Genomic DNA, 72,089 nt, shown 5'->3' on the forward strand with positions numbered 1-72,089 from the left:
GAAGGCTTTGAGAAAAAAACACTTTAATTGAACACCCTATTTTAACCACTCAGAATTCTAACCAGTAAACTTGATCTTAGCCAAAAGGCTGAGAAGCCTTATATCAAAAAAATACAATGGTAAAGTACTTTGCTGTTTCAGGGTTTTTTTGTTTGTTTTTTGTTTAGTGTTTTGAATGTGGTTTGAAAAACCTTTTAACAAAACTTCACCAAACAGGTGGTGAAAAAATGTAATTTTATTTCAGACCTCTGTGGTCTAGGAGACAGGGATTCTGCATGTAAAAAGTTGCTGGCCATTCAAGAGTTCACAAAAAACAGTACCTATATATATTGGAAAAGATGAGCTTAATCTCTAGTTAGGCTGCACTCCACACAGCATTGTTGTTCAGAATCTAAAATGAATTATGGCAGCAAGAATATAAAAGAGAAAAAAGCCCTGTAAGAAATTTCTTTAGAATAAAGGACAAAATAATAATAAAATGCTTTAGGGCTGCACAGTTAAGTTGGATAGATCAATGCAAGTTTTGAAACCATAAAACATTGGATTATGTTATAGGAGGTCTATGTGCGTTATAAAATATCAGGTTTCATTATTAGCACTCAATGGCCAGTGTAGAAATGGTTTTTACCTGACCACTCACACTAAATGTAATTTATTAAATCAGGATAAAGCAAAAACATTTGCCCTACACCAAAATGATTAAAAGGACTGAGCTATTAAATGTGAATTTCACTCTACAAGAAAACATTTCAGCTGGATATGTCAAATGCAAAGATACACAACTTTCTATTCACAAAGTTAAGAAAAAAGCAGTTACCCAAAAATGTCATTGATAAAAGTTTAATGTAGACTTGTTTATAAAAAATGGGGGTTGGGAGGAAATGAAATTACACCATACAACTGAGTATCCTGGCTCTACTGACTATTAACTACAGGGATGGCGATGTCAAAACCAAAATCTAACTTCAGAGATGTCTGCTTAAAAAGAACAAAAACAAAACAAAAAAAGAACAACAAAACAAAACTTTTGTAGGAAGCTAGTTCTTAAAGCTAATTATAAAATCCTCTTTCATACTGGTCCAGATGTCAACAATTTCTTCTTCTAGCAGAACTGTCAAAAGAAAAGAAATATTTCTGAGATATGTGCATATAGAAGTCTACCTAACTGCTGAGTAAAGCAAATGAAGATGTCTAACTTCCTGTCCATATCCTTATCAGCTCTTATTTAAAAAACATAATAGAATTCTCACCTCCCCCAACTTACATCACTTATCAATAGAAAGGATATGAAACCCCTAATTTTGTAGAGTTGTAGATAATCAATTTTACAGTCAGTTTCAGATATGGAACCATGTACAAAAAACACAAATTCCAATACTGTGGCCATGAAAAATGGCCTTTTTGTTATTTGTTGCATTATAATTTGTCTATGTGTTGTACTTGAATAAAAATATTTGTGGTACAAGTCTATGGATTGAGATCAAGGCATCTATTAAACTTATTTTAATGTCCATACTTAAACATAAATGTTCAAAATAAGTATTTTATTACTGCCTAAATTTTCATGTTTCCTTTTCAGATGTGGTAGTTCATGTAGACCCCTCCAGATTTTTAAAAAATAAGCAGAACATTGTTGGGTCAGATACTATCTACTTCAGCATCTGGTTTTCAAAAGAGGCCAGCAGGGCATGAAGTAATAACCATGACCCCTTTTTGTTTCTCTCACCACCAACATTCATGGAATATTTAGCATAGGAGCAGGCATTTTGTGGCCCTTCAGGTTTTGGTCTATAACTCCCAGCATCCCTCACCATTGATAAGATGGAGGGATGATTGGAGCTGTGGCCTCCAGATGCTTTGACTTACAAGTTGCCCATCCATGGTTTAGCAACATCAGGCCACAGTCAAATTCAAATGATAATATAGCCGATAATATAGCCCAATAGCCGAAGCTCCCTAGGCGGTCCACAAAAACCAAAACCATTCATTTGACTGATGAACAGACTGGCATCCCAATCTTACAGATTTAATATCTTGCTTTTATATATGAGCAATACATTTACCTCATAAATAAGTATATACAAAATAATAATTCAAAAACATCTCTAATAAAGCAGATAATAACAAAACATTAAAAAAGAGAAGCCTAGTATACAAAATACAAAATAACTAATCTGTTTACCTTCCATCTGTTTCCACATTCATTACACACAACAAATGTTGTCATAGGTTCATCAGCACTTCGGGTTTGAACCTACAGAAAACCAGAAGACAGCAAGTATAAATTATTATGCTGCACAATTTCTCTATGTAATATCATCTCATTACATTTTGACAGCACAATTCTACACATGATTACTTAGATGTAATATCCACTTTGTTCAATAGGGCTTATTCTCTTGTAAGTGTGGATGCAAGGCGGGTGAGCATCCAAGGTGTACACAAAAAGGGAGAGAAGTCTCAGGATGCTGTAGAAAAGTTTATTGTACAAAAGCCCAATGCGTTTTGGCCTCTTGTTCCTTTAAGGCTTTCTTCAGGAGGATTAAATTGCCCAGTTATAACTCCTGTAGGGCTGCTTGCAGACTGGAGCTGGATACTAGTTCTTAACTATGTCAATCAAGCAGCAGTTGAAAAGAAACTGAATGAATTTGATGTGATATGGAAACAGTTCCTAACTTTTGTGTTTTCTAAGGGAAGTGGAAATCCACCACCAGAAGAGGTGTTAAGATTCTGGAAACAGGAGTGATCCTGAAGAGGAAGGGGGTGCACTAGTTGGATTATGTTGATAGTTTATGGATAACAAGTAGTTAACATTTATATATTCAAGTAATTTGTTATGTATTTGATTGTATTCGTTGTTTAGTTTGTATGTTATGTTAAGCGGTATTATTTGAAATAAAATTTAAAAAATTTTTAAAAAAGAAAAAAAGAAAAGAAACTGAACCATGCAGGGCAATGGATTTTCCCCACTCAGGATCAGGGGTTGCAGCTCTTCTAAGTTCTAGAAGTTTTTCCAGTGTGCTGTTCTACATAGGCACAGATCCCATATGTTGCACAGACACCATGGAGAAGAAGAAGTGTAGATTCTGTAAACATGTATGTATTTATGGTGACACAATCTGGATTTACGGCCCATTTTGCTAATCCAAGGAGCTTGGCTTCTGTAAGTACACACTCAAACTTTCTGTGCTACTATGAGCATCAATATATGTTGTTGTCTATAATAGTTTATTTACCACCTTCTCCTGTTGCTATTTGTCCAATAGATTTTAAAAAAACAAACCATCCTGTAGCCTAACCAGACTCAATTAGCAACACATATACTGCTATTATGGAATATTTTAGAGACATATTAGAAAAAGTTCATGGTACAGTACTTAGGGTGCTTCCAGAGCATTCCCAATCAAAAACCATTATGCAATTATTCCAACTTTTCCTTCTTAACAGATAAGAAGATGGAAGCAGTTGTGGGAAAACACAAGATTGCAAATTTATAACACTGTCATCTGGACCCCCTGTAAAATTCAGTGTGTGAGGCAGGGCAATTGCATAACAAAAGCACCCTTTTAAAAAGTTACTAAGATTGAATGTTGGGAGAATATGAGTTGATGTACCTGGGTATAAGTACAATTCTTCTTTTTACATTTACCACATGTAAACAGATCAGTCTGGGTTCCTCCTGTTTTAGCCATTTGATGCTCTCTTATAGCTTCTTTGGTAAGATTTTTCCTCATTTCTTTCAGTTCATCACTTGCCATCTCCTGTGATGATGATATTTTGACTTTAAACAAGTTTAATTTGTTTCTTAAAGTTCTAAACAAATGAATTAATAACTAATCCAACAGAGAATGAAGACTGCTTCCCACATCAATCACATTAGCTAGAAGGACCAATCAGGGATTGTTTTGTGAACAGGATGTTGTTAGATTTGGCTATCCATAGATATAATTAAGGGCACACCAAACCAGTTGCCCTCAATCTAAATAGAACACTTCCAATGCCTTTCAAGACAATCTACAAAAAATGGTGTGTGCAATTTCTAGCCCTGCCAAATATTTACAAGAAGTTCTCATCCTTTCAATCAGCCTTTCTACTAAAGTAGCAATAAATCTCATCTCATTTTATGATTTTGGCGTTTTTAAGAACATGAGGGATGAAAAAAAAAAAAGAACATGAGTGATGCAGAATCTCCAGCCTGTGGACCTAATCCAGGCCACAGAGGTTCTACATTTGGACTGTGGAGACTGCTTGGGTTCTTTCAAGGGGCTGCCCTCTGGAGGAATGCCCAGTTATCTCCGATCTGAGATAACAGAAGGGATGCAGGCAGTGGAGGATTCAGCTGGTGGGGAGAGCAGTAGCCACTTTCTCCATTATCGGTCAAGTGGCTTCTGTTCCTTGGCTGCTACTCCCAGTGCTGGTCAAGTCCCTTCCTCCTGACTGAGAAAGACAAAATAGTCTGGTGGGGAAAACAAAATAGGGCGAGGTGATGATATTCAACCCATAGGGGGCTTGGGAAGGAGGCAATTCCCACCCCCATTATAGTTCTGCACAACTGACTACAGTGCTCTCTGAACATTTTAGTCAGGATCTTTCCAAGCTGTATCTTGAAATCCCAGGGATTGAACCTGGGACCATATGCATGCAAAGCATGTGCTCTATCACTGAGCTATGGCCCCTCATAGCCCTATGGAGACTTTAAAGACATAAGCTACTATTTAACTTACATCTAATTTATTTTTCTGAATGTAACCAACCTCTTAGGATACATAAACACCCTTTTACAGCAACACAACATTCCTATTTTAGAAACACACATAACAGCCTATGAACCTTTGCCCAACATGCAGGCAATAAGGCTCAGGCATTGTGCTCTGCTGAACATACATCACTGCAGCTCATTGCTAAGGTTTTAGTATTGAAAATATTTGTTTCCAAAATACCCAGCTCTCAGTAGCATGGAACTGTACTCAAATCTTAGCTTGAGAAAATAAAAGCTCTATAAAGTTGAATAAATTTCCTAACATCTTGCCTGATGAAGTGATCTAGGAATCTCAATAGCTTGTACAATTTTTTGTGATCTTTTGGTTGGCCTAATAAAAATATTATAACAACATGTAATCTGAATTAATTACTTACCTCTGCTGTCATTTTAGCAAACCTGTCAGGAAGTATATTCCCACATAAAACATTTTTCCTTAGATTAGGATTCTTTGTGTCCTTAAGGTTTGCTATCCTGCTTCGCACTCTATTTTTGTATTTCATGTCTGTGTTTTTTAGCTCCTGAAATATAGGTGCTTATGAGTTAAGGTCAACAGCAATATGAATAGTGTAAAATTGCACTTAATTCTTTTACAAACATTTGACTAAAAATAAGTTTATCGTTTACAGCCATTCTTTTCTTTAAATTGACAAGAGCATGTAAAACATACAATACTGGCTGATGAGACTAAGGAAATGAATCTCAATACTACTTGATGACTAGGAATGTGATCTTAGCGTAGGAAAGGTTTCCATAATATAATAGATAACCGGCCACAGCCCAGCAATGCACAAAGGATCAAGTGACTTTAAAATCATGTGTGGCGTGTGTGGGGACAAAATGGTGTCTGGAACAGCCATTTGGACACTCTTTTGGTTGAATGCTCTGTAACTACTATAGAGCATTAAAAGCATCAATATTCGATCAAAAAGAAGCTAATTGACTTTTAGTTTAAAAGGTTGACTTTTTTGGTGCTCTGTAGGGGCTTTGAAAGCCATTTAAAAATGTATTTCCCTTTAGATTTTTCCAGTGCCACAGGGGGGAGGTACAGCCCGTATGTGTGTGTGTGTGTGATGCGGCCTGTGGTAGGAAATACTTCCCCCAAGTTGCTCACCCCTGTATTAAAGCAATCTTTCTCCATCAGGTAGCTCATTCCAGTTATCCACAAGACTGCTTTGCTTTCAATAAAATCATTCGATTGAATGCTAATAATTCTACATGGCCTGCAGGGAACACCCTTTTTGTAAGGTTCTTGAGTGAACCCTTGCACCAGATTCTAGTTTCAGAAGACAAAGCTAACAACCAGAAAGAATAGTGCTTTCTTTGCAAGAACATTTCTACAGTATTTCTTTCCAGAGATACACACCAGTTCTATGGCAGGTGCCCATTAGTTTTATGGGAATTTTTAGAAGAGTTCCACCTCTCTTTCTGAACTTTCATTCTGACTGGTCTTAGGAGGTTGATGTGGCAGTTCAAATTTCGATGTGTGTGTGTGTGTTGTTTTATATGATGGTTTAAGGCATATTATTTTAATAAAATTGTCTTCATTTATGTTGAGAGTTATCTTAAAGTACTGGTAGACTTCTTATTTATATAGAACTACCAATGCGCATGACATTTCAAAAGATAAAGAGGACAGGTCCCTATCCCAAGGAACTTATACCCTAAAATTTGACACAAGGGTTGAATAATACAGCACCAGTTCTATATTGCCTTTCTGTACTTAAATGCAGTTCATCAAAACTTCAGCTAAGAGTTAACATCAGCCTGTTAAATTATAAAAGATAGTCAAGCACTCATTCCACAGAAAAGGATATCTTCTTCAATCTGAGAACCCAGCTCTTCATCATCAGCACCAATAGCAATGTAATCATCTGAAGAAATCATTGTATGATTGTTAATATTACTTATCTTTATTTAAAACATTTTACACCATCCTCCATGAAAATTGTTTGTAATGCTATTTATAGGGTGCCATCATTATTTATCAGTTCAATATGGCTCCTGTTCAGCATAACAAGTTATTACTACACACTCCAGGACCACTCAAAAGTGAGAAACAACCTCAGGTATATTGATTCATACATGAAGTTCCCAAAACCAGAGGTTACAGTCCTTTGGAGGCCCATGAAAAGAATTTGTTATTCAAAATGGATACACACCTGTAACTATTTACATTAAGGAACACAGAAGTTAAATAAAAAATACTGAGAACATGATGATTACTTTAAATATGTTGCAGTCTATGAAACTGTATGAAAACCATTAACAGTAAGGATTTGGTGGACATTTGCAGGGCATCAGAAACAAACATAACTGTGATCATTTAAGCTTACTCCCAGGTAAATGTACATATAACTGCAGCCTTACAACACAATCCTATATGTATCTACTTAGAATTCAGTAGGGCTTACTCCCAGGTAAGTGATTGTAGGATTGCAGTCTTAATGTTACTGAAGATTTGAATAAGATTTTCCATTTGACAGCTAATACAAGTTCTAAAAATATGAAATAAGAAATCAGTCTTAAAAGTACTTATTATAATATTCAGTTAACTCACAAAACATTTTATTGTCCTTTCTAAGGAAATTGGGCACTAAATCCAAAGAAAATCTCAATTTCCAAAATTAGCAGACGCTGATGGAGGTATATTAGATGCCATGATATGACCTACAGAGGTTAACAAGCCACCACAGAACCCTAAAACAGCCAATGGGTTCTGGATAATTTGTTAGCCACAGCAACAAGCCACCCTCGCCAGGTTTGCATCATATGGCAAGCTGTGCTGGTGAGGTTTAATTATACAATAATTCTGTTCTCTAGCCAAAGCTAAATGTAGCACATGGCTATGTGCTACTCCAGTATCAGAAGCAGTAAACCTATATACACCAGGAACATGAGTAGTAGGGTGCTGTTGCATCTGTGTCCTGCTTGTGAGTTCCTGGTTGACAGCTGGTTGGCCACTGTGTGAACAGAGTGTTGGACTAGATGGCACCTTGGTCTGATCCAGCATAGCTCTTCTTAAGTTCTTAACAGAGCAGGTGAAGCTGGGAAAGAGAGTCTAAATTGCTACTTGGTGAAACAAGCATCTAAAGTTAAACCTGTTAGCAACTGTTACATAGACCTGGTTCACATGACTGGGGAAGGAAAATAACCCACTGCAGCTTATTTTCCCACATACCAGTTGCAAACCACCTAATTACTCTAATTACCCTTGCCGGGTGCAGCTTGTTGTGTCATCTGTACCTGGCAAAAGCGGGTGGCGGGCGTTGGTTTACAAACCACCCAAAAGGCCATGGCTTGTTCTAGGGTGATTACTAAACTACCCCTGCCACCCACCCACCAACATAACAAGCTGTGCTTGGGTAATTAGGTGGCATATGACTGGCACATGCAGGGTGGGAAAATAAACTATGATGGCTTATTTTACTTTCCTGATCATGCAAACCCACCCTGTGAGTGAGTGAGCCAGAACTCTATTGATCTGTTAAGCCTCCTGTTTTGGATGGGCTGATGAGCCACAGTATCCTCTCTCACCGTTATAAGAGTGGCACTGCAGCATATGAAAAATCAGGCCAGTAACTCTTTCAACCTGCAAGCTGCCTCAGTGGCACAGGTTCCTGGGTCTTGCTGCCTTAATCGCCAATTTCAGTTGTCTGGTGTTCCTTTTTGTACAGTTATCCATGTAGTCCCAGTATCCATGCAACATCATGCAAAGGAGGTAAAGGCAGCACTGTCTATATGAAAGTTTAATGGTACCCTTTGCAGAAGTCATGCTAATTTCTCTTTAATACTTTCCACCAATTCATCAGAACACATCTGAAGGTAACTGACCTGTAATTTTCTCCCTATTCTCCAAATGAACACCATGTGATATAGGCTACTTTCAAATCCTCCACTTAAGCTTCATATTTTTTCAGTAGATCAGCAATTCACATTTGAGTTCTATAACAACTTTTAGGTATGTTGCATGTGGATCCAGGGACCTGTTAATTTTAAATCTCTCTCTCTCTTGTCATCACCTCTTTCATTCAGTTTTTCAGAAGTCCTCCACAAAAAGCAGTTCAGGCACAACAACCCATTCAACATCTTCCACACTGAAGACTGAAATAACGGGTGGTATCCAATAGGGGCCACGCTTGGTTGAAACACAGCGCTTCGGGGCCAAGCCACAACACAAGCAGAGAAGCTGGTTTCTGGAAGGGTAAGGTTGCACCCCTTCTACAAACTACCATTTTCACTCACATTGGGGCTTGTTCCCGGAAGCACTATATTGGGGCTATGTGTGCACCTGAGCTGGCTGGGCAAGAATGGACCAAGTCTCATTGGGACTGGTCACAAGCACACAGCCCCTATTGGATGCTGACTAGTGAATTCACTGAGATTCTCTGCAATCCACCTACCCAACTCTAGCTGTCTAGTGATCCAACAGCCTTCCTAGCTTGTTTTGTGCTGATAATTTATTTTCTTGTGCAGCAATTTATCACTAGATCAGAAGCAGCTCTTCTACAGCCACAAGACAACTTCTACTTGTAGAAGAATCGCTTTGGACCTATCTCAAATCCTATAAATTCAGAATTAAGGAATATTTCTCAAGAAGTTGACAGTAAACTTGAATTAAACTTAAATTACAAACCCAGAACTGAACACAATAACATAAGCAGGTCTCAAAGAGAAATACAAGATTACATGAAGATTTATTGCAAAAAGCATTACTGCTCACAAAAAACATTGGATATATATGCTGAAACACAAAATGGATTATATTAATCTCTCAAAAACCTGCACCTCACCACTCATTTGGTTTCTATATTACAATAAAATTAATAACAGCCTTACAATTAACATTAAGTAACACCAGAGAGGAACATTAAATAACACCAGAGAGGAAATGTGGAATAGAATGAAATGTAAGGTGGCAGGACAATGCTTACCTCCTGTTTTGAGAGCTGCTGCCAACATTTCTCTACATTTCATCCGTACAGAATCAGATGTGCTTGGAGCCCGGGGAAAAGAAGAAATAAAGGTTTCTGAGGGAACATTAGCTTCCTCTTTCTTGGTGCTTGAGTTGCTACTGGAACTGCTAAATGAGCAATATATATATTATATTTATTTTGTCCATTCTATTACCGATAGTCATGGATTATATTCTAGGCAAAAAAGCAAAGTATTTGCTATTTAGATACAGCAATTCCAAATAGGAGCTACAGTGCTTGACATTACCTGGAAAATCTTACTTCTTAGTAAGTCCAGTTATTGCTGTCATAAATATCAGGTTAACATATTATTGTACCTAAGGTAAACTACGCTATAAACAGAATAAGTCTATAGTTTGTTCGTAACTATTACCATTCATTCATATTTTCCAGCTCTAAAGGGACAAGATTTTAGATATCCTAAATATGAGACACATCTGCAAAATACATGGGAATACTTGATTTATAAGCCCCCTCCCCTGGATATTGTCTTATCAGCTTTTATGATTTATCTACCACCAGCTGCTCTTACCCTAACTTTCACAAACTTGATATTTTCAACTTTTTTCTTCTATGAACAATACAAAAGGGTTAGAAGAAATACCTTTCTTCCCTTGCTTCAGGACTGTTTTGTGATGAAGATCCTGCTTCTTTTTTCTTTTCTTCAGAGTCTTTATCATTTGATGGTCCATCTGAAATACATACATGTTTATAAAAAATATATAGTCAATAATAATGTTTCATTTATATGGCATACTGCAAGTGCTTTCAATGGGACATATAGCAGGTGGAATGAGGATTTAGATCTGGGAAAGTCATGGGTGAAAGGATTATTATACTCATTTCTCCTAGCATATCAGTGTCTCCCTCCTTCAACTGCTTTTAGGAAAAGTTGAAAATGTTGGGAAATCCATTCAGAGAAAATGACTCTTATTTGTTTTGTTCCTCAGAAAGAGAAACCTGAAAGATGTTAAAGTGGATTGGGGGGGAAAAAGGGTGAAGGAGATAGTGAACTGAAGATGGGGCTATTCAGAGATCAGCTCGTAGTCCTGGTTCGCACAATCATGCTTGCTTTAAGCTACAAGCTTAACAATGTTGAATCTATTACTGGACTTATCTCTGCCTGTGTGTGTAAATTCTAGTTTTGTAACTTGCTCTTGGATTTCCTAGAGTGGTTTTTTTTGCCTGTATTTATTGTGACCCCTTGACTTTGTCTTGCACTCTGAACGGTTGAGATCCCAATTTGGGAAACTACTGTTGGACTGATCTCTACACAGTCGTAGTTATTAGCACTGATCTGTTTCTTGAACTAAGCAATATGCTTATAGCTTCTTCAATAGCTATATGATTTATCAAAAGTGTTAACTATTATGCTTTTGGCCTGAGACTTGGTACAATTAAGTCTCACTGATTTTGTTGTTTTGTGCCAAGAATGTGTGCCAGATAGACAGACCAGGACAGCTAGGGAGAGCAGTCAAGAGACAGGGTACCTTTAAGGAAATGGTGGCTAGGTCTAGAGCAGTCTTCCAAAACTTGGCACCTCCAAATCTTGTTGGACTACAACTCCCATGAACCATGACTATTGGCCAGGCTCGCTGAGGATGATGAGGGTTATTGTCCAACCATATTGGAAAGAAACCAGATTAGGGAAGACTGATCTAGAGTTTCTGAGTGGAGAATTTTGCCAGGGGTGACTGTATCTTCCAGCATTGCATTTAACAACCCTAAAGGGACAAGAACCAAAATGCAGTGACTAAAATGTCAGATGATTTGAACTTCCTTGAAAATTTACCACATCAGGAGGGCTTCTGGTTACCTGCTTAGTAAATTGCTGGAGTGTTTTGAAAATTCTGACTGATGTATGTGAAATTTTATTTTAACATTTTATTTTAATAATTGTAGTTTACCTTTCACTGATTTGGGAGGACCCCTTTTCTAAAAATAAAATAAAATAAATAAGTTCCATGATACTCTTCTCCCTTCAGTCATTCATTCTTTACTATCCAACACAAATTACACAAATTCTGCAGTGGACTCTCAAGAGTATCCAGCCTCCCCCACTCCACCATATCCCCCACCTGAACAACCAGTCTGTAGGCAGGTTAATAGTTATTATTACTATTATGATGATGATGATTACATTTGCATCCCATCTTTTTTTTCCTCCTAAGCATCTCAAGGCAATGTACATAATCCTCCTCCTCAATGTACATAATCCTCAATTTTCTTCTCACAACAAATTAGTAAATTGTGCTGAGAGTCTGTGACTGGTCCAAAGTCACCCAGTGGGCTTCATGACCAAGTGGGGACTATAACTCAGATCTCTCGACTCCCACTCCAACACTCTAGCCACTACACCACATTGGCACTCAACAAGGTACATCCTTGAGGACCTTAAGCTACTTGCCTGACTACAAAGGAAATAAATATATGTACTGTAAAGGAAAGGAAAGTTAAAAATAAAGGGAGGGCTTTCATGTCAAAAGAAATAGCTTTTACAAGAATGACAGAAACACATAACAACATATTAGATACTACTGTTAAAACAAGTTGGAGAAAGAAAAACTTTAAAAATTTAGTGCAGCTTACCTAATAACTTCTTCCATGATTTAATGAGAGATTTTGCTAAAGATGTAACTTCTTCATCTGTGCTTTGCTTGCGTATTGCATTCACTGACATTCCAATTCTTGTAGACTGAAAACAAAGACAGGTATCAACACTTAGATTCGAATTTACAAATATACAAAAAGAAGTAAATCGCAACTCCCATCAGCTCTAGCTAGAATAGCCAATGGTGAGCGATGCTGGGAGTTGCTGCCCACCCTGATTTAAAATTGCAGTAAAACCTTTGTTTCTTACTTTTTTTCTAGTTAAATTCTCTCCCTCATACACAAGGGCTCACTTTAATCTAATCTCTGAAATCCAGGGGAGTTAAATTTACATTTTTGCCTCCAAGCTTTTGTTCAGCTTCTCTCGGATTAAGAAACTTATTCAGGAACTACCTAGTTGATGAGTAAGCACGCCTTTAAGACTAGCAGAAGTGCATGTTTTTCCTCCTTGCTGCTGAAATTTGAGGAAAATCTGGTCTACTGCAAAGAGAATGCCTTGATTAATGTTGGATTTGATTTGAAATTATTTTTGAATCTAAAAATTGTCACAAACTGCTGATTTTAGGTATTAATTTTATATTAATCCCTGTTTTAGTTGTATGGTAATATTTGCAATATGTTCTTCAATGCAGAGATTGCTTTAATTGTTATGACAAGCTTGATCATAAGTAACTTTGCAACACTTTTTTTTTTTACAGAAAAGAGTTTGTTTATTGCTATAAATAGAGACTCCGTAAATATGTTCTGTCACTTATTTTATCTTATCGTCTAAGCCAAGGATGTAATTTCTAAATGAAATATCTACATGATAAATTTGGAATGTAGAATGCAAAAGTCATATTGTATTAGAGAGCTTATTTTTAATATAGAAATCTGTAAAGCAACTGCACCTATGACTACTTAAACCAAACAAAGACACATAACATCAAAATTCTGAACCCATAAGCAATTTCTTTTAATTCAAACGACTCAAACTACAAATCAATGATCTTCATCTTCAGTGCAAAATTTCAACTATATGTTTCACTTCAAAGACCCCAAACCTCTATGGGATCCAAAGTTTAACCATCTACTTTAAAATAGTTAACACATACACTGATGAGTACAATAAACCAATGCTTTTCAATACTATTTTATATCTTTACAGTACAATTTTCAAAATATACTCTCGAATACAACATGACTTCTCCAGGTTTATCATGACTTCTCCAGGTTTATCATTTGAATTAATGACATTTAAGTTGTGGTTCTTACAAATGAATTCCTATAAAATTTGATATTAATATTTTCACTGTTCAAACATCATATCTAGAATTACTTGCCTAAACTGATCCTAGGTAGCTGCTTCAAAAAGCTGGGGCATTAGAAAAACACCCCTTAGGCTACGAAGATTTATTTAATTGGGGTTTTAAACATTTATTTTTATTCATTTTATTTATTTATTGTATTTCTATTCTGCCCAATAGTTGAAGCTATTATCCAGTGTCATTAATAAGACTAGCTTACTCTCTAGGGACAAATTTACAGTTAAGCAGAGTGTTAAAATACAGTGTGATACTGCCATCTAGTGCTAAAAATAAAAAAATATAAAATTTAATATAAAATTTTCTTCTAACTCAACAAAGGCACAATTTATATTTTTTACAAGAATCACACTTGCAGTTTACAACCCTTATACAAATTGGTTTTGTCTGAAGATGTAAAATTACATCTTTAAAATAATCTACAGTGGATCAATGTGAATGAGGACAATGTAGCCCAGAACATTTATTTATTATTTATTTATTTATTTATTTATTACATTTTTATACCGCCCAATAGCCGAAGCTCTCTGGGCGGTTCCATTCTGAGCTATCTGCTCAGTCTCTTTAGAAATTTAAGACACCAGGTACATCTTAGGTATTATTATGGATGAATTGTACTTCACAGATATTGACATTCACTGCTTCCATTGATTTATTTACCTGTTGTTATACATCAATTACTACATCTGGCTACAAAACCTAAACATCGTGTAAGAAAATTTGCTTTAAAATCTGTGTTTTATTTTCATTGGATCCCTTTACAAATAAGTAGTTTCCTAACACAGTACTACACCTGAGATCCCCATTCAGGCATCCCCTTACTGCTTACCTTTAAAGGGCTACCATTATAAGGTGTCATGAGCAAGGTTGCTCGGGGGTATGATGCAGCTTCCAACGAAAACCTTGAATACAAATCCCGAACAGCCTGGATGGACTTGAGTAAATTACTAACCCTCAAGCCAATGTATCTCACAGCATTGTTGTGATGGTAAAATGAGATAACCCAATGTATGCCAACCTGAGCTCCTTGCAGAGGGTGGAATACAGATATAACAACATAAAAAGCACAACCCCCCACTGACCTAGTTTGCATAACCACCGCAGTCCACCATGGCTTATTTAAACCACAACAAGCTGTGGTTCTTGTGGGTGCAGGTTGCCTATGCAAGTCCTGGTCACGTTGGCTTGTTGTGCCATCCAAATCTGGACATCAAGGCTTCTTGGAGGGGAAAACAACCATCCTATAACCTATAGCCTGCTGTATCATTTTTGGAGGGTTGTTTCCCCCTCCAACAAGCCATGCCACCTAGGTTCAGATGACATAGCAAACCATGGTGTGGGGGTTGAATATTCAAAATGGACTCCAGCATGCACTGCAACCCACTATGGCTTAAATAAGCCATGCCAGGCTGCGGTGATCATGCGAACCAACCCACTGGCTCTCTAAACTAATTTCCTTTTTGCACCAAAGGGACCACTTCAAGGATTTGTCCAATCATGACTTCAGAATCAGCCCTTTCATCACAAACTGCTCCCAAGATCCTTTAATGTTGCAGTCACATGGACTAATATGTGGGAAAATGTAATATATCTCATAGTATTTGTATACTATACGCCACTTTCCTGCAATGCACCTACCCTCTGCTTGGGCAGTACTTGGTTCATCTGTAGATAGCTGATGGATGAATAGTTCAATCTTGGGAAGGGTTAGAATTGTTGTCCTTTTGGTCTTTCCTGAGTTCCACATAATCTAGACAAGACAAAAATGGTCTTGGCCAGTAGGACTGTCAATCCAGTGATAGGATCTGAGCCTATTTTGGATGCATTAGCATACTCTTCAATGTTCAGATTTTCACTTTGGAGATACTTCTGCACCCTGGCCTTGCTCCTGGGTTCCCAGGTGGCCCTTGGACAAGGTGTACTAAAGGCATCTATTTCTGGAGAAAGCAGACCTGCTCACAATTTTGGGTTTGAATTATTGTGAAACGTTCTACTTGGGACTGCCATTGAAAAACACATGTCATCTTCAGCTGGGATGAACCACAGCTGAAAAAGTTATGATGAGAGCTAGAATTCTGGAGCATGTTATTCCACTTTTATACCAACTTCTCTGGCTATTGGTCCATTTCCAGGTGCAATTCAAAATACTACTTCTAAAGCCTACACAGTTTGGGACTGTGCATGTATGATATCCATCTCTTCTCAAGAGATAGCAAGAAAAACCATCTACCTCAGATAACAAGTGACTTCATCCTCATCCACAATTTTACATCACTGGCAAGACATGCCACTTCTCTAAGCTAATAAGGCAGTTGTGAACTTTCCTGCATGGCCTGGTATAGGCTGAAGAACTGACTATAATGAGCTGGACTTCAAATCCTGAATTTCTATCATCAGATGTAGAAATGTCAGCTTTCTACCTGTTGTGAATTAACATTTTTGTTACCCAAGGAAAGATTTAGTCAGTATGACTCTAACATCTTATATGTACACAATAAATATTCATTGTAGTTCCTTCTATAGAAGCAACGATCTAAAGTGACTACAGAATACATTGTTTTCTCATTTAATATGTTTGCAACCCTATTAATAAAGGTATGTCACATTCTAAGCAGTCTCGCTTTTTCTTTGCCAGCAAGAAAAAATACCTTATTGATGTATGTTAGACACAGCTTCAGTACATTTATGGTATAAGATGTGTACAAGTAATATGGGACAATTGGAAAAACATACCTGTAACAACTCCAGAGTCATGGGCATATTCTTAAGTTCCTTGAGTAAATCAAGAGCCCCAGCCTGTAAAACACATTGTTAAAGATTGAATACCCATTCTGTCATACACGTAAAACAACATTTAGCATGGCACTAGCTATGTCATTCATCTCCAAGGGAATGATCCAACAGTGATTGAGTGCTTGTACTATTGCTGTTGCACTAGTGTAAACCACTGCTTCCACACCATCAACAGTACTTGGTAGTACATTGGGAAATTCAGAGGTATGGGGAGGTGTGTGGGAAGCAAACACCTTGTTTTCAAATAAAATCCCACTCCTGGGAGGCTTCCAGGAGTGCACATCTTGTTTGAAAGAAAAATAGACATTTTTTGCTGCTGCAACACCACTGAATTTGCTGTTGCACAAGTGTTGGCTTATGTTAGTGCAACATTAATAGCACTAGCACTCAATCACTACTGGATCATTCCCCAAGTCCTATTAATTTTGGTGAAAATACTATGGATAAACCTAAAAGAATTATTCTTGCTTATTTCAAATGCTTGTTCCAGGAGCAACAGATTAAAGTCAATCTTGAGCTGAAAGGCATCACTTATTTATGTGGCAAGAACCGCGCAATTCATTTTACTTGTTGGCAGTGGTAGAAGGGGAGTTGTATAGCAGTTTTCATAATACTTAGAAAGGATTCAAATACACCTTGTGGACTACTGTACCATTACATTTTCACTAGCTTTTAATGTAGGCCCTCCTATTTCTGCTCACAAGATACGTAAGAGAGATGGGTGCTGTTGCCAGGATGTATGAGGCAATTAGTTGAGGGCATGGGAGAGGGGATGGAGCAATGAGTCCTGTTGGGATGAAGCCAGGCAAAATAGTATAGGAGAGGGGGCTGGATTGGTCATATGAGTTGCTGAGAGAGGAAGAAGGCAAAAAAGGGCTGATTGGCCCATGCAGTGCTCCTGCTACCTGGCTTAGGTGTGTCTGTGGAGGGCACTTCCCCACCCTTCCTAGTGTAGGTTTATACCCTGGATTCGAACCTAGGACCTCTGCATATAAAATATGAGCTGGCTAGGGCTCTTTCTGCAGCCCCTGCATTCCTGGTATTTATGACCAGCTGTTGAGTCTGGGAGCAGGAGGGAAGATAAGTCCCCCATTATGTGTCTGGTTCCTGTCTGCTGTTATGGCTGAGTGTTTAAGGAACTGCTCTTTGGAGTTTGCAGTGTAGGTTCAAATCCTGGAAGCACTCTCTTTTGTCAGGCATGCAAAATAGTACAGCCATATTCAGCCTTTCTAAAGATGGTGATTCATATGAGGTTGTGGATGGGCTAGATCGATGCCTGGCTACAACAATGGATTAGATGAAGGCTAATTAACTGAAACTCAATCTAAACAAAACCAAGATCCTGTTAGTGGATGGTTCTTCTGACTGGATGGTGTTTATCCTGTGGGAAAGTTGAGAAATATTGTGCCAAACTCCTGGACAAAAGGGAGGCATCACAGCAATTTTTGACTCACAAAGATTCAAATGAAAGCATAGTAGAACCACAAGAACACGTCCAGCCCACCCTCTACTCTGGCATTTCCAATCCTGGGCCTGGCTACACAATAAAACCTGTCCAAGGTATCTTCTAAGCTGGAGAGATAGAAAAACAAGTATATTCTGGAGAAACTTCTATCCTTCCTTCTGTTTATCTTCTCTAAGAGAATACTAATTAATTCTTACTTTATCATTGAAAGGAGTTTAACATGCCAATCGAATTAATCAGTTGACAAGACATACAAGTGCTGTCAATAAAAAATATTCTTCTCAACCTTTTATAAAACATCACTTTCAGAGTCCAAGGCAATTCAATACATCATTTACTATTTGACACTATGTACTTGTGGCTGCTTCTTCTTGAAACTGTTGTATATAATTTCCCTGTTCATTTATCCAATGTCACCTCTGTTTTTGAATTATGAGTTGTCCCCAATTTGTGCATTCACTGGCTGGCAACTCTTCGGGATTTATAATATTTTCTGATAAAATAACTTGCTCAATCTAAGTAAGATAATAACCAGGTTCTGATGTGCATGCTGCTGATCACTCACAGTTACATGCAAACCAGGAACTCTGGCTTATCTCTCCTTTGACAAACCAGTCATAAGTTATGGCTTGCGGTCTGGCTTCTCAAGAGAGGCAAGCTAGAGTTCCCAGTTTGCACATAACACTAAAGAAATCATGGACAGAAGGCTTATCCCAGGATTGGGGAACATGTGGCCATCCAGATGCTGTTGGATTGCAACTCCCTTCACTCCTCACCATTGGCTATGCTGGCTAGGGCCAAGGGCCACATATTCCTCACCCCTAGTTTAGCAGATTGCTCATAATCGATAAAGGCAGGGTTTCATCAGGAACCTGACATAGTTTTACATGCAAATTGGGCCAATTACTGAATCTGCAAGCAAACATTCTACATACATTTTTTCTCAAACCTGCTTTTTAATCCTTAACATATCATTATGCCTGATAAGAACATTTCTTACAAGCAACAAGTAACATTTCAGAAAGCAATCATTTCAAGATAACTGAAATATATACAACAAGAACTGAATGTAAGTAGCACCTTTAAAATGCAATCATAGAACATTACCCTTCAAAGGCAATTTTCTGAGTATTTAAGCCTACAAAAAAAGAAGCTATTGATTATTGCCTCTTGATATTTGCAATAATTTGCATACAACATTTGGTAGGAAGTAATTACTAGATGCACAAGGAATAATCTGCCCTTGTTAGATGATGCAAGAGCCAGAAAGGACTCCACTTGTTTCAATCATAAACTGGAAAGAAGCTATTTATTGCTTGCAGCAACATAAGCTTGACAGTACCTTGTTTTTTCCCTGGTAGTCACATGCATTCCCATAAACACCAATTTAAATACTATTCAAATACTCTACTAACAGACTTGTTATGTACGTTAACCATAAATCTATTCAGAAAGTAAATGCCAGTACTACATTTCAATAAGGGATCTCAAAAATTGTAAACTCTTGTATATCAAAATATGTTAATATGCAAGTCAATTAATATAGGAAGGGAAATATTTTCAACTGAATTGAGAAAGAAATAGTGACAGGGGCCTTAGCTAGCTGAGGATTATCCCAGGCAAAGGGAGGGGTCGTCCTTGCTTGCTCCCGGGATCCCCTGTGTGTCATTTGGATGCACAGGGATGATCCCAGGACAATCCTGGGATATAGGCCTGGTCTAGCCATGGCCTGGGTTTGCACAACACACTAACCAGTCATTGGTGACTGCCTATGATGGGCTAGCATGTTGTGTGAACCCCAGCCATTCTTATCAGGGTGGATTGTTTTTCCCAAACAACCCACCATGATAACCAGCAATCTGAATAGGGGTTGTTTTACCCATGATTGGTTGACATATTGTGAGGACCCAGACATGCCAACCCATTAGGATAAAGGGCATTGGGAGTAAAACACTCAGCAAGACAGTCAGAAACCCCTGCCCCTCTTGCTGAGCAGGGCCGCGATTGTGGCCAAGCCGTTGGCTATGCCCTTTTCACTTTGCCAGTGACAGGCCTTCCAATGGTGCCCAAATGGCACCAGGCTGTCACCCCCACTTTTCCCTCACCAACTCCCCTTCCCAGCTCCGATCACAATCATAATCATAATCACAATCAGAATTCTCCCGGCCCTGTTTGTGTTCAAAAATGGGACTGGGAATTTTTTTTTTGCACTTTCCAGTGAATTTGCGCAAATGTTTTTTGTTTGTTAGTTAAAATTAAAAGTGCTCCTGTGCTGAAAATCAGCTGGGGGAATCCAACCCCTGCCCCAAATGGATAATGTTGCCCCAGGTGTCCAGGGCAGAGGATTGGATTTTCCCTCTTCCCCTAGCTGATTTTTTTTTTAAAAAAAAAAAGCACTGGGGCACTTTAAAAACAACAACAAAAAAGCATTTGTACACATTCTCCAGACATAAGTGTGAAAAAGTTTCCCCGGTCCTGTTTTTGCACACAAATGGGGCTGGGGAAATAATTTTTAAAAGGGGTTCTTATCACAATGAAGATTGTAAACCAGGAAGGAGAACTTAGCAGCAGACAAGATGGGCCTGCCGCCAAGTCTCCTGGGACACCAAGTGGAGGACTGAGGGGTAAGGAGCGGGCAAGGGGGCAAACAAACCGCGCACTGTCGGCTGTTTGCTTGATCATCTGGTAGGTGTGCTAACTACACACTGTGGGTTATTCACAAAACAATCCACAATGCATGCCTAATTACCCTTCATGGGCTAGAGTGCCATGTGAGCACGCCCAGTGTAAGGATTCCGGAATCATATAGAAAGCCTGTGACAGAATAAAGCTTGTGTTGAATAAGACCTCAAACCTCTTCATTGTTTAGCCTAAATTTTCAGCTACAGTAACAATCCATTGCCATAAAGAGTGTGTATCAAACTAATTTTATCTTACTTTTTAAATAATGATGAATGCAAAACCATATACTGATTTGCATGATGCTTGAAAGAAATGAAGTGAACCTTAATTGAACAAACAGTTATTAACAAAATATATATCTTTCATTTCAGTCTGGCAGATCCACAAAGTAGCTTACAATAAAAATATAGCCAATTCTGAAACAATAGAGCAATGTTCCATACAATGCTCAAACTTAACAGACTTATCAAAAATTCACCAATTCAGTTTAGCAGCTAAAATCTTTTATGCTCCAAATGCCTTGGTGAAAAGTCATGGTAAAGACATGTGCCTACATGCCAGCAGGGAACCTAGCAACCCTTCCCAGGGAGAGATTTCTAAACAGGTGACACTGAAGTCCTTTTCCCTGTGACTACCAACTGTCTCGGATGGATGTGGCATCCAGAGCAGAGATCCGTTAGATGATCTAATCACACTTGAGCATGGGTGCTTATACTGTTAGCAGGGTGGATAAAAATCAATGCTTTTTAAAAAAATTAAATAAAAAAATCTGGTTTTTTTAATTTAAATCGGTTTTTAATAAAATGCTTTTTGAGGAAAAATCTATCTAAAGATAGTTTTCTATTTAAGATACATTATAGTCTAAAGGTTATTCATCATGAAATAAGGATTAGTTTTTAATTATGTAGCATGAAGCTGTTTAAATTTTTTGGTAAATGAATTCCATTAATCCATTCACAATGTCATGCTCTTCCAGAGGTTTCTGTAAGATCATTTTTCTCCTTCCAATAAAGTACAGCAGAAAAGTTGTCCAAATATGAATGATTAACCTATTAAACTGGAGATAGTTCACCTTGCAATGATGTGTTTCTAATAGTATAACCAAATCAGTGTTTTTTATATATATAACTGTAAAACTAATCTGAAAAGTTGCTATTCTAAAAATGAAACCTTCGTCTGGTTGTAAATATTAAGATTATACCAGCAAGAATGAGTCTTGGGTAACTCTGAGTTGTGTAAAATATAGCGAGGAAGAGTGCACTTTTTTTTGGGGGGGAGTCACATGATTAAATCAAATCTTTCTGAGTAGTGATTTAAATCAAATTGATTTAAATCAAATCCACCCTGATTGTTAGTCTGCCTAGATGCAGAGATAAATTTAATTAAGGTCACAATCCTAGGCACACTTGAGAGGAAGTTCTATTGAACTCCGTGGGACTTAGTAAATTTACATAGGATTGGGCAGTAAGACCACAATCCTAAACATAAATAGACTGGGTTCAGGCAACACGATAGCCAACAGTAATTTAAATAGTCAATGGTTGGTTATTTAATCCACCATGGATTACCGTGTTGTGTGAGGATTTTATGTGAACTGCCCAGAAAGCTTCGACTATGGGGTGGTATATAAATGCAATTAAATAGTAATAGTAATAATAATAATAATAATAATAATTTTTTTAACCAATGGTTGGTTATTTGGCCGAAATAACCAACACAAATAAACAATGCTGTGCAGAGTTGGCTATTTGAACCATGTGTTGTGTTGAGGGCACCATTGATTATTTTGTCAGCCACAAAGTCACAAGGCAAGAGTGGTCAAAATGGTGGCTGCTACTCTAGTCCAGCCAGCAGGATAATTTTTCAGCAGCAATGGCTGATGGGATACTAGAGAGAGGACTGAGGGGGAAGAGAGGGCGGGGAACTCTGCATGGACTGATCCTAATTCAATGCTGATCCTAATCCACACCATGGTTGATTATTATCATACAGTGTTGGAAGTATGCCCTAGATAAACAACTGTTGAGTTGATTACCCCACTGTTGACTATTGTGTTGTCTGAATGCCGCCATAGTTAAAGCGAGCTCTTCTAGAATCTAAAAGTTTAACCTGAAATAAATAGAAAATCTTTTTTTTAAAAAAGATCGCAGCTTTACGCCACAATCCAAATCATACTAATTAGGAAAAGTTTCACTAAATTATTTCCAAGTTAACACAATTAAGATTGGTCTGAAATAACCAAATATTAAAAAAAGATAAATATTTGATAGAAGCACCACATCCTAGCCCAATCAACATGGAAGACACACCATGCAAAATGAATACTGCAATATTTTCTAGATACATGTTTATAAGAAGATTTTAAGAATAATGCTATTATTTATTTAAGAAATGTTACTTCTAAATTCCATTAAATCCCAAAGAAATAGATTAAGGTAGTTCAGAGATCTTTTTTTAGAATCAATCCCACTTAAAAACCATAAACATTTGGTTCTATGCTCAGTTTTAAAGGCTACAGCTAGATATTTAACAATTTGATTTATAACAGTGCAATACTACACATTTCTACATAGAAGTAAGTTCCATTACGTTAAATGGTGCTTACTGTGAAGTAAGTGTGAATAGGATGGCAACCTAATGCACACAGAAATTATTTAGTACACTCTGGCTCTGTATCTAATAAGATGAAAAGCTACTGCTTACCTTTTCTTCTCTAATCTTACTCAATTGCTCTTGATTTTTGAATATCCATATGTGCAACATTACCTCTGCCAACTTGAACCTAGTCATTACACAATAAGGTAATTTGTTACACTGATTATACTATATAACAAACATTGATAGTTACTTTTAATATCGCTTGTACAGCTCAGTTTAACACTGGTATACAGTTCATATTAACTTTTTTTATCAATAACTCTATTAATACACATTGAGACAAATCCATTTGGATCTTCAGGTGTTCTCAAGTGTTCAGAGGTTCCTGATAGACAGGATGAATAGGTAGGTCAGCAGCAAGGAACTTCATAGCTGGTACAATGTGCAAGACATTGAGTTGGGAAAACACAGAAGGCAAGGAGATCAGTCCTCAAAAATGTAGAGGGTCATATAAATTTACAAGAATTGTAGTTCTGTTCCTACTAAACGCTGTGCTGTGGATTTATTCAAATACTTTTCTTTCAATGAAGGTGGTGTACATATACAAATAATACCAGTTAAAGGGTGGTATCATATTTGACACCACCACTAGTGAAAATTATGTTGCACTCATGTAAGTGACCTTTAGCAAAATGCCAATAGTGTTTGCTGGCACAATGGGTTTTCCAAAATATCTGAATACCCATATAAATCAGGACATATGTCAAAGACAAAGTAAAATAAAGCTATCCTTCTCTATTGCCTGATATTGAATCCATATTTACAAGACTAAGACCATATTTACCAGTTTCTGTACTGGTTACAGATATAATTAATTAGTAACATAGACACATATCTGGATATAAGGTTTTCAAAGTTATTCCCCCTTTGAAAGTTGTGAACTGTCAGGTTTTAGTTTAAAACTAATTTTGTATATTTATATTTTAGATCAAACATACTTTGAGTAAACTTCACTACTTTAGGTTATACGAACATAGCCAGATCCGGATTATCATCTGTAGAACTCAGATCTAAGAATCTCTTAAATGTCTAGTGAGGAAATGTGCTTGCCTTTTCTATACAATGAAACACACATAAGCAAAACCTTTATTTACTCCAAGATACTGCTCTTCACACATAGCTCCAAGAACTCCTGCAATCTTCCAAGAAGGTGCTGCCATATATCCCATCATTTTAATGTTTGATGAGGACACACAATAGTGTACTTTCAGTGGTGACAGAATGCCTTCCTTTAGATAAGCCTGCCTCATAACATCTTTGCTAGGAAATTAGCAAAAACTTACCTGTTCCACCAAGCTTTGGTGGATAATTAAAACTGCTTGAATTATGTGTGTTTAAACTGGGATGAATATTTTTATTTAGATTGTATTAAAACCAATGTATGGTCTGGTTAGTCAAACAGACTTTGAGTAACACATTTTTGTTTATTGTCCTTTTATTGCCAAGGGAAAAGCAATCCACACAGACAAAATGCATAGATGTTTTAAGTACTACAACAAAACAGTTTCAATTTCCAAGGTTCAGGCGGATATAGCCAACTACCTATTAAACATAGGACTGTAATTTGTTTTTAAACCCACACTCACACCATGCAGTATAAAACCATGGAACCAGCAATTATTCCCTTGTATGATGCCCAGCAAGTTACCTCCAAAAAGATGTCCAAACTCACAGGAGGCTTACCAAGTTAAGAATCAAGTTAAAACAATAGTCTAGTAATACACACCTATAAAACTTATAACGCAAACATATTTTTGCACTTCTGTGTCCTGAAAAACGACGCATTCTTTCTAAAACCAATTTATGGTTATGACTAGAGATGCAGCAAAATCTTTGAGGAAAGGTCTGGGGAAAAGCTATCGCCTCTTGAGGGCCATCATTATATACCCAAGCGAGCCTGTAGTGCGTATTGGCTTTTAAGAGAAATAGAGAGAACCTAGGAATGAGGGCCAAGAAACAGGGAGATTTCCCAGAAAGGGGCCTAAGATGATTACATCCCAGGTGAGTCTTTAACTCCGCTGGACTAAGCGGAACCCTTTTACTCCCGATCTGCAGGAAGTCAAAAATTCGGCTGCTCGCCAGGTAAATCTCGTCAATGGGACTCTGTCTACAGTGTTGAACGTGACGTACGGCCCTTGGGTCATAACACGGCAGGAGAGCCAGGAGAAATGGCTCCGACGCTGCACTGGCGACCGGGGGAATGAGGTGCCCTCTCCCCTCTCCCGTTTCCCCTCCCCCCCCCGGCTCGAGGACCACTGTCGCGCGGGTGACAGTTGAGGCCTCACAAAAGAAGAACTGGGCGCCAACGGAGCCTCCCCTCCATTCGCCCCTTATTTTCTCCCCCTCAGGAAAAAGGCGGGCGCCCAGCTGAGCGCGCGGCGCCGCTGATTGGCCAGACAGAAGTTCAAGCCGAGCGCGCGAGGGGCTCGCTGGCACCTCTCCCTCCCCCCCCACTCCTCTTCCTCCTCCTCCCTCCAAGTTCATCATCTCACCGCGTTCTTCTTCTGCACCATCTTGTCCATCTTCTTAGCAATGCGGATGATCTCATCTTCAGTGCTCATGGCGGCTGCCCAATCCGCGCCGCCACCCTCCGCGGAGCCGGGATGCTGTGGGGAGCTCAACAGCCGCCGCTGTTCCGCCAGGAATGTCGGAGCCTTCGGCGCAAGCAAAGATGGAGCCGTCAACCCACCCCCGGCGCCGCTGAGCACAGAAACCGGCCAGACCCACAAGCGACAGCTCGGCAGCCGTGATGCCAGGCTGCGCTCATCCAGCTTTGGGGAAAGGGAGCCAGGCGGTGCTCCGGCAAGCCGAAAACATCGATAGAGATGGAGAGAGAGAGAGAGAGAGAGAGAGAGAGAAGGCGGAGCTTCTTTTACCCTGAGCAGCAGCGCCCGCCCAGCGGAAATCGAGGGCTCGAGAATGCGCCTGCAACAAAGAAAATGTCGCCGCCTGTGAAACTCTTGCTCAGGAGAGAGAGAAAGGGGGGCATTCTCGCTGTGTCGCCCCCGGATTAGGAGCAGACGAGGGCACTTGCTGTGGGTTGAACACAATGCGAGTGCTTTAGAATAGACCCACTGAAATGAATGGGGTTTTAGCTAGTCATGACTAACTTCAGTCAGTTCCATTCGTGTCAATGGATCTACTCTAAGTAGGGCTCACATTGGATTCAACCCTTTGTTTCCCCTTGAAGGGACTGTTTACGAAATGTGGGACAAGCGGCGGTTGTGGCTGCCTCACGATGGCCATAGCTAGACCTAAGGTTTATCCCTGGATCGTCCAGGGGTCAAACCTGTTCATCTAGGTGACCCACAGGGAATCCAGTGCTCAGGCAGGGGCGAACCCTGGATGATCCCAGGTTAAACTTTAGGTCTTAGCTGTGGCCGATGTTGTTCGCGTTGCGCCGTAGCACTAGAGCTGGGTGGGTTTTTTTGTAAAGCGCAGGGATGGACAGCACTCTTCGTTTACCAAAGGTTGCCGGGATAGATGGAACAGAAGGCGGCGGGTGGTACTTCAAGGACGAGGAACTAGTATTAAAAGCTGCCTCAGCCGGATGCCATACGGTAGACACGATTCAGATCGGGAAATGGTACTAGAGAAAGGGGCAACTATGTTTAGCTTTTTTAAAAAAAAGTTGAAAAAGGCCTGTTAGTGAAAATGAAATGTACAAATTGATACGTGGCTCCTTTTCACTAAAGCTGTGCAGATTTTTAAAAGTACATCTCTCGGGTAAACTCTCCCTGCATGTGGAGCTCATTACATTTTCCCATTTTCGTACATTATAACTTGCAGTGGAAAGCTCAGATCTACTTGTGAATCTCTTCTGAAGTTTATTGGCATGTGGTGCATGAGAAACAGATCAGACTCGTCTGTTTTTCTTCACATGAGTAAATGCATTGATGGTTCTGCAGCCTCAAGTTGGAGGAAGGGAGGCTGAGGGGCAGAGTTTAGGAATGGATCCCCACTTCCTCAGTTCCAAATTTGCCACTGGAGGAACAGGGGACTGTTTCTAATCCCACACAGTGCAGCATAAAGAGGGACAGGATTCTGGCAAGTACAAATTTTGATTTGGCTGCCATAGCTAGTCAAAATCTGTGCCAGTGCATATGTGAACTCATACCATGAAAAGACTTAACAGTGCCTCCTTGAAGCAAAGATATGAAATGTTGCTCCACATCCTGTTTCTCTCATTTTCATATGCTGATGATGTTGCTTTCAGGTGCATGTGTAATTGTTATCCTAAAGCCACAAGTGAACATTCCCCCCACATTCACCTCCCACTTTGCATATTTTGGAGATACACATATAAAGGCTGATCCTACTACAAGAATTAGTTCATACACTGATTGTTCAGAATTTATTTCACAGTAACAGAAAGGTTACAATTACAAGAAGGCCATTTCAACAACAGATTTCTTACCATAAACAGTTAATATAAAATCAAGATGTTAACTATGGATTTCTACAACTGAGGATAAAGGAAAGCCAAATTATAGTAGTATTTTATAAAATATCCCGGCCTAAACATATGGCTTCATTGACATCCTATACATACATTCTTAAATTATATTTGAGAGTCAATAGCACCTATTTATAAAAAGATGCATTTTGCACTTTAATGAAGAGCAATACACTTCATTAAGGCAAACATTTAATTAACAGATCTAAAATACAAGTCACAGAGTACAGTACTCCTTCAGCAATTCACTGCATTGGACATTATACAACACTTCAGGAAAACCCAAAAGCTACACTCTATCATGGCAAAATTCCTAATGAAGCCATCGGTTTTGCCTTTATTGTCGCAGCAGTTGGGCTATGATATACAATATGGCTAAAATTATTAAATTGGCAATTAAGTATTTCACACAAATACTTCAATTAAGTCATCTAATATTGGATATAAAAATGATTTTTGGCAAAATGTTAGATGTCAAATTCCATAGTGAACTGAACATCCCTTCTTATTGGGTACTATTTCAATTTCAGTAGTTTCACAAATTCTTTAAATTGATAAGATAAATATAATATAGTAAATCAAAATATCTATTTGCACTTCTGATTTTAAAGAGAAATACGTATCTATGCAGTGACTATTCCATAAGAAACACTGTTTAGTAGACTACCTTCAATTTAGAAAGCAAGGTTCTGAAAACTTGCGCACACATTACCAGAAAGTGGTTGAACACTGCCAGACCACTTTCTTCTAGGAGCAAATATTTATATAGAAAACTATTCTCCAGTAAAAACAGGATAAACACTGAGAAAAGTCACACTGGTTTCATATTCAAATCCTATGTTCAACAACTCTTGCAGCGTACTAGCAGAGATACCGAGTATTGAAATACCTCAGAGGCAAAACTTTGACTATAGAATCATTTACTGCTTTTAAGGGCCAAGTTGTAATCAGCAGAATCAAGTGGCGTAGCTGTTGTTGAATTGTATTGTTGCAAGCTATAGATGGGGAGGTTGCATATCTCAATGCTCTTCCATTCAACATTACCCGCTGGGAAATCACAATTTAAAGGAAATGGCTAGGTTGAAAGCTCCTTGGTGTGGCCATGCAGGGAAGTTCTCCTAAAAATATATGAACATTGAACCATGGTTCTTTTGCTTGCAACCTGAAGTGGTACTATCCAGGAACAGCTTTGCTGCTCAATTCTGCGAGTATACAGGTGACCCTCAGTCTGATAAGCTTCAGAAGGCCCAGAAAGGGTCAAGGAATGTGAGGCACAACCACAAGATGGATAGGAAAAGATCAAACGTCCTTGAGACACCATAACCTCAACTGCAGTTCTTACGAATTAAATGCTTGTCTTGACTGCAGATGTAATAAAGTGACAGGTTAGATTGCATGTCTATGCTTGGAAAAATAAAAATTGTATGCATAAAGCAAACTGAAAACAGAAGAAATCCTAGCAGTAGTAATTCCAACATCAAGAATAGCATGTACTAGCAATGAAATCCTAAGGCAATCAACAAAATAGCAGGGCCTGGAAGAGAGTGAACATACTCAATTTTTTCATGCATCTACAATCCCATCACCAAATCTGTAATACTATCTGTAGAACAATTCTGAGCTTATGCTACACAAGTTACTAAGGAATCTTTTGAGTTTTATTTTATATGTATATGGCAAGTTGTAAGACAGAATATTTTTCTCAAACATTTGTCAGAGCTTGTTATTTGGTATCTTGGTGGGAGGGGAATACATGTTTTGTTTTGACAAGAAGTTCAAGTTTTATTAAGAACTTAAAGGAAAAGCCAAGTGTGAAGGCATAAGTGATTGCAATGCACTGCTCTATTATAGCAGTGGTTGTGCAGTTACAGCACCATGCTGGATTTATCTGAAGCAAAAGAAAACAATTTAAGAGAAATTGTTCATAAGATGTATTTTCTGGTTTTAAATTCTCAATTAAGGAAGTTACTAGGCTATTCAGAAGAGCCTTCAAGGGCTTAAATTTAAAATGCTTTATGAATTTTCAATTTATTAAAAGTTTTATATAAAACAATAATTAGTGATCTTTATGTCACACTTCATATTAATAAGGGCAGCTCAGTTGGAATACTCTGTCTAGAGATGGAATATTTCTTCCAATATTTCAAAGTAGCCTAGCACACACTTATTAGATGAAGGATTTCAAATGTAGGGATAATTTGAAGACTGGACAACAGTCTTTTCTTACACATGCAATAATATTGGTTAATCTTGACCCTTAAGAATACTTATTCTACCACTGCATGCTTATTGAATTTTACATACGACATACTGTATGTACAATACATGAATGTCAATTTAGCAAGCAGTAATAAAACAAGTCTTGAACCTAAAATGTTCTCATTTAAGCAATTATTTAAAACAAGAAGTCATCAGTTATCAACAGACAACTTTAAATTTGGAGCAATCTAGCATAGAAGAGTATGCCTAATTATATTCCAACATGCCTTTCCTCCATGGCCAATGGTATGAAAAAAGCATAATTTCTCATGAAGTTAGCTATCTATTCTTTGCAATACAGATAACACTGTAGGCACAGAGATGCTTTAGAAATGGCTGCATGAAAAGAAACAATCTAATACAGATAATGCTGGTGGATTTAACAGAAGGCTTCTCACATATTTTCAGTCAACTGGAGGTAGTTGCTTGTCAATAAACTGCTTCACATCCATCATTTCCTGTTAAAAATAAAAGCAATCATACAGTTTACTTTATTAGTACTGACAGTGCAGGAATTAATATACAAGAAAACAGCATATTGCTGAGATCCTTTACAATGCAAGATAATTCTTCTGAAAACTTCATCCAATTCTCTTCCATTCAGCCAATCTGAAAACATTAACTCTTATTTTACTTTACTAAAATCAAAGATTTTGCATGCCACTGACTTGCCATTATGTTTTCAAATGGTTTGGATTAAGGCTGCAACCCACTTATCTGGGAGTTAGCTCCGCAGAAAACAATGTGACTTATTTCTGCATAGACATGTATAGGATTGCACTGTAAACAGTGCTAGCAGGCTCAATGCTAATGAAGTCAGAATTACATTTCAAAAAACTGACTTATTTAGTTGATACTAAAATTCAGAATACTTGAAATTTGATACCACTCTTATAAAACGAAGTGAAGAACTATTTTAAGACTGACATACTCCATTACTTATGGAGATTTATCTTATCTAAAGAATGAAAAATGCTCAAATAATTTTTACCAGTGCTTAGAAATCAATGCCACCTGGTGTATTAATTTGAACAGCAATAAATAATACTTTAGATGGCAGCAATATTTCCCACTGCTCTCCAATTAAAACACTCAACTCACTTTTGTTGTAAAATAGTTATTACCTCAATACACGAGCTATGCATCATGCCCGAATAAGTTTTGAAAGTTATGTTGCCAGGATTTAGCATAGTCTTAAGTGTCTCAGAAGTGACAGAACCAAACATTAACGGGACTAAAGGATCACGATCACCATGGCACTGGAGAATGGGAATGTCTTTGTTGACACAGTTGATGGCACCCTATCAAAAAGTTACAGAAAGTCAGAATACAGGTGAAAAGCATGTTGTTCAGATTATTGTTATTATTATTATTCATTTATTTCAGCCTTTTTCTAAGCATCTGAGCCACCTCCTCTTTCATCTGCACAACCACCCTATGAGGTAGGTTAAGCTGAGATTCAGTAGCTGATCACGGTCACCTGGTGAGCTTTGTGGCTGGGTAGAAATTCAAACCGAAGTCTCCCTGACTCAAGGCCAACAGTTTATCAACTATGCAATGCTGTTTGTCTTTGAAATTTGTCTGTGGTACAGACTTGAAATCAAAAAAAGTGACCTTTTCTATACACATTAACATACATTAGAATTTAGTAATCATACTAAATTGCCAATTGCATTTTTAAAGCACAGTAAGCACGTGTAATTTAAGTGGAAAACAATTCCATCAAACCGTCTTAGCAGCAGCTGTCATACTTCAATGAACTGACTCAATCAGTAAAGCAAGCCTGACAAGAGGTGTTAACTCTTAACATTCATGTTACATTTCAAAGAATTTTGCCTAAAAGTATATTTTAAGTGGGTTTTATAAAAGAAATCCAAGCATTCCATAATAGGCTCATATGCTGAAACAAGTATTTTCTTACTTTAGACCCTTTACTGCAGGGGTGGGGAACTACTTTCTGGTAGGGAAGATGCCTCCCACTCAGCAGGCCAAACAAAATCCGGCAGCGGGGCAAAATGGACGGAGCTGGCTCAGTTTCACACCCACACCCACAGAGGTTTCCTTAGCTGGGTAAAGCCTGGGCAGAGCAAAGGATTCTCCTTCACACCTGGCTATGGTACACATGTGGTTTCCCCAGCCAAAGAAAACACATGTACCAAAGCCACCCAGCAAAAACATTGGGTTCGAGATCATTCCTCCACCCAGTGCCTCGGCTGAGAAAGCATTTAACACACTGCTCACCCTCACACTTGGGAGGGTGAGCAGCACACACTAATGGGAATCCTCATCAGAGATAATGTGGGGATTTCCCTGCATGCCACTTGCCATCAGAATGGGGCAGGGGGAAACGATATACAGGGAAATCCCTGCTTTATCTTTGTAGATTGGAGATAGCAGTGGAGATTCTTTCCTTTGCTCCTCCCCAGGCCCCTAGTAGCTTCCATGGAACAGAGTTTAGGGAGATGGTAGAGCCCGCAGAGGAAAGTCAAGACTCTGTGAGTTGGATGGGGAACCTTTGTGGCTGGATTAGGCTAGAGGTTCCCCTTCCTGCTTTATTGTATAAAGTAGACTTTTTTTTCCTGTGCAATTCAAAGGAAAGGCTGCAAAGAAACATCCAGTTGGTATCTTGTTTAAAATCAGAAAACACTCTTGAGATCTTGAGTTCATGAAATGTTGGTTATTTTATATAGAGAGAAGGGGCATGGAAAAATGCACCAAACAGGAGGCTCTTTAACCTGCTGTAAGCAGCCTTTATGCTAAAAAAAAAAGGAAAGAAATATTGATAATTCTGCTCCTCTATCATGCATGGTGAATGAAAGGTAAAGTATAACTGAATTCAGTTGTTTTATTTTGAATTTTAGGAAAGCAGTATACTACCTGTGGAAATGAGGTCCGCAGTGGAAGCCAACAGCTGAGTGCTACAATGCCCCCTAACTTTTGATGTGTTGTGACAGCTGTGTACAGAGATAACGCTCCTCCCTAATAAAACCAAAGGTAAAAGTCATTACTACAATTTGAATCACACAGTGATCAATTGCACATTGCAATCACTTCATTCAAAATGCTCTGACTTCAACTACACTTCTTTCCTAATATTTAGAAACTAGTCAAACAGCAATGTTCTACCTTTATGTGGCAGAAGCGTAAGTTGCTAGATCTTTACCTCAATCTTCCTTAAAATGAGAGGCTGATCTTCAGGTGGAATGTTCCACACACCAAGTCTCTTCAAGTGTGTGCCTCATTTGAGTTTCACTTCTGCCAATTGTAAACATCTGCTTTCCAACAGGCACTTTGTTGTGAAATTATTTTATGATAAAAGCTTTATTAACAAGAGAATGAGCACCCTGATTTATCTTATTCCTAGGGAGTATCATTATGGTTGAGTTTATTCAACATCAAATTCCCATTTACAAAATCCTCACTTGCTTAAGCATACTAGCCTGCTGGCAGTCCAAGAGATTACTTCATTCCTTATGTCCCATAACAGACTATGTTTGGCTGTGAATCAATAAATAATAATCTCACTCATATGCCAAGTAAAATGCATAAAGACACATGGGGAGGTGTTCAGTGGTTGCTCCATAGATCCTGCAATTCCTGTATTAGAGAGGTTTGCCAAGGCCAGAGCATTTTCTAGAAACTATGCAGTATTTGTTTTGGCTAGCTCTAAATCATCAATACCAAGTACATATGGGCCTAACTTCTACTTTTAGCATATTTTATTGATTTGAAACTAGTAACTTATCCTGAGCTCTGGAGAAACAAGAGAAATGGGTTTAAATAAATGTATGACAAGCCCATAAAAATACCAGGAAACCCCTCATGCTGCTACATACATAAAATGAGCATGAGCATAAGAAAGTGGCTTGAAAAACATAGGTTAACAGAAAGTAACAGAGAAGTTATTTGGATTTGAAGCTATAGACTAGTAACAGCAGACTCGCCATATTGTAAAGATCACCTTCAACTTGCACAGAAACAGTGCTAGATGGAGAGAAGAATTCAGTTTTACCTGAGAAAATCCTCCCAAAATTATTCTGTTTGAGGGTATTCCATTCCTTACTTCTTGTTCTATAAGTGCTTTCACTGTAAAGGAAGTCTAGTTGTTAATGATGATTACAAAAAATGAACGACTATCATGAGGCTATCACATAAAAAGTGAAGCAATGTCATGAAGGTACTGTGAAGCTAATGTGTAGGTTCACCACCACCACCACCACCACCATAAAGGGCTGGGGTTGACACATCCCTTTCTTCTTCCTCCTGCCCTGAGGCTTTGGGAGTCCTTATACGCCCTTGCTCCTGTAACAGCCTATCTAGCCTTACTACTCTCCCAGCCACCATTTCTATAGTGTGAGACACATGCCTAGTAATCTACTTGCCTTTCAAGCAATGTGAAAATTCTAGGCCAGGATCTTGCTCCCAAATCCTGCAACTTCTCCAGTGTAGTGAGGCCTACAGGTTTCTTAACTTCCTGCTAAAGGGCTCCCCAACTAGCAGACACCTGCTGCATTAGCTCCTCTGTGGGACACCAAGTCATTTCCTTACAAAACAAGTTTTGTATTTCAAGATTTGAAATAGTAAAAATTCATCCCATTATCTGGCAACATACATGGGAAGAACAGATTAAATAAACTGAAGTTATTGAGATTAGAATCACTCATTAGGCATATCAGTCCTCACCTAAAAAACAGCCTCAGGAGGAAGTAAAGTAGGCAGAGGTTTACATATACAACTGGAAAGAAGTCAGAGACTTTCTACTAACTCTTCTAATACAGATGAAACAAATGATCCCATGTATACCCAGGCAATGGCCGTATCCTCACTAATGTCAGCCATTTACCTTTGCTATTTCCCACTCCATCTGCTTGCTTATTATCTGCAGTACTGATGGTAAAATGCAGGTGGAAAAAGGAGAATAAAGAAAGGAGTGAAATATAGCAAACAAGGCAGTGTCCAACTATTGGAATGCACAGGACTCTCATTCTGCTCAGAGGAGTCCAAGGAGTTTCAAAATTACCTAGGCAACTTATGGTTTGTGTATTAGTCCATTGATTGGTTAAATGTTCCAGGAAGCCAATACTTCCACTCTGTAGGCTTCAGGATACGTTTATAGTCTTTAACAGTTGCTGTAACTTTGCTGCAGTTGATTTATTTTTAGTTTTTGTTTAAATTTCGTAAGTGCAAGCTGATCCTTGTGTTCAGAATTAACCCTGATGCTTTGACTTTAACTTCCATCAGCCTCTGCATGTTCAAAAATGATGGGAGTTGTAATCCAATAGATCTGGACGGCACTAGATTGGGGAAGGCTGATAAAAGCCAAAGAGAAGAATTATTCAGTGAATCTTATAAATTTATACAAAACTTTCCCATCATTGTTAAGCTATATTAATTCATTGTAACTGTTTAAAACAGAACTGTTGTGGAATAATGAAAACTAATTTGTTTTTTTGTAATTAACACATGTATCAAACTGAGAATTAAGTGTTGTTCTGTTGTTCTAATAAAATGAATGTTTCAAAAATAACTATTACTTGCAATACTAGATTTATATCATATGTAAACTATGCTGAGGACACAGAACAATACATTAAGGGCTAACCTGGAAAAGAATATGGTAGTGAAACAAAACAATGGTATTAAAGACTGACAAGAAATATGAAATTGTTACTAACATTTACTCAGCTGCACTGCAAAAAATATGGTATTTCAGCAAAGTTGCAACAGAAAGTTACATTTTAAACAGGTGGATAACAGTTAGAAAGGGGCATAGGAAGTTGCTTGTAATAAGCCTGTCAATAGCAAAAATGCCCAGACTACAAAATTGAGCAAATACTCATTTCAATGAGATTGGAATGATTGTGTTCTAGAGGGAGACTAGGGAGGTGAATAATTAGACTCAGAGTAAGGCATTCTCATCCTATAATTTCTCAATAATCAAAACTGCTCAAAGTAGAACATAATTTTGATTAGAATCACACAGTTTAGTCTCCACTAAACATCAACTTGAGACATCAGTAGAACAATACTGTTCTTTTACATTACAAAGAATCAGGCATGTTATCTCCATATGTAGCTTTCTCTCAATTAGCATTGTGTAGGAGTGAAGATCTGCAATAACATTCATAATCTTCAGACTGCTAACATCACTTACACAAAGACTCCTTTCATAAGCAATACTGAAACTGGAAGTTGCTGACTGACACCAAATCAAGCACTTAAAGTTAACAGACTAATGGAGAATATGATATATAGAAGATGTTGTCCTCAAAGCCAGCAGTCAATGTCCACGCATTACAGTAATGACTTCAGTGCCACAGAGGTTTCTCCACAAGGCTTGCATGTTTTTGCTTCCTACCACCTTTCTACAGCACAAGTTGCTTTTAACACTCTGGAGAGCTTCAAAATCCTGAGTCTTGGTATGACATCAACCTAAGTAAGTGTAATGCAAAGTATGGTCATTCACTGGTCACAGAATGCATACTGCACACATGACACAAATACTAAGATTCCTATGTGTATTCAATGGTTTTGTTTGTCTATTCATACATGATGAAATTTAGGTAGTATAGGTGGGACCTGCAACAAAGGTTGCCATTAAACCATCATGACCTCCACCATACTGGAAGCTGTAAGGGTCTCAAGAGAACCAATTCACTCTCTCCACTCCCACACACTTGCCAACTCCATTCTTCCTTTTTCTTTTTGGACACTTTACATTTTGTGACGTTTGGAGGCCATTGAACATGTTCTGTCATTTGGCTTTTTAAAAAAGGGTTTTACACCCTTTGGTTTTCTTGCTGTTTTAATTATTAATATTTTGTACTTCTGTGTACCCCAGGTTTTTGCCAAGCATGCTGATAGCTCCTTTTTGTTTCACAGTAGCCAATCCTGTCAGCACTCAACCACCTCAGATTGCTATTTTTAGGCAGAATTCACAATTAAACTCTGATAATACAGGTGCATGTGTGTTCATTAAGATGTGGTATGAGAGATACCTCACTTGCTTTACACTGAGGTAATCTGTAGTCTAAATGCCTATAAGACAAACACAAACCATCCCTATTTATGCAAGTATAGAAGCATAGTTATACTGTGATGTATACAGGTACCTGTAGGTATACAAAACACCCTGGATTCCAAGCTGAAATTTAGGACTACTTTATTTCTAGTGACTCGAACACATTAATATAAAGCAACACATCTTATAATTCACCTCTTAAATTTTAGTACTGGATTGACCGGAATTGTAATTGCTATGTCTAATAATTCTACGCATAATGTCAATTTACTAAAACCTCACTGTTCAACAATAGGAATGCAAGTTGCAGCTAATTTCACAGAATATGAACTAATATTGCAATTACAAGTCAGGCTAAAAGTTGGCGAAAACCCAAGCAATTATCCATCTCTATCTCACCAAACATGTAAAATAACATACCATTCTCTGATGCTTGCTTGATCCCAGCTTCATCTTCCTGTGAATCTGGAGCAAGTCCAATAATATCAAACCTTAAAGCAAACAATTACTATGCTATATTACTCAGGTTTCTACACAACAATAACATTCAGAACAGGTGTTAAATAAGGCATATAGGTTCAATCCTGTATCAAAAAGAGATTGAGAATTATGAAACCATAAATTATCTATAAAATGTGCACTTATAAACAGAAGACTGAGCAGAGGAAAATACATTTTCAGGTTTCTAATCATACACTTCATATCACAAGGAACAGTGTGTTCCTGGATACACCAATCAACTGAAGTACAACAGTGTAATGCTGGATCTACAGGCTCATTTAAACACATTTAATTGAAAGTTGTTTGAATCTGGTTCACAATGTTACAGCACATACAGGAAATCGCGGGACAAAAAATAATCCACAGCACAGAGCAGGGTAATATCTTTATATTGCAATATATGAAGGGATTTACTGCTGGTAGTGCTGGTGATGAAGTGTCCAGCACTGAGTGAAACTTTACAAATACTGAAAGTGCTGGAAAATGATTACATGGGAACTTGAGAGACTGCCTCTTCCAAGGGAAGCAAGATAGCAGTTGAATAGGGACTAAAACATCACATGGACTATAGGGTGCCTGTACACTATACTCAACTTCTAAGGTTCTCCTCCGGGTGCCTACTCCAAGGGAAGCTCGGAAGACAGCAAAAAGGGAGAGGGACTTTTCTGTGGTGGCCCCCCAATTATGGAGCAATCTCCCCGATGAGGCCCACCTGGCACCAACATTGTTAACTTTTCGGCACCAGGTTAAGACTGTCCTTTTCTCTCAGGCATTTAAAAGCATATGTTGAGTTTTAACTGACTCCAGAATGAGCTTTGGCCTGGCTGAGTGTTTAAAAATTGTTTTAAATGTTAGCGTTTTTAGATTTTTGTTTTTAAATTTTGTATATTGATTTTTAATGTTCAGTCTTTTTAATCTAATCTTTTTAATCTTTGTAAACTGCCTAGAGAGCTTCAGCTATGGGGCGGTATATAAATGTAATAAAATAAATCTGTGTTAGCATGAGGCAAACTGAATGAGACCTATTAGGAAATTAAGAAGCAGGAAACTTAAAGGTTACATAGCAGAGTCAATGGCAGACTGAAATACAGGCACCTAGAGGGAAAGTAGCCTGAGGAAGACAGAAGAAGATAGTTCAGGAAAGACCAACAAGATAAGGGCCCTAAGGTCCAAAAGCAGTATGTTTTTAGCAGAAAGCAACTTTGGGGGAGAAACAACAGTGTTGGGCAGCAAAGGCTGTGTTGTGGCTGAGGTCTAGGAAAGCTAAAGAAAAAAGGACCAACACGGAAGCAGCTATTGGATGAATGGATGAAGCTGAAGAAAAGAAGTGGCAAGCAAGAATTTTGGTCTGTTCACACATGGCTATAATTGCTACTCCTCTTCTTTTAAGTACTCCATGAATAGCTGTAACAGATATTGCTTTTTCTACCACCCTGCTAGAAAAACTGTAGCTATACATTCCTGCCTCTCATGGAGTTTTTAGAAGCATCCCAATATAGTCAACATTGCAGGGCTTATGAACATGAGTTGCTATGAACTGGTTTCCATCTTTTTTCTTGTCCTGCTCCTGTGCTTTTAACAGCAACTTCACACAAGGTAATTTAAGTAAAGTTACTCCTAGCTGGTAGACAAATGAGAAATGTTTCACCTTAATTTCTTTTTATCATCTGCAGTTAAAGGCCACGAGGCCAGAAAAAAAGGTGGTGACCCTACAAGCAAGGGAGTCAGAGGGCCCTGTAATAGAGAGGCATGGTTATGTAAAGTTCTCAGAGAAGGCTGTTGTGTCTTTAAGGTAAGCACAGAAGGCATAATTATGATTTGAACAACACAGCAAAATCTGTTATGGAGGGAAGTAAGCAAAGCAAACTCTGAGCAAGTATCTCCATCCAGACTCCCTGTGTAACATGAAAGACCAGCATAGTGGACAATACAAGCTTGTCTTTGCCTTCTTTCATTTGTCTGTGGTAAGAAGTCCACCCTCTGAGAGGTATAGATGACACTACTTCTCAGTGAGATTGACAAGGCCCAGCCTCCTCTTTACGGGTTACAGACCACAGGTAGGCCACAATTCTGAGCTCTGGCCATTAGTCTTATATAAAACTATGCTATCTAAAATTAAGCTAACTACGTAAGTGAATGCAAGTTGTATTATTTATGGTGTCCATATACATTCATCATTTTTACCAAGTAGTGGCTAACATCAATGTTCTCTCCTCCCTCTCCCTACTTTCCCTCAATATAAAGACATAACGTCTTTATATTTTGAAATAAATACCATGGCCAGGAATAACAAAGGCAATAAATCTAGAGAACTACACAGCATTATTTCCACTCCAGTACTTACCAAGAAGGCATAGCCATATTCATGTTTAGAGAAACTGGCATAACTGGCCTGAAAAATGTGGGAAAAGTTTAATCAAAATTACTAATTATTTGAAATAATCATTTCTGTATTTTGGCAAATGCTAGACTAGTTTTTTTAAAAAACTATATTTGCAATATGAATTATTTTCACCACTAGCTCCCTAGAAGGCCATGATTCTCAAGACAACAGGCAGACCTGAAGAGAAATTGGGTAGTAGCCAAGAACAGGAGTGGTCTCTTGCCCCTGTCCAAATGCCCACCATGTTTTCACTGCCAAAGTGATACAGTGAGCATCCCAATTGGAGCAATGTGAGCCATAGGTACTTCTACACCTGTGTTCATTGAGGCACTGAGAGCCAATAGATCTCCTGAGTTTTCACAAGTTTTATTTTCCTGTGTTCCTTCCATAATGTAACATTAGACACGCCATGGATCTATTCTTTCCCTACTTTAAAATCTGCCAGTCCCTAAATGAGACTAATACGGAACATTCAAGACTGGGAGGAAATTTAAATGTTAGCTTAGTAGAAGGGATGTTGATACATACTTTATGGATCATCATGAGGTCTGTGGGCTGGGGGCGCAATTATCAGCAACACTCCTTCTCTGAAGTCACACTCTACTCCTTGCACTATAGTTCATCCAAGAGGTATTCCCCTGGTGGTCGCATGATACCATTTGGGAACCAGTGTCTTATAAAACACACATACCCCCACATAAAATACATGGCAAAGCATGGACTTATTGTGAAAGTATCCTTTATTTTATTAGGACGTAAGTGTAGTGGCTTAATTTATACTTCATTATGCTTTAATATGCGTTTCTTTGAACCATGGGATGATCAAAATGTGGTTATTTATGTAATTTCTTTCATTTCAAGAGTTAGAATCCTTGCTAATAGGAAGTTAGCTGATACAAACACTGAAAAGTTAGAATTACAACGCTCGTGTTGATACACTATTAGTCCAACAAGAGAGGTTGGGGCCAACAGAGAGAAGCCTCTACTAACAGTGGAGGCTAAATCTGTTTCAGAAGGAAATTTCTGGATCCCTGCATTGCTACCTTGTTTTGCGTTCACATATTTGAATGATACACTGCTGGCTTTTCCACAATCCACATCACAGGGTTCTTTGCAAGTACTGAATTTTGCATGCATTCTGATTACAGTGGCAGTACCTCTTCGATGCACACAGTCCAGCCCCACAATTAAATTTCTTTAACCAGTGATTCATCACCACACACTAGGAATTCTAGGTGCTGGTACCTGAGCACTTGAAAGTTTTGCTTTGCCTTCTTGTCTATCTCAACGCACATGTGATGGAAGGGAACACAAACCAGATGCATAATTGATATATGAAAGGAACTCATACTGGCATTCCACGAGGCACACTCAAATCACTACTTGCTTATTAAAACACTGCTGCTCACCACTTCCATACAAGCAAGTTGTTGGCATTTTAACCCATTCCCCCACAAGCTTAAAGCGATTGATCATGCTAGTGAAACTGTGTACACCTTTAAATTGTTTGTACTTGTTTAAAGTGATTGAATACAGACATGAATACTTAACTTTAAGAACCACCATGTATAGCAATTCCTTGTTTCTCATACAAGAACCTCAGGATTCTTTTACTAAACCTATACCTGAAATCTCATCTTGAAAAGGGGGGTGGGAGAGAAGTCTAACCAAAAAGTAATAACATACTTACGCATGCGGACAAATGTACTTTATGTGTGGGCTTTTGATACCAGCAAATGCTTCTGCCCATCCATGCCTATTGGAAAACACAAAAACAAAGTGTCATTAAAAGTCTTCCAAAACCACAAAAAACAAAGTTTTCTAATCCCCTTTGCTCTCTCATGGCAGCATGGAGAGAATAGAATTTTACTAAGTTTACTAATGCAAGGTTTGAAGAAAAATAATTTAGCAAAACTGTTTCTAACTTAGGTATCAAATAGCCTATTCAGCACTTGAAGAAGCTGCATAAAAATGAACATTTTGATAAGGAAACAGAACAATTTTCTTCCAAGAAGCAGACTGCATACAGAACTTCAACATATAAAATGTTTTAATTCTATGATTAATAAATGTAGATCTAAATATTAATTTCAAAATGGAAGATCTGATATTTAGTGTGCTTACAGAGCTGCAACATTTTTACAAATATTAAAGCCATGGAGAAACCCCTGGGGTGGGGGATCCCCTGGGGGGACAGACAGACAACATTCTTGGGGGTAATTGCAATATATCCAATACTTAGATTGCAATTCTACAGCCTGCCAGCTGGCCTCAAATGGTCTATTAGATGTTGCAAAAGTGCTGCTCTAGTTCTCACTGGTGATGCGTGGGAAAGGGGAACATCATGGATCCACAGGATCTAAAGCCCCCTCATTTCCTTGACATAGTCTCAATGAGGAGGGAAGTTTCCTTGCTTGGAGCCTTGTCTATAAGCTTGGAGCCAGGAAACCAAACAATCCTATGTCCCAAGAGTCTGTCTAGAGGACATAGGAATGCTCCTTTAATTAAGTTTTTTTAAAAAATAAGTGTCTGAACTGCAGCCTCTACAGCATGGGTTCTCAACAAGTGGGGAATTCCACCCGGGGGGGGGGGGGGATTTTAGGGTTCCAGGGGGGGAATTGGGACCACTATTCAGCAAAGTATGATGACCTGTAGATTATGTCTTCCTACACATGTTATTAAAAACTTCCCAGAAAAGTGTCATGTTGTCCGCAAAAGCCAGGCCTTTGCTCTCTTTTCCCTCCCTCCTTATCCTAGAAGTTTCAAGCTTCCCTTTTAAAGGGGCAACACAAAGCATGGGAGCCGAGAATGTAAAAGGGGCCATGCTTTGCATTGCCCCTTTAAATGGGACTAATATAGAAAAAAAATAGAAGATTTTCAATATTATATGCATATTATTTGGAATGTACCTTTTGAGTTAAACTATCTGGGAAGGGGGGGATTATATTCTGAACAATGGTGAAAGGGGGGAATGGAGCAAAAAAGGTTGAGAACCACTGCTCTACAGGATGAGGTGCAATTTCTACATCTAATATAGCATCTAGCACAGAAGAGCCTCCTACCAATGGGTCTACTGTAATTTTTCCTTGCAGTTCACAAATAGGAAAATGCATTTGCAAATGGTGAGATCACATATCAAGATTTTACTTACCCAGTATCTCCTAAACCATGAAGAAATATGACCTAGAAGTTAACAGCACACAAGTTAGACAATTGCATAAAAACCTCACATTGTGCAAAGCCATCTTCTGTGAGCCTATATATAACTATTCAGCAGTAGCATTTGTTTTTGCAGTTTTTTTAACAGCCACATACTCCCCATAAATCCCAACTCCAAACAACAGACTTAGCTAAAGACAGCTCATGTGATCAGGTTTTAAGATATCAGGCCCAGCAGAAAGGCACAACTGGCACTCTTGTGCAAGTATGGGAACCCATCTATAGCTCTGCCACCAATATTAATACATCAGGAACTGCACCCTTCTCTGATACACTGGGATATATACAGCTGATTTGGATTCTTCTTAATAGATATTTATTTTATTTTATTTATTTATTTATTACATTTTTATACCGCCCAATAGCCGAAGCTCTCTGGGCGGTTCACAAAAAGCTCTCTGGGCGGTTCACAAAAACATCATAATAGATGTTATTATTATCTCCTCAGTTCACAACAATTAACAAAAATTAGAAATCACAACATTACACAAACATTACATGATAATGAAACAACTAAAAATTAACTTACAAAATTTAGAACAATTTAAAATAGTTAAAAACAATGTAAATATTATCCTGTTCAAGACAGCTGACATAAATACCCCAACATCATATACGTGGAAACAGTCTTAACCTGGCACTGAAAATATGACAATGTTGGACCAGGGCAAGCCTCAATGGGGAGCTCATTCCATAGTACATTTGGACAAAAATATGCAAGGTAGGTTGATAGTTATTTTGTAAGTCTGCTGTTAATCATCCCTTTTAAAAAGTATTCCATGTTCCATCTTAATGTTAGCATTCTGATTCTCACACTGATTTCATTAATTTTGTATTCTGATATTGTCTTATTACTAAACAAATTTTACTATTGATATTGGCAGTTACCCCTAGTGAACAGTCTTGTTGAAATGTTTTGGGTAATTCAACTGTAAAAAGAACATTCTCCTTTGACACGTGCTTGAAATTAGCGTGTGTTTCTGGGTGCTGCCCTTCTATCTTTTTTTTTTTTTGCTTTGAAGCTATCATTTAGAAGTCTCACTCGAAACTGCCTTTTCATTCCACTGCTCCATACAATGACCCTCTTTCTGTGTATGTATGAGTTCATGATGTAGACCGGGGTAGACAAGTGCCAGAGGTCTAGGGCCAATTCTATGCACATATACATACCCTGCTGGAACACAGTGGGGGCCACCCGCCTGCCACCAAATTTGTTGACAAAAGTCAGCAGCGTGTTGACAAAAAGATATTTTTTTTCCTTTAGGACTGCTGTTTTTTGCTGCTGCAGGGTAACAAAAGACAGCTTGCGTTTTGTTTTTTGAAGACAAGTGAAAATAGGCCCCTTTTTTGTAGTGAATTTGGCAGCTGGTGAGAGGGGGGGCTGCCAAAAAGGACAGGAGGGCTACATGGAGCCCACAGAATGTGCTTTACCCTCTCCTGATGTGGATCAGCTCCAAACATGTTATTGCCTCCATACCTTTATAAGACATTAATGTTGTTAAGTGCCTGTGGCAAAAAAAGTAGACTAAGTTCACAATCTTAAGTACTTGGGAGTTCAATGGGACTTCCAAGAAAAGATGCAGAGGCTTGCATTGCACATATGTTAAAGATAAAAGCATAGGAAGAGGAGGAGAGATCAATGCAATGAGACAGTGCACAAGAAACGCCTCGCCATATGGAGCAGCCACCACATAGACATGTTTTAAGCAAACTTTCATTTGGCACCCATATCATCTGAAGCAGCCATGGATGGTCCCTGCTACACAAGAAGAACATTTCTAGCAACCAAACCTTATTAGTATCAAGGCTAATGTAATCCAGTTCAGGTTGTAGTATGGGTGAGGTACTAAATTTCCCCATTGGGAACAAATCCATGGAATTCAGAACAACTTGCCAGGAAGGAACTGGGTGCTGCTTAGATGCTTGTGTTTGTACCTCTGAACTAAAACGGAATTATAGGATCAAACAGACCATTACCTGACTTCATATGTCTTTGTGAGAAATGGCTTAATTCTTGTTTATTCCTTCCTTTCCTAATGATGAGAAGACAGACATCAAAGGTCTAGGGCCACACCAACCTATTAAGTTACTTGTTTGTATTGCTCAAGTTTTTAAAAATACTGGAGAGATATTCAGCAGCAACAGTATCACCTTTATTACTCAACATTTTAAGCTTCACCAGTTAAGCAGATAAATATCTTAGAACTGTTTATTTGGGATACTCCTGCATGGTAACGGATACAAAAATAACTCCATTAGCTCCAAGTCACACTTTTCATTATTTTGATGCAAGCGTTCACATTTAGACAGTTATGAAATAATCTGAGGTGATAAAATATTTTGTTGCAAGTAAATCTTTCTGCTAATGAGAATACAAACATGTACTGGCTCCTCAAAGCCCTTTCAATAATTTATCTGACTCCCCTGACATTAAGTGTGATTTTGTTTCTACTTAAACACCACCTGCCTCCCCCCACAGAAATGCGCACTATTTTTAATTCTTTACACAGAGGTTATTATCCAGCTCATGAATTAGGGTCCTACAATCCGAAGCAAGAAAACTATCCAAGCTGCTGTGTAGTCCTAATTAGTTCTCTTAATTACACTTCCAGCCTAAACAAGGGACAAACACCCCACTGGAATGTAGCCTTGGCATAGTACAATTGCAAATTTTAAGTATTAGTGAACTCCAATTTTATGCTTTGACAAAAAAAAAAAAAGGAAAAGAAGGGAGAAGAGCCATACCTCTCCTATATACTAAAGTTATTTGTTATAGATTTAAAGTTAAAACCCGGCTGGCCAGAGGAAAACCCAAGCCATTATCTCGACGGAGGAGGCGACACAAGGGCATTCCCACCGACCGAGGCGCAACAGAGGAGGGCGCCGCGCCAGAGGCCTCCTGGGCCAGGCCAATGACCGGGGCAGGTGGCGCAGCCTTTCCCCAGCTGGCCTATGAAAAGGCGGGGGGGGGGGGACTTACAGCAAAGCTCTGCGCAAGCACTTTGACTCAGAAGTAAGCCCCGCCAAGTTCCGTGGGGCTTACTCCCGAGGAAGCGCCCCAAGGCTACCCCTGCCCCAAGGCTGCTCCCACCCCGCCATCCATCCGCACCCCGCAGAGCCAACTCCCCACCACCACACACGCACGAAGTGAGCACCGTCCGGCGGCGCCCCCCTCACACACTCACCGCGGCGGTGGCCTTTCTGGCAGCCGGGACGATGGCTGGGAGCGGAGCGGACATGTTGTTGCCGCACATACACCGGTTTCTCCTCCCGCAGCGGCCAGTGAAAAACTGACAGGGAGCGGAGGAATGGGCGGGGCGGGAAACGGATTGGAAGGAGGCAAATGGGGCGGAAGCACCGTGCGTCCACCCCCTCTGGCCTTTCTCACGCATAGCATAGGGGAGCCGTTAAAACAGGCGCGTGGACGTAGAGAAAAGGAAGGGCGCGCGCGCATCAGCCCACCTATCCAGACGCAGAACCTTCTGCCGCTTCCCGTTGGCTGGACCCAGCCTGGATAGGCGGCAAGCGTGGCTCCTGTGGCAGCTCTTACAGCCATTGACATGTGTTTCAAAGGCAGTGCTAGACCGGCCATTGTTTAGTCTGCAGGGTGGACCTCTCGATGGTGCCGTGTTTTGCTTTCCTCTCTTTCAAGTTAGAGTGGCAGAAAGATAGAAACGGACTCCAATAACAAGAGACAGAACCGGGAATTTAATACCCGGGAGAGATTCTGATTTAGGGTCAGCCCTACTTAGAGTGAAGAAATGTGGAAGAAATGTGACCTAAGTTAGTCCAAAATACGATACAACTCTTTAGAGTGCAATCCTATGCATGTATAGACAGATAAAAAGGTTTACAACTCCTTTACAACAAGTTTACAACAAGTCAGGGAATGCTGGGAATTGCAGGCCTCCCCCCCCCCCCCGTCTAAATATGCATAAGTTACGCCTTTAGTAACGATTTCTCCAGTGCGAATGCGGAAACTTCCTGAACTATTCAGAAAATGAGAGGGGAGTAGCTTTTACTCTGAATGCAAAAGTGACAGCTGTTCATAGTGTAGCCGAAAATCCAAATTTATCGTAGCTGTGATTAGGTAGGAGCATGCCTTTGCCTTAAATAGAAACAAAGATTTTCAGGCTCATACCACTACATATCTTAAATATGTATGTGTGCTTTAGTTATTAGTTTAGTTTTCTTTAATTAGAGATGCTACAACTGCAAATGTATAGTTTTTACCTCTCTATGCTGATACGGGGGGGGGGGGGAGGGTGGATGGACGGACCTCAGGTCAGATTGGAGGTTACAACCACACTGTATCTCAACATTTATGCAGGACTGGCATCAGAGGGGAGTAAGGGGTGGCAAGTGCCATACCCCAAACAAGGAGCTCACCCCCATTGTTGGACTCCTATCATTACTTGAAGGAAAGGCACTTTTCAAGTGAATTCGTATCTCAGTAGTTCTTCTACAGTTCAAATGAAATTCTTGCACCCCCAAAGCTATGCATTTTGCTGCTACTGACATACTTTTTAAGATGCCAACAGACCAGGAGCAATCCCATATGTACCTGCCCGGACCTTAAGATCATCCACAGGGGCCCTTCTCCGTGAGCCCCTGCCAAAGGAAGTGAGGCAGGTGGCTACTAGGAGGAGGGCTTTCTCCGCTGTGGCACCCCGGTTGTGGAATGAGCTCCCCTGAGCTCATTCCACAACCAGGCACCTACACTGTACTCTTTTCGTCGCCAGCTGAAGACCTTTTTATTCTCTCAGTATTTTAACACTTAAATTTCACTTAAATTTAAATTTTACTGTTCTAACTCTGTATTTTAATCTTATATCAATTTTGCTGTGTGGTTTTATCCTGGTTGTGCTTTTTATACTGAATTTTGTATTTGTGTTGTAACCTGTTGGTTGTTTTATTATGGTTTTAATTTTTGTGAACCGCCCAGAGAGCTTCGGCTATTGGGCGGTATAAAAATGTAATAAATAAATAAATAAATAAATAAATCCCCTGAGGGGAAAGGGGAAGCTTCTGACATGCACATTTTATGCGCATTAGGAAAGTGTACACAGAATTGCAGCCTTAGATATTATGCTGAATATAATCTGGAGTGAGACATAGCCTAATCCTGTATATAAACTAGAAACATTAAAGTTGATATTTCATTATATTTGCTTTAGTGGAGTGTGGCTTAGCTTGGGAGTTTTGAATGTGACTATGGGAGAGGAGCATAAAGAGCTCATCCTGTGTTTGAAAATTTACCACTAAATCACAAGGCTGGCTCCCTATGCATCATTAAGAAAAGAGTGTGGGGGTGGCAGAATAAAGAACCAGCACATAAAATAAATGTGGGAAAAGAACCTGTGGTGGCGAGGGTGCCATCTAGTTTAATTTTCTCCCTTGTGGCCTGTGTGGTTAGGGTCCATCCCTCAGTGTGTTTGTTTGTTGAGGACTAAGAAGGTGAGTTCTACCGTAGTCATTTTAGTAAAGAGGTTTGATATGAAAGAGTCGCCAATGTGCTGGCTGGAGAGCAGGATTGAGAATGCCTCACCAGAATATTAGGTTAGCCCTCCTCCCCTTCCTTTCACATTCACAGGGACATGACAGCCCCTTTTGGTATCTATGGCCATTTTGTAATACTTAATAGGGCCAGGCTATAGGGCATTTCCCCTCAGTCCAAACTCCTGGATCCATCTTCGTTACTGGAAGCTCAGAGCACCAGTTACCAACTTCAGTTGGTATGCCAAGTACCTGGATAGGGATAGCCTAATCATGGTGGTCCATGCACTGGTAACCTTAGGATTGGACTACTGCAATATGCTCTATGTGGGGCTAGCCTTGTGTGTGCTTCAGAAGCTATGCTCACATAATGTAACATTTGTGTTAAAAGAACTGTACTGGCTGCCTATTAGCTGCTGAGCCACATACAAAGTTATGTTATTGCCATACAAATCCCTAAACAACTTAGGACCAGGATATCAAGTAGACCATCTTCCCTTATATATACACAGTCAACCTTTAAGATTGTCAGAGGAGGCCCTGCTAGTCATTCCATAATTAACCAAATACCATTACACAATACCAAAATGGCAGGCCTTCCCAGTAGTGGCATCCACCCTTTGGAAAACCCTCCCCCATTCAAGGCACTCCACCCCCCAGAAAATGTGGCATCCTTCATATGCCACTTGAAAATAACTTGACCCAGGCTTTCCCTGGGTAATAATGAAACTAATCATGCCACTCCATCTTATTGCTCCCTGTATTTCTTTTTATTGTAATTGTAATTGTTTTTAATATTGTATATTTTAAATGTAATTTTAATATTTATATGTCAAATGCTTAGGGATTTTATTATATTTAACAGTATAATAATAATAATAATTTATTTATTACCCACCTCTCCCTCTGGATCACGTGTGTGTACCTGAATCAGAAACCGTTTCGCTACAATTGGATAGTGCAGTACAAGAGGTCCCACAGAAAACATTCCGCAATTTGCCGCAAAGGTAAATCTAGCCAACTTGCCGCCTGTCAGCAGGGCCGGTGCTACCATAGAGGCCACTCAGGCGGCCACCTAGAGCGCCAAGCTAAGAGGGGCACTGGGCACAGCGCAGCACTCACATGTGTTGAAGCCCGAGGATTCAGCTGGGCCTGGGCGGGCGAGATGGTGCCCCACGCCTGCCCAGGTGAAGCAAAGCCAGGGACGCTGGGGTGGGGCAGCTCCACGTTCGGACTTCCAGAACGCACCCGGAAGAGAGAGAGAATGTATGGGTGAATGGGGTGCAGGGGGGTCTTTGAGTGAATGCATGTGTTCATGCCTGTGTTTGTTTGGAGTGAGTGATGCTGAGTGTGTGTGTGTGAGCACGTGTGTGAGTGGGGGGGGATGATTTGGAGGTGATATTCCTATTAAATAATGCATTTTAGACCCATAGATGTTCCTTTCCAATTTGTTTGCTATAATTGGCATAACGGATTTCTTGCACTTTAAAATAAATTTAGCAGTTTCAAGTTTTGTGCTTCTTATTTTTTCCAGGAAACATAGGTTCTTAAAAATCAAAGTTGGCATTTTTGGGGTGGGGTGGGGGTGAAAGTAGCTCACCTTGCCTAGGGCGCAAAATAGTCTGGCACCGGCCCTGCTGTCAGACCCAAATCCTGCGCTCAGTGGAATCAGACTCTTTGCGCCCCCATTCCCTTGCATATACACAGCCGATAAATCGATATTGTTTTTAAATAGATATTGTTTTTATGCTTTTGGTGGTTTTAAATGTTTGCATATCTGTTTTTAATGTTCATTGTTTTTAACTTTTGTAAACCGCCCATATAGCTTAGGCTATGGGGCGGTATATAAATGTAAATAAATAAATCAGACATGTGCTTTAGCCGCTCTGAATTCTAACCCATCGAACTACTATAGACATATAGAGGGCTGCGCTGCAACACTGTAGAATGGAGATCCCAAAATATCACCGGAAACCTAGAGGACTCGTTCACTCTTCACATTTATTTCCTCTATGGCTGCAGCGCGATAACCTTTCTGCGCCTGCGTAGAGCCTTCGTTCTCCGGCCTTCCCACCTAGCCGTTGCCCTTCATTCATACCCAGGGAGAGAGCGATGGCGGCGTCTGGAGCTGGCGGAGGGAACCGGGGCAAGGCCTTGGAGCTGCTGCGGACCTTGCCTAGAGTCAGCCTCGCCAACCTACGGCCCAACGATGGCGCCCGGAAATTGGTGAGTCCGCGGGCTGCGGCTGGCCGGAGAGGTCTTGCTGCATCTGCCTCGCTCCTCCTAGGGCGCTTCTGCATTGCAATCTCGCGGAAGGGCGGAGGGCTAACCGACTGCGGGGTTTTTCCTTCCTACTCCCTATCCTCGCTCCTCTTCTATAAGATTGCTATTCCCCGCCCCCTAATAGGGTTCCTGTCCCTTTAAAGGCGACAGGCTGAAATTCAACTGGTGCCACCTTCCCATTTTGAAGATACAACGTATCTATGACAGGCAGCTTAGAAATGTACAGAAGAAAAGGTGACAGGTTCAGGCTTATTTTCAGCAAGCAGATAACTGTTAAAATTGGATTCAAAGACCTTCCATTTTCTACGCATGCATAACTAAGGGTGCAACAACTCCCAGCATTTCCTATCCAGCCATGTTGGCTGTGGAATGCTGGGAACTGTAGGATTTTTTTTTAGGATTGTGCCCTAAAAGTGCCAGAGGATGTTTTGGTGTGTGTTTTTACTGACTTCATTTGTATCATGTCTGAGTAAACATTGGCCTACTTTTACCCAAGATTGTGTCAAAGAATCTTGTAGCATATCAAAAGGTTGCTATGTTTATTGGAGCATGAGATTTATTAGGCAAGAGCCTACTTCCTCAGATGCACAACAAATACTATTAAAAAAATCTTTAAAAGATCCAAAATTGTAATAACCGCATATCTAATATCTGTTTTATAATACCATTCTCATAGCACATCTGATTCTCATGTCCTAAAAACTTAGAGCAATTTCTTTGTTTCTCCTCTGCCTGTTTCTCCTCTGAATGTTTCTCTAGGTTATTTTTTCATATATGCCAAGGTATATGTTATGTGGGGATATATTAGAATGCAAGTGTGAGTGTTGAGGGATCTAAGATTTCAAAAAGGTCTTGAAAGAGTGGAGTGTAAATTATGTTGTGTTTGTGATGTAAATAGCTGTTGAAGAGGGTAGCCCATAAGCACAAAGGAACAAAATACTTATAAAATATTCGGAGACCAAAAGATAATAGAAGTAGAAAGAACACAGGTGGATTACTGACATTTCTGGCATGGAAATAATGCTTCATGCCTTACCTACAAAACTTCATGTTACAATTTACCAGTTTCTTTAAAGAGTCACTAGACTTTTTGCTACAATGGCTGGAATCATTCCTGATAGGAATGTTGTATATATAGTATTGAAGCCATTACAAATTACAGAATATATATTTTTTAGATTCCAGTCCACCAGTTCCGTACCTCTTCCCCCTCTCTCCCATTTTCCCCATCATCCACCCTGCCATAAATCATGCAATTCAATAGGGGTTTGTTTTGCTTGCATTCACACATGAGGTTAAGCCAGAATTACAAGGCAAGAACAAGCTAGGGTTTGTTGTTGGCTTACTGATCTTGGCTTGTTTGGGAGCAGCAGGACGGGATCCTTGTTTCGGTGTAACACAAAGCAAGCCATTTCAGGGTTGTTTACCTACCTGTTAGCTGGAGAAGCAAGGCAGGAAAGAACAAGACTGTGTACACTACCAATAAGGATCCTGGCATACTATTAGGAGTGTTTGTATCCTAACCCCAAATGGTTTGCTTTCAGTACCTTCTCACTCATAGCACAATCCTATATATGTTTACTCAGAAATAAGTCCCATTGTATTCAGTGGGCTTACGTCCAGGTGCATGAGATCACAGCTTTCCCCCAAACAGGGTGATTGTGACACAGAACTGTCTCCTTTCACTGATCAACTGAGTATGCCTCATGTAACAAACTGATATAAGCATATTTCTTTTAGGAAAAGAGACGTGGACGCGGAAGGTATAGAGGCAGGAAAAGTGGCAGAGGTCATAAAGGAGAAAGGCAAAGAGGAACCCGCCCTCGATTAGGCTTTGAAGGAGGTCAAACTCCATTTTATCTGGTTATTCCAAAATACAGCTACAATGAAGGTCACCAGTAAGTTTGCTTATATGATTATTATATTTAATGAAATATCAGTATTCAAAATGCATTACTTTGCTGTACTCCTAATGATTGCTTAAGGCCCCAATCCTAGGTGCCCAGGGTTCTCATTAGCCCCTGAACTTGGAAGCTTAGGGGTTTCCTACAAGCACCTCCCTCTCTGCATTTTAGAATTCGGGGAAGAAGAGGGAAGAAGGCTGGGGCAGTGATAAGAAAAGGCATGAGCCAGCCACTCCAGCCCCCTCTCCTCCTTGCCCCCATGAATGCCCCCTTTCCCCCTTCTCCACGTTCCATTTAGTGAGCATGGAAAAGCAGCCAGCGCAGTTCCCTTCACACTGGCTATGAGGGGGAGGGGCAGGGGAGAACGGTTTCCTGGCTCCGAGTTTGGAGTCCTGTCTTTGAGCTCGGAGCCAGAAAACTGAAAAATCCTATGTACCGCAGATGCTCTCTAGGGGAAATAGGATTGCTGTACTCTTTCTCTTATAGATCCATGAGCCACATTGGCATTTTTGAATTGGCTAGTAGGCTGCATTTTAAAAAAAGAAGCATGTATGTGATCTTGCACAGGCATGCATCGCTGCTCAGAGACATGTGCATTCACTAGCAAACCTGTACCCTCATACCAACAATTGATACAAAGTAGCACAGTTTGAAATTGCCTCAAATAAACTGAAGAAGTATTTTTTGACTAGAATGTCTTCTGTGTTTTTGTCTCTCTCTTTTTTTAAAAAAATATAGAAATCATTGTGTGCAAATGTTTGAAGATAACATTCTTAAAATTAGAGAAAGGAAAGGGGAAAAGAAGACTGGAAGGTTTCTTGTTCCTGACATGGAATTGAAGTTGGGGAATGGAGAAGAAGATTGACTCCATTTTTTTCCTGCTGGTGGAAAGAGCTGGTGGAGTGTTTCTTTGATTCAAATGCTGTTTGGCCATGTTGATCTCTTGTTCCTAAGTCAGCTCTGCTTCTTAAACAGAAGTTGGGGGTAACTTGACTCTCCTGTTTCTAGCAATAGAAGATGAGATCTTACACTGGACCAAGTAGTGGGAACCTACCTGGTATTACTTTGCAGCATGGCTCTATACTTGGTTGTATGCAGAAGTAACATCAATTAGTATACAGTCCAAGGCAGGTTTCCACACTGAAAAGCAAACTGCCCCACTGCATATCTGGATATGCCATGTACACTCCTATGTGTTGTGGTCAACATCCCTACATCTTAAACCTCACATCTGTAAACAGAAGTGGGAGAATATGAAGTGTTGATTCTCAGAAATTCAAATTCAGCACCAAGGATCACATTCCTTACTCATTCTTTATTAAGAAACAAACTGAAACCTGCAGTTGGGCATTAAGTGGACACAAATAGATCATACGCTTATAAGATTTCATAAATTTTATACTTTGGTTTCCTTGATCTTTGGATTGTAATTTACTGATAGTTAGGCTGTTTTAGGAAAACAATTCTAGAAAAGGAGGAAACAGATAGCTTTGTCCATTGTTAAGTTGTGGAGTTTTGCTTGCTTGGGTTTTTTCTTGCTTTACAGCCCAGTCTAAAATTATTGAGGAATGGGATTCATTTCAATTGGACTTCCTTTCCAGGTATAGATACTTAGAGTTGCAGTCTCAACACTCATTTCAGTGAGGATTGCAGTGGAGAAACCCTCAGTGGATTGTCCCCTTGGTATTCATCACTTGTTCTGGATTAGATTTGCACTCTGAAAGTCTAACTCCGTTTTCCTTTCCATCACAGCCTCCGGCGTCAGTATCCGCCCCTCAGTCTCAAAAAGCTACAATACCTGATTGACTTAGGTAGAATTGATCCCACAGAGCCGATCGATCTAACACAGCTGACAAATGGTAGAGCTATAGGAATACAGACACACAAAAGACATTATGGAATCCAACTCGTGGAGGAGGTAAGCCTGTAATTAGGGATGTATGAGAAATTAGCTTCAGTTCGTTTTGGATCAGGATTGACCGAGTTCACCCTTTCCAGATGGAACACAGATTTGGATGCAATCTGCAGTCAAAGTCTATACGTTTTTGAACTTGCAGTGTGATTCGTGGAACCCTGCCCCCCAAATACATTCGACAGCATGTGTGTGTTTCAAAAAAGTGCATGCAAAAATGCATACTTCTGAGAAATGTGCAAAAATACACTTTATTCAATGTGAGAAAAATGTGTAAATTTCAAAGATTTGCACAATTGATGTGTACATTTTGAAAAAAGATGCTCAAAAGTACGCACAGATTTTCATATGAAAAGAAAACAGCTCACAATCTGGTACATGCTTGAGTCAGAACGAGCTTCCAGATGGCATTTGGAGAACTTCGACAAGCTCAAATTTTGCTGATTCCTACATACCTATTAATATTTTAAGCTCCATAGTTTTACAAATGCAGCTGTGTGTTTAGTCATGATTCATTCATTCAAATGGCCACCACCATTTGAAAAGGTTTTTTTAGAATGCAATCCTATATGCATGTTTAGACAGACAAAAGTCCTACATCTCCCGGCATTCTTCATCCAGCATGGGAGTTGTATGACTTTGACCTGTCTAAACAGGCATAGGATTATGTCCTTAGTTGACATTTGATTAAAAATTAAGTATGACTCCACCAGAGGGCACTATATATTATGGAACTGTCTGAGACATAATTAAATAAATTAATTTCTTTGTGGACAAAAGCATGTATAGAAAGGTAAGAGGAAATTTTGGTGATTGGGAATTGCTGGATTGAAATTTTTGGTACTGTCATGTGTTTCTAAAGAGTAACACTTGTCGGTTCCAAAGATGAATGCAACAAGATTAAAAGCTTGAATATTTTAGTAATGAATTCTTGGATAGAATTGAAAGTTGAATGGATCTTGTTCCATGTGCCAGTCGGAGCTTTGGACTTGCATTTCATTCTCAAGCAGCAGTCCCCTGTGCCATAAGCAAGGTGCTTTTGCAACTCCCAAGAGTTTTTAAAAGCAATTTGTTGTATATCAAAGGAGCCTATTGTAAAAAGGAAGGAAAAAATCCCAAGAGTCCTCTTTCTAAATGTAGAACTGCTTTTATGAAATCAATTATTTTATATTCTCTCAGTTTGATGTTATGTGAGGGTTTTGTTATTAAAGAAATTCTACATTCTGTTTAATGGCAAACTGCTAAAGAATCTTTCGGATTCTAATTTTGGGGTTTGGGGGGTTGGGATGGAGTTACAAATCCTGGGTGCGCCTAACTCTTGAGTGCAGCAGTGTAGCTATTGAATATTTTCAACCTGAGTCCAAAAAGGAATGTATTTTCTTGCTCTTTGTCTTTAATTAAGAGTCATGGGAATTAGACCTATAATATTTACTTATTTATTTTAAACCTGTTTAGTTGCTTTTCAGGGCTATGCCTGCACAAAGCAAATTAAAGTCAAGAGCAAAGACAAGAACAAAGATCACCTCATTAGCAAACATGCAGAATACATTGAGATGCTGTTCTCAAATACATAAACTAATTCCAATATCAGCTCAATGTCACCATTGAACAAGGTCTTCAAGCATCACCTAAACATCTGTATAGAAGGTACAAGTGATTAGGAAGCACTTCCACAGTTTTGGGGCTACTGTCAAGAAGATCCTATCTCTGGTGCACACCAACCTGACCAATTTTAATGGCAGGCACTTGAAAAGGACACTTGAGGCAGATTTTTGCCTGCGGACAATAATAAGGGTGAAGGTGGTACTTCAGATAAAGTGGTCCAAAGCCATTTTAAAGGTTAAGACCAGCACTTTGAATTGAGCCCAGACAATGGCAGCCAGTGCAGTTGGCACAGAATTGGAGTTGTATTTTCAGGTTTTCTGTGTTGAGGCAACTGCATTTTGTACCAGCTACGACTTCAAACTATCTTCTAAGGCAGTCCCATATGAAGCATGTTGCAATAGTCCAGTTCGAAGGTAACCAGTGCATGGATGGTGATAAACCATGTACATTGATGGTGCTATATAAATAAATAAATAATAATAATAATAACTAGAGGTCTGTGCTGCGCATTATGGAGTATGATAGCTAAATTAGAACCTCAGTGGAGATTTATGCAACTTAACTACTCTTTATGTGAACTTGTAGGGTGCTGATACCTTTGCAGCGAAAGTAAATATTGAAGTACAGATAGCATCTGAACTAGCCATTGCTGCTGTTGAAAAGAATGGTGGTGTTATATCTACAGCCTTCTATGATCCAAGGAGTTTGGGTAAGAATTCTCACTCACTACCTCCTTGTACATTCATTTTCATTGCAGTAGTTTCAACAGCTTTTGATGGTTGTTGAGGGAAACACTTCCCTTTTCCCACAACAATGGGAAGGCTTCTTTATGTATCTTTCTCACATTCCCTATTGAGGTCATGAAATAAACGAAGGCTTTTGTATGAAGATGTTACATTACCACTTTTCCTATGCACAAGAGTCGCAGCAAGCAGAAATAAGCTATGGACAGAATTTCATCTGCCATGAAGGCTGGGCTGGTGTTAGACGTTCAGGCACCTGCTGAAGCCCCTGGATCACATAAGGCCTCACTGCATTCTCATGGATGCCCCTCCTCCTGCTGCTGCTCTTTTCTGTTGCTGCTTCATTGGGCATGGAGGGAGGAGAAGGTGCAGCAGCCAGCATATGCTTTGCCCCCTCCCGCTGGACAGCCATGCAGACTTGGTTCAGACGAATAAGGGAAATGACTAGGCAGTTCTTACCTGTGAACTACCTTGAGAACGTTTGTTCTAAACAGCCTATAAATGGAGCAAATACATACTGGGGAGGAGGTGGGCCTACTGAAGACATTTTGGCCATCCCACCCACCCACCCCCGCACTCTAAATGCCGGTACTGAATGCTAATCCTCATCAGCATGGCTCTAAATATATTCCTGTGTTGCAATTGCATGCCATTGGGACCTATGCTATTTCTTTTCTTCCTTCATCCTTTCATTTTGCTTGTGTGCAAATAAGAGACCATTCCTCACTTGGATGACCACCGCTGGATCCAGTCTTTTGGGCCGGGCTGGGCAACATGGGCTCCTGCTGAGTGGGTGTTACCCACCCACCCCGCCACTGCAACCACATTTCCCACAACAGCAAAAAGGTGGCAATTTTGGAGGAAAACAAGCCGTGCGGGGAGCATGTGCGTTGTTTGGAAGTGGAAGCGGGATTCTGTTTGTAAACAAGGTGGATCTCCCAGCAATCCTTTTTTTCTTCTAAAATTGAGAGGGCAGCTGAGAAGGAGAGGTGTGGTCCCGGTGGGTTCTGGGGTGTATGTGCAATCCAGCCACCCACCCTCTGGAAATTGCCCATCCCTGAAATGCTGGGGCTCCTTTTCCTCTTGTTTGCTAAACCCCCTAACTATGGGAAGAATGTGTACAGCAGAAAGTGTTTGTCTAGAACTTTATACCCTTTAAATTCTTTAGAATTTGCCCGCTGCTTTATGTGAAGACAGATTACGGATGTAGTTACTTAAGTCATTCCATTACCCTATCTTTAAGGGACAAACCATGTTTCCTAGTATTTTTTATATTCTTTTTTTATTATTACAATAGTCCAGGCCCAATTTGTGCATTTTCCTGAGGCCTGGTTGTGTCAAGAACCACAACCATGTGAGCATCACTCAATACAGTGTGCTACATTTGTGAAGCAGTGGCCACATGGATTAAGCAATGTTTAACCATGCCATGGAAACTGGCAGAAGATTAGGGGTTTTAACTTGTGTGGTCAAACTTTGCTCTACCACATGTGTGCCTCTTCACACAAACACTTAAACCAGCCAGAATTGGCCTATGCAGTTAATGTTTCTTTTGGCGACTTCACTGCCAGGGTAATGTACAAACCAGGTCTTTGTTTTTAAGTGCAGTTCTGTATTATATAATAGGCTGCTTTTCCATCAAAGGTGCCCTTAAATAGCTCTCAACTAACAAGTAAAATATGATAATTACATCATAATTAAAAGATCAGTTTATCACAATATAAATCTAACAAATTAAGGACATAATCCTAAACTTTTAGACAGAAACAGGTCCTACAACTCCCAGCATTACCCCAACCAGCATGGCTGGGCTGGGGAATGCTGGGAGTTGTAGGACTTTTCTCTGTCTAAACATGCATAGGATTCCACCCTAAAACTGTATCGATCAAACAATAAAGATAATTATAAGGCCCTGGAGCAAGTTTCACCAAACTTCTAAAAATTCCAGTTGGGTAGCTCTGATTTCACAAGGGGTGGAGTTCTACAATACAGCTGTCACTTCTTTAATGATCAAAGCCAGCACCGGTATTTAGCACAGAAATGGATGGACAGGCAGTTTAAGTTACCAAGGATTAGTGTTACATAAATTCTATGGTCAGGTCCAGACAAAGGCTGTGGTGGTGGTAGTGGTGGTGGTGCTGCAATACGACTGATGCAATGTTTTCAAAGACAGCCCTGCGTACAAAAGGTTCTGGCAACTAAACTGAGAAGTGCCTAGATCCTTTTTCTCAGAAAGGGTTTCATCTGGCTTGTCAGACTATGCTGAAATAGTGCACCGCTGGCTGCAACCATTGCTTGGAGGTCCTTGAGCAACTCCGGCACTAGGGGTAGGAATTTGTTCCTTTAATGTGGAGTGTGGAACCCTATCCAGAGCAGGCATAGTCCCCCATATATAGATCAACTGGCCCATCTGCCCTCAGCAATCCCACCTTATCTGGTTTGATCTTTGGTTTGTTCACCTTCAACTAAGGTTATAGTGCCTGAATTTGCTTTCCTTTTCCCCTCCTCCTCCTCCTCCCTTTCCTTTTGTGTCATGTCTTTTAGATTGTCAGCCTGTGGGCAGGGACTGTCAAGAAATACTTTTGTAAGCCATCGTGAGGGCCTTTTTTGGCTGAATGGCGGCATAAAAATCCTTAAATAAATAAATCAATAAATACATTTATCCAGTCCATTACCGACTTCATGCAGTTTGGCCAACTTTACTATAGAAAATAAAGGGTACTGACTTCCTGTTCTCTACGCTTGACTTCATGTCCTCTAATTGCTGTTGACAAATATTTATTAAATACACAAATCTCTCACCATGTTAATAAAAAGATTTGCAAACTTAAAGGGCGGAAATAAGTTAAGCAGCTTGTTTTTTCAGGTTTATTTTGAATATTTATTTATTTATTTATTACATTTTTATACCGCCCAATAGCCGAAGCTCTCTGGGTGGTTCACAAAAATTAAAACCATGAAGAGCATAAAAACAACCAACAAAGTTAAAACACAAATACAAAATACAATATAAAAAGCACAATATCAGTCTTCTAGATTTCTTTGCAGCAGTTATAATCATAGTAGCAGTATAAGGGTATTTGTGTGATTTTTTAAATAATGCAATATGCAAAATTTAAGCAAGTAAAATTGCACTTTCACACTCCACCTATCTTTTAGGGTTAGGATTGCCAGTGCCAGAGTAGGTAATAATGTATCTCTGCTTTCCATTATTTTGCACCTAGGTATTCTTTGCAAGCCAGTGCCATTTTTTCTGCGGGGCCAGCCTATTCCAAAAAGAATGCTTCCTCCTGAAGATCTTGTTCGTTACTATACAGATCCGAACAGCCGTGGTTATCTGGCTGATCCATCAAAGATTTCAGAAGCAAGGCTGGAACTTGCCAAAAAATATGGTTATGTCTTGCCAGATATTACAAAAGATGAACGCTTCCGAATGCTGATTGCACGCAAGGATCCCAGACAGATTTTCTTTGGCCTTGCTCCAGGATGGGTGGTAAACATGCCCGAAAAGAAAATTCTGAAACCAACAGATGAGAGGTTGCTCAAATACTACAGCTCATGAGTACTCAAATTGGAGACTGCTGCTGGAGTTCATTGGGACTTTGAATGTTGCATAAACGTATATTGTCACTGTTTTCTATAAAACAAAACAAAATGAGTCATAGTACAAATAAAGTGATAAAATATTGACTGTACAAGGGTACATCTTTTTTACTCATCTATATTAAATAGAGTTGTTAGATTTTTCTTATGTGAGAAGCAATGTTCAGTATGGCTAATTTTCCATGTTCAGGCTGTTCACCTGCATCTTCTCAATCCTTCGTCACAGATTTCTTGCCAGTTTCCATTTTTTCCTTCTACAGTAGATGAGCTTTTTATGCTCACTTTCTGTATTGAGACATATGTACAACATCATCTTATATAATAATATGGTAGTTATCACTCGAGATTACCACACCGACTTTGCTCATTTTTGTTTTAAACTGAAACTTGAGAAGTGTAGATGTGCATAAAATTTGGAAACTTTTTGAAAAAGTTCAAAACTTGAGCTTTGGGAAGCTTGAGAAAGGAAAGCAATGAGGCAAAGGGGAAGTTAATGCACATGCCCCACTTTGTGAATGTAATGTAACATGTGACTAATGTAATGTGTGTATGTACGTGTAGTAATTCTTACTCCTGTGAGGTCTTAGAGTGCTGGGCCAATGAAAGGACAGGCACAGAATGTTGGGAAAAGAGCTGAAGAAAAGTCAGCTAGAGTAGGAGGAATAGAAGCTGAGAAGACAGTGCTGAAAGGACACTAGATGGAGAAGACAGAGAAAAATCTTACACCACATGTTTTTGACTTCTAACTTCATGAAATGGTAAACAATCTTTTGAAAAAAACATCTTTTTTGTTTGTTTTCACCTTTGCCGGTTTATTTGTTGTACATTTATTTTAAAAGTGTAAAATTGTTCCAGTTGCAAGGGAAACAGGGAAACATATTTTTATCAAATCATTCCCAGACATGGGATTTGCACTAGTACCCAAAATAATTGCCAACAGCTCTTTTGTTTTCAAAATAGTAGTCTGTGCCACAATATACAACTTATTTTTAAATAGCCCAGCAGAAGTTAGGCATGAATAGGGCAACTTTTCAAACCCACACCCACAGCCTTCTAAATGGTCATGACCTGTGTTCATGTGTACCTGTACTTGGTACAAATTGTGTGAAGTAGTTACTTCTCTCTTGGACATAATGTTTGCTCTGACCTCTTCCCTGCAGCCTGCATAAATTCTGTCCTGATAGTTTCAGTGTTCTGTTTGAAACTGAAACATGACAGTTTCTTGGCTGGCTTCTTTAATAGGACCTGTATTTAACAAATAAATACATTTACTTGTGAAGTATACAGTATTATCCTGCTTTTGTTTCACTCTGCACAGCCAACAACAACAACAAAAAATTGGCACAGTAAAACAGTGTATTGATATACATTGCCTTAAATTTTAACTAAATGCATTAAAGTACCCAGAAGCTATAGAATTCCATCTTAAAATACAAGAAGATTTTTAACACGTTTTCTGTGTTATATATGTTCAGGACTGGTGGAGCTATTGCAGTTAAAGTATACCAAATACGTAAATAAAAGACAAAATATTACATATACGACTTCATAGTTGAGTTGCTAAGGCTGCTATCTAATTAATAAAATTTTAGTCAATCTCATGGATTTTACTTGATTCAGTAAATTTGCATATGAATAAAAATAGTTCTGATGCAAAAAAACATATTCTTCTAGATTATTCTCCTGTGTGTGAGCGCCTGAACTAGAGATGAGTGGGAGTAGGATGATTCAGGAGAAGCAAATGGGAGAGTGGGCAGATAGGGATGGACATATCACAGGGGCACTGGTACAGCTAGGTAATTTTACACTCTGGGCTTAATCATCTTGGGGTTGTGTGTGCTTTAGCCAACCATGAATATTATTTCAGTTGTGAAGCACAGAACTAATATTTTTGTTCTCTCTCTCCCTCTACACACACACACACACACCATTCCATACGTCACAACTGCTTCTACATTCCTGACACATTGGAGCAAAAAGCCAAAACAACCACAAAACGCCCTATATGCCAATCCTGTTTTATTAATTTATTAAAAGTATTCTGAACATGTGCAAGTTCCATATTTTAAACTCATTTAAATCATGACACCATCATGACTATGGGAATAAAAAAAAGTTTGCTTCTGCTGCTCTGAATTTTGGGAATAAGCACCATTTCGTTGTAGAAAAGGATAAGTATCCAGAAAAGATGAGCATCTCTACCCTTATATGTATCCTGCTGTCTGCCCCTTTTTAAAAATAAGAAAGGATGCTATAGTGTCCAGCATCAGGGTTGGGAAACCCATGCTGGTCCAGATGCTGGTAGCACTGTTTTCTGGGTGGTCATTTGGGGAGGGGCTGGGCTGTGGAGCCTTGGGATTTCGGCCCCAAGGTCAACCCCAGTGGCTCCACTGAGTAGGGTAGGTTGTGGTAATTGCCTCTTCTGAAGGACCTGCTGATCCAAGACTACTATCTGCAGGCCTTGCCTGGATACAGCTCTGCACATGCAGATTGAATGTTTGGACTTGGAATGTCCAGGCTTTGATGACAGAGTGGTGGGTACTGTCATGTATTCATGGAGAGTAAACCAATGTATATAAATTCATCTAGAAAGTGTTCACAGGTGGTGCAGGAGGAAAGGAGGGATTCCTTCAGAGGCAGATGCAAAAGCAGTGGCGTCTTTCCTTCTGTTGGGTATGGATCAAGGTCTGCACTTGAACACTTAAGAAGCAGGTGAAAGCGAGGCAACCATCAAGGAGGGACCAATGGGTTCAGTTTTGACTCACTGACACATGAAAAGGTTTCTTGTGGAGCTTTTCTTCTCAAGCCTCCAAGGGAACAATGAATTCTGTGGGGCAGGATAGATGATATCCATGTCTCTGGGAATAAAAAAGTGCCAGTGCTGCATCCCTGCAAACCTGGCTCTGCTATGTCACTGCACCCCATAGAAGGACACTCTTCTCCACTGGAGGACAATAGAACATTGGACTTGCCATCATAGGGTCTTTTTGTTGTTGTTTTTACAGTGGATGGAGTGTACCCTACCTGCATTGGGTCGGTGTTGATTGTTGCTTGGGGCTGTAGAAGGAGGGTCTCAGGGTTTGAGCTGGAATAACCAAGTCCCTTTCTGTCCTAATGTTTTATTCTCTTTTTCTAGCCACATGTTAGTTGTATTATTGATCACCAGTTTCTGGGGGTTGTCAGTGTGGAATCTGGTGTCTTCGGTTTTTGCTGTTACATTCTGGAACTGGGTGAGGCTCTCTCTCACAGATCGGAAGTATACAGAACTATTTTGTATAGCTCTGTCTATTGGAGTGTGGGCAGGAATGACCCATACAAGGATACCATCCACTGTAGAAAAGGAACTTATTACAATAAGCCTGACTTCCTATTTAAATATGTATTTTGAGACATACTTAAATTCTCTCCCCCGTCCTTGCAGATTAATATGCAAAAAGAATGGAATCATGAGTAAACACATGTGAAAGTGATGGGTACTGGAAATTCATTTTCCCATCCCTATTTTATAGTCAACTAAACATTTTAATTGTTTATTGGTTGCAGCCCTATGAATTACTGGAGCTAACTGCCTCATCAAATGCCTGATGGGTAGTTTTTGTTTTTAACTTCCATGCCAGACTGGGCAAATTTCTTCAGGGATAACTGCTTTTGCTAAAAAAATAAAAGCCCCCATTTTAATCTAGAGTAAATTCATGTTTCATTTTAGAGCATCCTGCCCTGTAACCTGATGATTATGAAGTTAACAAGTGATACTTGTTGTTGTTACAACATTTGTGGTTGAATTTAGGAGATGCGAGGAGTGGAAAACATTTATTGCTTTCCCTTATTTGTGCTACAGTGTTTCTGTTTTTCTCTTTTTTTCTTTTAATGAATCAATTCACAATTGTACTCTGGAAATGGAGACATTAAACAGGAAAGCTACTTAACTGGCAGCAGGAGAGGAAGTTAGTCATCTTAATGAAGAGTAGAAGACAAAAGTGTTATATTATTTGTATATTCTAACAGAAAGGGCCTTTTTTATTTCCAGTCAATTCGTGTGTGTGTGTGTGTGTGTGTGTGTGTGTGTTAGGATACTGTTCCCTGCATCCTTAAACACAAAACAGCATATTTTGGTTCGTGTTGTATTCTAAACAAACCTCAGGTGAAAGGGAAACTCAGACCAAATGATAATGGGGAAAGAATGAAAACAGGAAACAGATGTCTAGTGACGTGCACTGATTGGATAGCACTTATTTATCAAGTACCATCTTAGTCAGAAGGCAGCTGTATCCTGACACCAATATTGCAATGGTGTCAGTACCTCAAGAGCCAAAACAGCCACGTTCCAAAAGATCCGGTCATTTTCTTTTAGAAAGGCAATCCTGCAATCGTTGTACAGTTGGAAAGGGCAGCAATAGCTATATGCTGCTATAAATAAATAAATAAATGCATTCTTGACTCCACCCTTTTTACACTTGCCATGATCTTATAATAGTAATTATTGTTTATTTACTAGTTTTAAGTTTGACAAGGCTATAGAGGATTTCCTATGCACAACCTTGATCTCATTAGACTAGCAAAACGGCAGGTGGCACAATAAAGAATTATCAGAGGCACAAGGGAGTTATCGACAGGGTTACTGGTCCCTGAAAACGGCTTTCACTAGAATTTAGCCTTTGCATATGTTGTTTCTCCCCTCTGCCGCTTTTCTAAAGAAAACCAGCTCTAAAACATTACAAACATATCTAACGCAAAGTGCATTTTTCACACGTTCAGGATGAATTGTCATTTTGGCTTTCCTGTTTTGTTGCATATGCAGAAATCTAGCAATGCCATTAACAGGAAAGGCACTTGCTAACTTGCCACACAAGAAATGACTTCATTTCTGTATATTGCAGTAGGATTTTGACTACAATGATAATTTTCCTGGGGTTGGTCATTAGAGAAATAAGTTTGGGTCGGAAGATGATCTCAAAATGAAGACTTCCAAACAAACACCAAAGAAATGTTGTATTGGTTGAGAGGTAAGTTTTGTGTCTTTGGTGTTACAGCTGCAAGACTATTCAGTGTTCATTGTGCATATTCAACTAATGCTATAGAAGAGCTGATAAACCAAGTGACCCTGTGGAAGATGGTGGCTCCAATGTCAGTGAAACACCCTGGGTAGCTCCTTTAGAGTTCTGATGACTCTGGCTGAAACCCAGAGTGGATTTACTGCCCCACTGACATTGCAGCCATCAGCCTCCACTGATGCTACCAGGGTTTCAGATTCTTGAAGAATTTGATGCTGCCAGTTCCATGCCCGAAGCACATTCTTTTCTCCTTTTCTGATGTTGGACCTCTGATGTAGGAGGAGGTAAGTGGTATTGCATATCTGGTATTGTACTTTGAATTTTGTATTGCTATTTGGTTTTTGTTTTTATTTTATTTATTTATTGCATTTTTATACCACCCAAAAGCTGAAGCTTCCTGGGCGATTCACAAAAATTAAAACCATTCGAAGTATAAAACAAACAGTATAAAAACTTGATATAAAGTACAATATAAAAGCACAACCAGGATAAAATCAGCAGCAGTGCAGAAATACAAATTTAAAATACAAATTTAAAACAGCAAAGTTAAAATTAAATTTATAGATTGTTAAAATGCTGAGAGAATAAAATTGTACTTCTTATTGTACTTATTAGTTGTATTATTATTATTAATATTTATTTATAAAGTACCATCAAATTTCATGGCACTGTACAGAATAAAACAAAACAAGACAATCTGCCATATGGCTTACAATCTAAAATCACTGTAACAGACAGGGGAGGGAAGGGAAAAACCAATAGGGGTAGGGGACATTAAAACTAAATATAGACTAGTATGACCCCGCTACGGTTAAAAAGCTTTCGATAAAAGAAATGTTTTCAAGCGAGATTTAAAAACAGAAATTGGCGCCTACACTGTACTCCTTTCGTCGCCAGCTGAAGACCTTTTTATTCACTCAGTATTTTAACACTTAATTTTAACTTAAATTTAAATTTTACTGTTTTAACTCTGTATTTTAATCTTATATCAATTTTGCTGCATGGTTTTATCCTGGTTGTGCTTTTTATACTGTATTTTGTATTTGTGCTTTTAACCTGTTGGTTGTTTTATTGTGGTTTTAAATTTTGTGAACCGCCCAGAGAGCTTCGGCTATTGGGCGGTATAAAAATGTAATAAATAAATTGACGTCGTGGTCCGCAAATGCACTGGAAGAGAATTCCAGGCATAGGGGGCAGCGAGCGAGAACGGGCGAAGACAAGCGAAAGAGGTGGAAGCTCTTGGGCAGGTAAGAGACATGGTGTTGTTGGAGCGGAGGGCAGGAGCAGGGCGATGAAGTGAAATAAGGGATGTAAGGTAGGGAGGAGCCAGATCATGACAGGCCTTAAAAGTAAGAAGAAGAAGCTTGTATTGGATTCTATAAGACATAGGAAGCCAGTGGAGGGATTTTAGAACCCTTCTGATTGTAACTCACTGACCCTCCTTTCTTAGTCAATACCTAAAGACAGTAGTGCACGCGCTGGTAAATTCAAGGCCCGACTTCTGCAATGTGCTCTACATAGGGCTACCTTTGTGCCTAGTCCGGAAACTTCAACTAGTTCAAAATATGGCAGCCAGGCTGGTACACCTAAGGGGGACCACATTACACCAGTTCTAAAATCTCTTCACTGGCTGCCCATTAGTTTCTGGGTGAAGTATAAAGTGTTGGTTATCACCTTTAAAGCCCTACATGGTTTGGGTCCAGGCTACCTGCGGGATCGCCTCCTCCCGTACAATCCACCCTGCACACTCAGGTCCTCTGGGAAGAATTTACTGCAGCCAACAAAAGCAAGGCTGACAACCATTACCCAGAGGACCTTTTCTTCTGCTGCTCCCAGTTTGTGGAATGCCTTGCCGGGAAAGATTCGTCAACTTAACAGTCTTCCGGAATTTAAGAAAGCCATGAAGACTGATCTCTTCTGGCAGACCTACCCAGTTGAATTTTAAATTTGCCTTTTAATAATGTGCTGCTTTTAATAATGTATTAGTTTTAAATGTTTTTAATTAGTTATATGATGTTTGCATTTGTGTTGTACCCTGCCTCGATCCAGAGGGAGAGGTGGGTAACAAATAAATTATTATTATTATTATTATTATTATTATTATTATTATTATTATTATTCATTTGAAACAGCCTCTTGGCTACATAATCAATTCTATTATAGATTTGTTCTGCTTCCCCCTTCCAGTTACAGAACAGTTTTCTATATGCATTAATGCATATACACATAAGCTTAATATTCTCCAACAGCTATTTTAGTCTCTTACAGGTAAGAATTACCCATCCCAGTTTCTACCACTCGGAGACTGATGGAGCAAGACCAAGGCCACCTCATGTACCTTACAACCATCGCGGTTTTAATAGTTACTTAGGCTCCAATGCATTTAACAGCTTTGCTTCAGGAAGAAGACTGCTGGCCAATGGTGACTTCTCTCGTCCTGGGGGACTGCAGCAGTTTAGACGTCTGTTATTCTTCCCAATGGGAACAAGACCCTGGTGTACAATCAAGAAATGGCAGCCAAACAAGGAAAGCTGAGATATGGTCACTGCCCAGCCTGCTTTAAGTGAGCCCTGGAAATTGGAAGGGCAAGGCAGGAAATGTCCTATTGGGAACATCAAGAAAAACTGAAGTTAGTCAGGTTCCTAATAATAAATCATCCATATTTATTTATTATTTTATTAAACACTTCATAAACACATTTCTTTAGGTGTTGTACAACTTAATATGGCTGGCTGGGGAGTCCTGGGAGTTGCAGGACTTTTTTCTGTCTAAACATGCATAGGATTGTGCCTTTAGTCATGTAAAAACTGGTGTTTTCTTATATTGAATAATTTCCAATTTGTCCATTGAGCTTCCTACTGTTTGTGATTTACCAGTGTGATGCGGTATCAAATAATTTGAGGACACTTATTGTAGGGAGACACAACGGATTTTTGTTCTGCATCTTTCTGAATAATACACAATGCGGCCCATCACTTTGGAATGGAAGTTAGAAGTTTGGCCACATTTTCCATAAAATAAAATTATAATGTGTGAATACTTTCTACTTAATTTTGTTTGCTGTTACCTTGCTTACTATTAATTGTATTATTGTAGTTTCAGTTTTTCCTCCCCTGCTGTTGTAAGCTGTTTTGAACACGTGTTTGAAAGGTGGGATATAAATATTTTACATAAATCAGTGGTATCCAGTTCACCCTTCCCATCAATAGAACAGCTTCCATCAGTGGGAAAGGGATGAGGGGCAATTTCTCCTCTACCTGCAGCCTGTATGCCCTCAAAATGCAGATTTTGGGGGGCTACAGGACAAAGGAGAGGAGGGTCCTATTGCATGAACAGACTAATTGAAACTAATGAGACTTACGTTAGTCATTATTAACTTAAGTCCCATTAATTTCAACATGTCCACTGTATGTATGACTAAGCTTGAATGCAACTTATTATATATAACATTTAGGGGTGTGTGTGTGCGTGTGTGTTTTAAAAAATGTTCCACTTCATCAACATACTTACAATTAAAGCCAGCAAATAAAACTGCAATCATAACTTAAAAGCAAATAAAATAACTGGGGAGGGGGGAGTCTCTCTCAAAAGGAAATCCCAAAATCCAGCTTTAAAAGGAAGATTTTCTGGCCCTTCCAACAAGCAAGCAAAGTAGAAAAAAAACCTCAATTCCCAAGAGAGTTTGATGCACAGTCTTGGGATACAGCTGTATCTGGAGCTTTGAATAAGGTGAATGACATGATTGAGAACTTCTGGAGTGACACAGAGAGAGAGAGAGAGCGATCAAAAAGGTACACCAGGGGGCGATATTGCACTTAGTTTATGGTAGGATGTTGTTTTAAAATCAGTTGTTTCATTCCTGGTGGTGTCAGAAGGCACGGTTTTAAAAATACGTTTGCTGGTGTTTTTAGTTGCTTATGGAAGAAAGGTTTTACAATATATTAGGATGAGCTCTTAAATCTAGTTACCCTGAAAGTTACTGCTTATTTCATTTTTATTACAGTACAATAATCGGGACAGAACCATTTGTATATGTGAAATTTGGGAGAGAACTATTTGTGAATGTGAAGTTTCAGCTCCAAGGTCCTGCTTTCAGCTGTTGATTTAAAAATTCTTCTGAAGAAAAAAAAAGTGCAGTATTTGTTGTTTGATGGATAGCTAACAAACCTAGTTAGCCTCCCCGGCACATACACAGGAGATGTTTGCATGACCACAGAGGAGGTCATGTCTTATTTTCCCTGCCATGCATGCCAGTTGCATGGATGGATTGCCATGTCATGCAAACCCAGGGAGGGTGGCTTGTTGCAATAAATAACAAGCAATCCCAGAACCCTAAAGAAAGTCCATGGGTTCTGGGTGGCTTGTTAACCATGGCAACAAGCCAACGTCACCAGGTTCACATGACATGACAGGCCAGTGAGGTTAACTTTGCAAAACGCCCAGGTACTCAACCAGCATCTGCAGCAGGGGAAATAAGCCACAATGGCTGATTTCGTCCTCCATGATCATGCAAACCCAGGGCATGTCTACACTAGGGGGGTGGAGGGGGAGGATCTCGTGATATGCTGATTGCGAGATCCTCCTTCTCAGTCTAGATGCAGCGCGCAACATCCCGGGAGGAAGAGGACGTCGTACCTGCCATTTTGTGGGTTTTTTTGTTTGCTTGTTTGTTTGTTTTTATCAAAAATGAGCACAGAGTGCTCCATCGATAAAGGTAATTAAAAAACAAACTTCCCACTCCCCCCAACCCACCCCCAATGGGCACGGAGCTCTGTGCCCCATGCCTGGTTCCCTGCTCCTCGCGGTTCCTTGCAAGGAGCTGGGATGGAACCAGGACAGCAATCCACACTTCCTGCAGTCTTGAGACAATCCTGAGACCATGGGAAAAACCGGGATTAAAGCCGTCCCGGTTATCCCGGGGCAAGGGAGGGATACCCTGTGCGTCATGTGGATGCACAGGGATGATCCCGGGGCGATCTCATCATCCAGACATGTCCCCAGTCAAAATGGTGGAAGAAACAAAATGTTCTCCTACACTTTGGAAAACAGAATGTGGCCCTTGGAGAGCTTTTTAATATATACCCAGTCCTTCTCCTCTCTGAACTGAAGAAGACAGCTTGCCTGGAAGCATGCGTGCATTTGGTATCTTTAGCACTTAACATAGTAAATTGTGACCCTGAAGGACATCTCACTCAATGCTTATTCTGCTGATAACAGAGTTTGCTAACTCTGAAAAGGGAGTTCAAGGGATAGTTATTTTGATGGTTTTAGATACTGTGATAGGCAGGGAATACCCCTTGACTGGAAAAATACAGCCTTGTTCTGCTAGCACTTTTGGATAGTGGCAAGGTCGGCCCAAGACATTTTGCCACCTGAGGTGAAGGACAAAAGTGGCAGTGAGTACGCACGCAACCTATCCCACGCACAACAGCTGACTAGACTGGCAATCTAATCAGCATCCTCCGGAGGGCAGTAGGCTGGCTTACTAGGCATAAGTCATAAGTGCCACACAGCTCTGTACTTCAACAGAAAGGAATGGCCATGGAACACAGGAGGAAAGTTCAGGGGTCTGCCACTGCTGCCCTCCCCCAATACACACACTGCTGCCTAAGTCTGCCACCTCACTCTGCCTAATGTTGGGGCTGGCCCTGGCCAGAGTGGTGATAGTAAGTCAGCAGGCCAGTACAGACAACACGCTAAGCCACAATTAAGCCCAGGAATCCACCCTAAAGTATCCCTGACAGATGGTTGTCCAACTGTGGTTATGTAGCCACCATGGTTAGGAATGGTTCACACAACATGCTAAATCATGGTTCACCTAATATGCTAAGCCATAATGTTTAGCTCAAAATGCTTAACCACCATGGCTTAGTGTTTTGCCTGAACAGGGTCACCGTCTTGCTTGCCACTGCTGCAGACAGGAGGACTAGATGGACCCTTAGTCTGATCCATTGGAGTTCTTCTTATGTCCTTAAAATCTTAGGCCTGGAGAGTTCCCCTGGCTCCATTCCACACCACAACCTTTTTGCAAGGCAGAGGTGAAGTGGTTGAGATGGAAAGAACTGATATTTATTGTATCAATTGATACAAGAATGTGATATAGTCAAGTCTAAAAGCCGATTGCTAATAAATATCAAGTAATAAAACTACAATGCATTTCCAAGTGTTAAGAGAGTATTTTTTCTAAAAGAAGGAAAAAGAAAGATCACATTAACATTTCCCTTATATTTTAAGAACTCATGACTGGAAGAAAATGTCCTAATCTCTGTTCACAGAACTCAAACTGGCCTGTTGAAAGTCAGACAAATCTGGAGCTTACATTTCTTAGAGGCTCCTTCTGAGGATAAACTATGGCTCAATGCCAGTAAGGTTTTCATGTGCAATGAGATGGCACAGGTCACAAGGG

The 72,089-nt window shown here is 39.5% G+C and overlaps 3 protein-coding genes across 6 annotated transcripts; 1 reads left to right on the forward strand and 2 right to left on the reverse strand.

Moving 5' to 3' along the window:
• Positions 1 to 824: 824 nt before the first annotated feature.
• Positions 825 to 26,005, reverse strand: TCEA1 (transcription elongation factor A1). 4 transcript variants are annotated; one of them, XM_063130720.1, is made up of 11 exons: positions 25,740 to 26,005; positions 23,293 to 23,371; positions 16,383 to 16,445; positions 12,325 to 12,430; positions 10,340 to 10,427; positions 9,694 to 9,755; positions 6,577 to 6,633; positions 5,137 to 5,291; positions 3,615 to 3,761; positions 2,183 to 2,254; positions 825 to 1,111 (listed from the first exon to the last, which is right to left on the reverse strand). In XM_063130720.1, exons 1-11 carry the CDS (start codon positions 25,793 to 25,795, stop codon positions 1,103 to 1,105), a joined length of 894 nt encoding a protein of 297 aa, XP_062986790.1. In that variant the 5' UTR covers positions 25,796 to 26,005; the 3' UTR covers positions 825 to 1,102. The 4 variants fall into 4 exon arrangements, with proteins under 4 accessions (XP_062986790.1, XP_062986788.1, XP_062986789.1 ...); XM_063130718.1 differs by having other exon boundaries at positions 9,694 to 9,842; positions 25,740 to 26,001; XM_063130719.1 differs by lacking the exon at positions 23,293 to 23,371 and having other exon boundaries at positions 9,694 to 9,842; positions 25,740 to 25,999.
• Positions 26,006 to 27,587: 1,582 nt separating this feature from the next.
• Positions 27,588 to 46,395, reverse strand: LYPLA1 (lysophospholipase 1). The gene is made up of 9 exons (XM_063130723.1): positions 46,272 to 46,395; positions 43,019 to 43,050; positions 41,558 to 41,623; positions 39,829 to 39,876; positions 37,404 to 37,474; positions 33,975 to 34,048; positions 32,840 to 32,941; positions 31,087 to 31,263; positions 27,588 to 30,420 (listed from the first exon to the last, which is right to left on the reverse strand). The coding sequence occupies exons 1-9, from the start codon at positions 46,338 to 46,340 to the stop codon at positions 30,367 to 30,369; spliced, it is 693 nt and encodes a 230-aa protein (XP_062986793.1). The 5' UTR covers positions 46,341 to 46,395; the 3' UTR covers positions 27,588 to 30,366.
• A 4,258-nt stretch (positions 46,396 to 50,653) lies between these two features.
• MRPL15 (mitochondrial ribosomal protein L15) lies at positions 50,654 to 60,727 on the forward strand. Its single transcript, XM_063130724.1, has 5 exons — positions 50,654 to 50,808; positions 52,606 to 52,763; positions 54,522 to 54,687; positions 56,872 to 56,995; positions 60,254 to 60,727. Exons 1-5 carry the CDS (start codon positions 50,695 to 50,697, stop codon positions 60,589 to 60,591), a joined length of 900 nt encoding a protein of 299 aa, XP_062986794.1. The 5' UTR covers positions 50,654 to 50,694; the 3' UTR covers positions 60,592 to 60,727.
• Positions 60,728 to 72,089: the final 11,362 nt, after the last annotated feature.

Source organism: Elgaria multicarinata, chromosome 7, assembly GCF_023053635.1.
Source record: "Elgaria multicarinata webbii isolate HBS135686 ecotype San Diego chromosome 7, rElgMul1.1.pri, whole genome shotgun sequence".
Classification (NCBI taxonomy): domain Eukaryota; kingdom Metazoa; phylum Chordata; class Lepidosauria; order Squamata; family Anguidae; genus Elgaria; species Elgaria multicarinata.

Bases quoted from the DNA above. Each gene is read 5' to 3' on its own strand.
- TCEA1 (XM_063130718.1), bottom strand. From the start codon at position 25,795: ATGAGATCATCCGCATTGCTAAGAAGATGGACAAGATGGTGCAGAAGA. The intron at 3,762-5,136 runs GTAAGTAATTAA...TCATCATCACAG, and splicing joins TTGCTAAAATGACAGCAGAG to GAGATGGCAAGTGATGAACT. The intron at 2,255-3,614 runs GTACATCAACTC...GGTTTTCTGTAG, and splicing joins AGAATTGTACTTATACCCAG to GTTCAAACCCGAAGTGCTGA.
- LYPLA1 (XM_063130723.1), bottom strand. From the start codon at position 46,340: ATGTGCGGCAACAACATGTCCGCTCCGCTCCCAGCCATCGTCCCGGCT. The intron at 39,877-41,557 runs GTAAGTATGTTA...CACATTTTTCAG, and splicing joins AAGTACATTTGTCCGCATGC to GCCAGTTATGCCAGTTTCTC. The intron at 34,049-37,403 runs GTATGTTATTTT...CTTCCTTTACAG, and splicing joins CAAGCAAGCATCAGAGAATG to TGAAAGCACTTATAGAACAA.
- MRPL15 (XM_063130724.1), top strand. From the start codon at position 50,695: ATGGCGGCGTCTGGAGCTGGCGGAGGGAACCGGGGCAAGGCCTTGGAG. The intron at 54,688-56,871 runs GTAAGCCTGTAA...GTGAACTTGTAG, and splicing joins GAATCCAACTCGTGGAGGAG to GGTGCTGATACCTTTGCAGC. The intron at 56,996-60,253 runs GTAAGAATTCTC...TTTTGCACCTAG, and splicing joins CTATGATCCAAGGAGTTTGG to GTATTCTTTGCAAGCCAGTG.